This window comes from Ranitomeya imitator, chromosome 4, assembly GCF_032444005.1.
Source record: "Ranitomeya imitator isolate aRanImi1 chromosome 4, aRanImi1.pri, whole genome shotgun sequence".
Taxonomy (NCBI): domain Eukaryota; kingdom Metazoa; phylum Chordata; class Amphibia; order Anura; family Dendrobatidae; genus Ranitomeya; species Ranitomeya imitator.
This window is the reverse complement of record NC_091285.1, coordinates 1,078,006-1,148,677: the sequence shown is the minus strand read 5'-3', so window position 1 is coordinate 1,148,677 and position 70,672 is coordinate 1,078,006. Positions and strand designations below refer to the sequence as shown.

Genomic DNA, 70,672 nt, shown 5'->3' with positions numbered 1-70,672 from the left:
CCTCCCCCTCTATAGTCCCATAGATCTCCATCCTCCTCCCCCTCTATAGTCCCATAGATCTCCGTCCTCCTCCCCCTCTATAGTCCTATAGATCCCGATCCTCCTCCCCCTCTATAGTCCCATAGATCTCCGTCCTCCTCCCCCTCTATAGTCCCATAGATCCCTGTCCTCCCCCTCTATAGTCAGATAGATCTCCGTCCTCCTCCCCTCTATAGTCCTATAGATCTCCGTCATCCTCCCCCTCTATAGTCCCATAGATCCCCGTCCTCCTCCCCCTCTATAGTCCCATAGATCTCCGTCCTCCTCCCCCTCTATAGTCCCATAGATCCCCATCCTCATCCCCCTCTATAGTCCCATAGATCCCCGTCCTCCTCTCCCTCTATAGTCCCATGGATCCCCATCCTCCCCCTCTATAGTCCCATAGATCTCCATCCTCCTCCCCCTCTATAGTCCCATAGATCTCCGTCCTCCTCCCCCTCTATAGTCCCATAGATCCCTGTCCTCCTCCCCCTCTATAGTCCCATAGATCCCCGTCCTCCTCCCCCTCTATAGTCCCATAGATCCCCGTCCTCCTCCCCCTCTATAGTCCCATGGATCCCCATCCTCCCCCTCTATAGTCCCACGGATCTCCATCCTCCTCCCCTCTATAGTCCCACAGATCTCCATCCTCCTCCCCCTCTATAGTCCCATAGATCTCCATCCTCCTCCCCTCTATAGTCCCACAGATCTCCATCCTCCTCCCCCTCTATAGTCCCATAGATCTCCATCCTCTTCCCCTCTATAGTCCCACAGATCTCCGTCCTCCTCCCCCTCTATAGTCCCATAGATCTCCGTCCTCCTCCCCTCTATAGTCCCACAGATCCCCGTCCTCCTCCCCCTCTATAGTCCCACAGATCTCCATCCTCCTCCCCTCTATAGTCCCACAGATCCCCGTCCTCCTCCCCCTCTATAGTCCCACAGATCTCCATCCTCCTCCCCCTCTATAGTCCCACAGATCCCCGTCCTTCTCCCCTCTATAGTCCCACAGATCTCCGTCCTTCTCCCCTCTATAGTCCCACAGATCTCCATCCTCCTCCCCCTCTATAGTCCCACAGATCCCCGTCCTTCTCCCCCTCTATAGTCCCACAAATCCCCATCCTCCTCCCCCTCTATAGTCCCACAGATCCCCGTCCTTCTCCCCCTCTATAGTCCCACAGATCTCCGTCCTCCTCCCCCTCTATAGTCCCACAGATCTCCGTCCTCCTCCCCCTCTATAGTCCCATAGATCTCCGTCCTTCTCCCCCTCTATAGTCCTATAGATCTCCGTCCTCCTCCCCCTCTATAGTCCCATAGATCCCTGTCCTCCTTCCCCTCTATAGTCAGATAGATCCCTGTCCTCCTCCCCTCTATAGTAACATAGTAACATAGTAACATAGTTAGTAAGGCCGAAAAAAGACATTTGTCCATCCAGTTCAGCCTATATTCCATCATAATAAATCCCCAGATCTACGTCCTTCTACAGAACCTAATAATTGTATGATACAATATTGTTCTCCTCCAGGAAGACATCCAGGCCTCTCTTGAACCCCTCGACTGAGTTCGCCATCACCACCTCCTCAGGCAAGCAATTCCAGATTCTCACTGCCCTAACAGTAAAGAATCCTCTTCTATGTTGGTGGAAAAACCTTCTCTCCTCCAGACGCAAAGAATGCCCCCTTGTGCCCGTCACCTTCCTTGGTATAAACAGATCCTCAGCGAGATATTTGTATTGTCCCCTTATATACTTATACATGGTTATTAGATCGCCCCTCAGTCGTCTTTTTTCTAGACTAAATAATCCTAATTTCGCTAATCTATCTGGGTATTGTAGTTCTCCCATCCCCTTTATTAATTTTGTTGCCCTCCTTTGTACTCTCTCTAGTTCCATTATATCCTTCCTGAGCACCGGTGCCCAAAACTGGACACAGTACTCCATGTGCGGTCTAACTAGGGATTTGTACAGAGGCAGTATAATGCTCTCATCATGTGTATCCAGACCTCTTTTAATGCACCCCATGATCCTGTTTGCCTTGGCAGCTGCTGCCTGGCACTGGCTGCTCCAGGTAAGTTTATCATTAACTAGGATCCCCAAGTCCTTCTCCCTGTCAGATTTACCCAGTGGTTTCCCGTTCAGTGTGTAATGGTGATATTGATTCCCTCTTCCCATGTGTATAACCTTACATTTATCATTGTTAAACCTCATCTGCCACCTTTCAGCCCAAGTTTCCAACTTATCCAGATCCATCTGTAGCAGAATATTATCTTCTCTTGTATTAACTGCTTTACATAGTTTTGTATCATCTGCAAATATCGATATTTTACTGTGTAAACCTTCTACCAGATCATTAATGAATATGTTGAAGAGAACAGGTCCCAATACTGACCCCTGCGGTACCCCACTGGTCACAGCGACCCAGTTAGAGACTATACCATTTATAACCACCCTCTGCTTTCTATCACTAAGCCAGTTACTAACCCATTTACACACATTTTCCCCCAGACCAAGCATTCTCATTTTGTGTACCAACCTCTTGTGCGGCACGGTATCAAACGCTTTGGAAAAATCGAGATATACCACGTCCAATGACTCACCGTGGTCCAGCCTATAGCTTACCTCTTCATAAAAACTAATTAGATTGGTTTGACAGGAGCAATTTCTCATAAACCCATGCTGATATGGAGTTAAACAGTTATTCTCATTGAGATAATCCAGAATAACATCCCTCAGAAACCCTTCAAATATTTTACCAACAATAGAGGTTAGACTTACTGGCCTATAATTTCCAGGTTCACTTTTAGAGCCCTTTTTGAATATTGGCACCACATTTGCTATGCGCCAGTCCTGCGGAACAGACCCTGTCGCTATAGAGTCACTAAAAATAAGAAATAATGGTTTATCTATTACATTACTTAGTTCTCTTAGTACTCGTGGGTGTATGCCATCCGGACCCGGAGATTTATCTATTTTAATCTTATTTAGCCGGTTTCGCACCTCTTCTTGGGTTAGATTGGTGACCCTTAATATAGGGTTTTCATTGTTTCTTGGGATTTCACCTAGCATTTCATTTTCCACCGTGAATACCGTGGAGAAGAAGGTGTTTAATATGTTAGCTTTTTCCTCGTCATCTACAACCATTCTTTCCTCACTATTTTTTAAGGGGCCTACATTTTCAGTTTTTATTCTTTTACTATTGATATAGTTGAAGAACAGTTTGGGATTAGTTTTACTCTCCTTAGCAATGTGCTTCTCTGTTTCCTTTTTGGCAGCTTTAATTAGTTTTTTAGATAAAGTATTTTTCGCCCTATAGTTTTTTAGAGCTTCAATGGTGCCATCCTGCTTTAGTAGTGCAAATGCTTTCTTTTTACTGTTAATTGCCTGTCTTACTTCTTTGTTTAGCCACATTGGGTTTTTCCTATTTCTAGTCCTTTTATTCCCACAAGGTATAAACCGCTTACACTGCCTATTTAGGATGTTCTTAAACATTTCCCATTTATTATCTGTATTCTCATTTCTGAGGATCTTGTCCCAGTCTACCAGATTAAGGGCATCTCTAAGCTGGTCAAACTTTGCCTTCCTAAAGTTCAATGTTTTTGTGACTCCCTGACAAGTCCCCCTAGTGAAAGACAGGTGAAACTGCACAATATTGTGGTCGCTATTTCCTAAATGCCCGACCACCTGCAGATTTGTTATTCTGTCAGGTCTATTAGATAGTATTAGGTCTAAAAGTGCTGCTCCTCTGGTTGGATTCTGCACCAATTGTGAAAGATAATTTTTCTTGGTTATTAGCAGAAACCTGTTGCCTTTATGGGTTTCACAGGTTTCTGTTTCCCAGTTAATATCCGGGTAGTTAAAGTCCCCCATAACCAGGACCTCATTATGGGTTGCAGCTTCATCTATCTGCTTTAGAAGTAGACTTTCCATGCTTTCTGTTATATTTGGGGGTTTGTAACAGACCCCAATGAGAATTTTGTTACCATTTTTCCCTCCATGAATTTCAACCCATATGGACTCGACATCCTCATTCCCTTCGCTAATATCCTCCCTTAAAGTGGACTTTAGACAAGACTTTACATAGAGACAAACCCCTCCTCCTCTCCGATTTTTACGATCCTTTCTAAACAGACTGTAACCCTGTAAGTTAACTGCCCAGTCATAGCTTTCATCTAACCATGTCTCGGTTATTCCCACTATGTCAAAGTTACCTGTAGATATTTCTGCTTCTAGTTCTTCCATCTTGTTTGTCAGGCTTCTGGCGTTTGCGAGCATGCAGTTTAGAGGATTTTGTTTTGTTCCAATCTCCTCGCTGTGGATTGTTTTAGAAATGTTCTTACCTCCCTTCTGAGTATGTTTTCCTGGGTCGTCTTTGTTCGAGTCTAATGTTTTTCTTCCCGTCCCCTCTTCTTCTAGTTTAACGCCCTCCTGATGAGTGTAGCGAGTCTTCTGGCGAATGTGTGTTTCCCAGGTTTGTTGAGGTGTAGTCCGTCTCTGGCGAGGAGTCCATCATACCAGTAATTCACACCGTGGTCCAGGAATCCAAATCCTTGTTGTCTGCACCATCGTCTTAGCCAGTTGTTTGCATCAAGGATCCTGTTCCATCTCCTGGTGCCATGCCCGTCTACTGGAAGGATAGAAGAAAAAACTACCTGTGCATCCAGTTCCTTTACTTTCTTCCCCAACTCTTCAAAGTCCTTGCAGATTGTCGGTAGGTCCTTCCTTGCCGTGTCATTGGTGCCAACATGTATCAGAAGAAATGGGTGGACGTCCTTGGAGCTGAAGAGCTTTGGTATCCTATCGGTCACATCCTTGATCATCGCACCTGGAAGGCAGCATACTTCTCTTGCAGTTATGTCCGGTCTGCAGATGGCTGCTTCTGTGCCTCTCAGTAGTGAGTCTCCCACCACCACCACTCTTCGTTGCTTCTTGGCTGTACTTTTTGCTGTCACTTGTTGCTGTGTGCCCTTTTCTTTTTTGCTTGCTGGTATTGCTTCATTCTTAGGTGTGCCATCTTCATCCTCTACAAAGATTTGATATCGGTTCTTCAGTTGTGTGGTTGGTGATTTCTCCATGGTCTTCTTGCTTCTTTTGGTCACATGCTTCCACTCATCTGCTTTTGGAGGTTCTCTGACACTTTTTGCACCTTCTGTGACCAGTAGAGATGCTTCTGTTCTGTCTAGAAAGTCTTCATTCTCTTTGATGAGTTTCAAAGTTGCTATTCTTTCTTCCAGACCCCGCACCTTTTCTTCTAAAAGGGCCACTAGTCTACACTTCTGACAGGTGAAATTGGATTCTTCTTCTGGTCGGTCTGTGAACATGAAGCACATGCTGCAGCTCACCATGTAGGTTGTCACATCTGCCATGTTGCTCCTAGATCCTGCTGACTTGCTGTGTGTTTTCCTTCTTGTGTAATCTAGTCAGCCAAGCTCTCTTGCAATAATGTCCTACAGGCAAAAATTCGCGCGCCGTACGGCGCGCGGTCTGGTGATGCTTTCGAAGCAGCTGGTCCCGGCTGTACCCAACGATCTTCTAGCTTAGGGAGACTTCGCTTCTCCCAGAAGGCACCTGGAATATGCAAATTAGCCTCCTGAAGCTTGAATCCCTGGTTCTATAGTCCTATAGATCTCCGTCCTCCTCCCCCTCTATAGTCCCATAGATCCCCGTCCTCCTCCCCCTCTATAGTCCCATAGATCCCCGTCCTCCTCCCCCTCTATAGTCCCACGGATCCCCATCCTCCCCCTCTATAGTCCCACAGATCTCCATCCTCCTCCCCCTCTATAGTCCCACAGATCTCCATCCTCCTCCCCCTCTATAGTCCCACAGATCCCCGTCCTCCTCCCCCTCTATAGTCCCACAGATCTCCGTCCTCCTCCCCCTCTATAGTCCCATAGATCTCCGTCCTTCTCCCCCTCTATAGTCCCATAGATCTCCGTCCTCCTCCCCCTCTATAGTCCCACAGATCCCCGTCCTCCTCCCCCTCTATAGTCCCACAGATCTCCGTCCTCCTCCCCCTCTATAGTCCCACAGATCCCCGTCCTCCTCCCCCTCTATAGTCCCACAGATCTCCATCCTCCTCCCCCTCTATAGTCCCACAGATCTCCGTCCTCCTCCCCCTCTATAGTCCCACAGATCCCCGTCCTCCTCCCCCTCTATAGTCCCACAGATCTCCGTCCTCCTCCCCCTCTATAGTCCCACAGATCTCCGTCCTCCTCCCCCTCTATAGTCCCACAGATCCCCGTCCTCCTCCCCCTCTATAGTCCCACAGATCCCCGTCCTCCTCCCCCTCTATAGTCCCACAGATCCCCGTCCTCCTCCCCCTCTATAGTCCCATGGATCCCCGTCCTCCTCCCCCTCTATAGTCCCATAGATCTCCGTCCTCCTCCCCCTCTATAGTCCCATAGATCCCTGTCCTCCTCCCCCTCTATAGTCAGATAGATCTCCGTCCTCCTCCCCTCTATAGTCCTATAGATCTCCGTCCTCCTCCCCCTCTATAGTCCCATAGATCCCTGTCCTCCTTCCCCTCTATAGTCAGATAGATCTCCGTCCTCCTCCCCTCTATAGTCCTATAGATCTCCGTCCTCCTCCCCCTCTATAGTCCCATAGATCCCCGTCCTCCTCCCCCTCTATAGTCCCATAGATCCCCGTCCTCCTCCCCCTCTATAGTCCCACGGATCCCCATTCTCCCCCTCTATAGTCCCACAGATCTCCATCCTCCTCCCCCTCTATAGTCCCATAGATGTCCATCCTCCTCCCCCTCTATAGTCCCATAGATCTCCGTCCTCCTCCCCCTCTATAGTCCTATAGATCCCGATCCTCCTCCCCCTCTATAGTCCCATCGATCTCCGTCCTCCTCCCCCTCTATAGTCCCATAGATCCCTGTCCTCCCCCTCTATAGTCAGATAGATCTCCGTCCTCCTCCCCTCTATAGTCCTATAGATCTCCGTCCTCCTCCCCCTCTATAGTCCCATAGATCCCCGTCCTCCTCCCCCTCTATAGTCCCATAGATCTCCGTCCTCCTCCCCCTCTATAGTCCCATAGATCCCCATCCTCCTCCCCCTCTATAGTCCTATGGATCCCCGTCCTCCTCCCCCTCTATAGTCCCCATAGATCTCCGTCCTCCTCCCCCTCTATAGTCCCATAGATCCCTGTCCTCCTCCCCCTCTATAGTCAGATAGATCTCCGTCCTCCTCCCCTCTATAGTCCTATAGATCTCCGTCCTCCTCCCCCTCTATAGTCCCATAGATCCCTGTCCTCCTTCCCCTCTATAGTCAGATAGATCTCCGTCCTCCTCCCCTCTATAGTCCTATAGATCTCCATCCTCCTCCCCCTCTATAGTCCCATAGATCTCCATCCTCCTCCCCCTCTATAGTCCCATAGATCTCCATCCTCCTCCCCCTCTATAGTCCCATAGATCTCCGTCCTCCTCCCCCTCTATAGTCCTATAGATCCCGATCCTCCTCCCCCTCTATAGTCCCATAGATCTCCGTCCTCCTCCCCCTCTATAGTCCCATAGATCCCTGTCCTCCCCCTCTATAGTCAGATAGATCTCCGTCCTCCTCCCCTCTATAGTCCTATAGATCTCCGTCCTCCTCCCCCTCTATAGTCCCATAGATCCCCGTCCTCCTCCCCCTCTATAGTCCCATAGATCTCCGTCCTCCTCCCCCTCTATAGTCCCATAGATCCCCATCCTCATCCCCCTCTATAGTCCCATAGATCCCCGTCCTCCTCTCCCTCTATAGTCCCACAGATCTCCGTCCTCCTCCCCCCTCTATAGTCCCATAGATCCCTGTCCTCCTCCCCCTCTATAGTCAGATAGATCTCCGTCCTCCTCCCCTCTATAGTCCTATAGATCTCCGTCCTCCTCCCCCTCTATAGTCCCATAGATCCCTGTCCTCCTTCCCCTCTATAGTCTGATAGATCTCCGTCCTCCTCCCCTCTATAGTCCTATAGATCTCCGTCCTCCTCCCCCTCTATAGTCCCATAATCCCCGTCCTCCTCCCCCTCTATAGTCCCATAGATCCCCGTCCTCCTCCCCCTCTATAGTCCCATGGATCCCCATCCTCCCCCTCTATAGTCCCATAGATCTCCATCCTCCTCCCCCTCTATAGTCCCACTGATCTCCATCCTCCTCCCCCTCTATAGTCCCATAGATCTCCATCCTCCTCCCCCTCTATAGTCCCATAGATCTCCGTCCTCCTCCCCCTCTATAGTCCTGTAGATCCCGATCCTCCGACCCCTCTATAGTCCCATAGATCTCCGTCCTCCTCCCCCTCTATAGTCCCATAGATCCCTGTCCTCCCCCTCTATAGTCAGATAGATCTCCGTCCTCCTCCCCTCTATAGTCCTATAGATCTCCGTCCTCCTCCCCCTCTATAGTCCCATAGATCCCCGTCCTCCTCCCCCTCTATAGTCCCATAGATCTCCGTCCTCCTCCCCCTCTATAGTCCCATAGATCCCCATCCTCATCCCCCTCTATAGTCCCATAGATCCCCGTCCTCCTCTCCCTCTATAGTCCCATGGATCCCCATCCTCCCCCTCTATAGTCCCATAGATCTCCATCCTCCTCCCCCTCTATAGTCCCATAGATCTCCGTCCTCCTCCCCCTCTATAGTCCCATAGATCCCTGTCCTCCTCCCCCTCTATAGTCCCATAGATCTCCGTCCTCCTCCCCCTCTATAGTCCCATAGATCCCCGTCCTCCTCCCCCTCTATAGTCCCATGGATCCCCGTCCTCCTCCCCCTCTATAGTCCCATGGATCCCCGTCCTCCTCCCCCTCTATAGTCCCATAGATCTCCGTCCTCCTCCCCCTCTATAGTCCCATAGATCCCTGTCCTCCTCCCCCTCTATAGTCAGATGGATCTCCGTCCTCCTCCCCTCTATAGTCCTATAGATCTCTGTCCTCCTCCCCCTCTATAGTCCCATAGATCCCTGTCCTCCTTCCCCTCTATAGTCAGATAGATCTCCGTCCTCCTCCCCTCTATAGTCCTATAGATCTCCGTCCTCCTCCCCCTCTATAGTCCCATAGATCCCCGTCCTCCTCCCCCTCTATAGTCCCATAGATCCCCGTCCTCCTCCCCCTCTATAGTCCCATGGATCCCCATCCTCCCCCTCTATAGTCCCATAGATCTCCATCCTCCTCCCCCTCTATAGTCCCACAGATCTCCATCCTCCTCCCCCTCTATAGTCCCATAGATCCCCGTCCTCCTCTCCCTCTATAGTCCCATGGATTCCCATCCTCCCCCTCTATAGTCCCATAGATCTCCATCCTCCTCCCCCTCTATAGTCCCATAGATCTCCGTCCTCCTCCCCCTCTATAGTCCCATAGATACCTGTCCTCCTCCCCCTCTATAGTCCCATAGATCTCCGTCCTCCTCCCCCTCTATAGTCCCATAGATCCCTGTCCTCCTCCCCCTCTATAGTTAGATAGATCTCCGTCCTCCTCCCTCTATAGTCCCATAGATCTCCATCCTCCTCCCCCTCTATAGTCCCATAGATCTCCGTCCTCCTCCCCCTCTATAGTTCTATAGATCCCTGTCCTCCTCCTCCTCTATAGTCAGATAGATCTCCGTCCTCCTCCCCTCTATAGTCCTATAGATCTCCGTCCTCCTCCCCCTCTATAGTCCCATAAATCCCCGTCCTCCTCCCCTCTATAGTCCCATAAATCCCCGTCCTCCCCCTCTATAGTCCCATGGATCCCCATCCTCCCCCTCTATAGTCCCATAGATCTCCATCCTCCTCCCCCTCTATAGTCCCACAGATCTCCATCCTCCTCCCCCTCTATAGTCCTATAGATCCCCATCCTCCTCCCCCTCTATAGTCCCATAGATCTCCGTCCTCCTCCCCCTCTATAGTCCCATAGATCCCTGTCCTCCTCCCCCTCTATAGTCAGATAGATCTCCGTCCTCCTCCCCTCTATAGTCCCATAGATCCCCGTCCTCCTCTCCCTCTATAGTCCCATGGATCCTCCCCCTCTATAGTCCCATAGATCTCCATCCTCCTCCCCCTCTATAGTCCTATAGATCCCCATCCTCCTCCCCCTCTATAGTCCCATAGATCTCCGTCCTCCTCCCCCTCTATAGTCCCATAGATCTTCGTCCTCCTCCCCCTCTATAGTCCCATAGATCCCCATCCTCCTCCCCCTCTATAGTTCCATAGAGCTCCATCCTCCTCCCCCTCTATAGTCCCATAGATCCCCATCCTCCTCCCCCTCTATAGTCCCATAGATCTCCATCCTCCTCCCCCTCTATAGTCCCATAAATCTCCATCCTCCTCCCCCTCTATTGTCACACAGATCCCCGTCCTCCTCCCCCTCTATAGTCCCATAGATCCCTGTCCTCCTCTCCCTCTATCGTCCCATAGATCCCCGTCCTCCTCCCCCTCTATGCTGTATAATACAGATCTCCTCCTCTCCCCCGGATTTGGAAAGATACTTAAAGTGGAAAATGAAGTTACAAGCTGATCCAACTTCAGTGGAAATGCCTCAAGACAAGGAAATGATGCTCAGTATTGTGTGTGGCCTCCACGTGCCTGTGTGACCTCCCTACAACGCCTGGGAATGCTCCTGATGAGGCGGCGGATGGTCTCCTGAGGGATCTCCTCCCAGACCTGGACTAAAGCACCCGCCAACTCCTGGACAGTCTGTGGTGCAGCGTGACGTTGGTGGATGGAGCGAGACATGATGTCCCGAGACATGATGTCCCAGATGTGCTGCATCGGATTCAGGTCTGGGGAACGGGCAGCCAGTCCATAGCTTCAATGCCTTCATCTTGCAGGAACTGCTGACTCACTCCAGCCACATGAGGTCTGGCATTGTCCTGCATTAGGAGGAACCCAGGGCCAACCGCACCAGCATATGGTCTCACAAGGGGTCTGAGGATCTCATCTCGGTACCTAATGGCAGTCAGGCTACATATAGGGCCGTGCGGCCCTCCAAAGAAATGTCACAACGTATCATTACTGGCCCACTGCCAAACCGGTCATGCAGAAGGATGTTGCAGGCAGATCGCTCTCCACGGCGTCTCCAGACTCTGTCACATGTGCTCAGTGTGAACCTGCCTCCATCTGTGAAGAGCACAGGGCGCCAGTGGTGAATGCCAAGTGTCCTGCACGGTGTTAGGCTGTGAGCGCAATACTCACCTGTGGACATCGGGCCCTCAGACCATCATCATGGATGGAGCAACTTCTGTGGGTTGTAGATACCTCCTCATGCTACTGCACAGTATGTCTAGGGGTGAGAGCGATGACAAAAAAGGAAAGTAACCAAAAAGGATGAGAACAGAGACATGGTCTGGGGTCACCCCTGCCGCTCCCCTCCGAGCTAATTGTCCATCATTTCTTCCTGTTATCTGTTCCATTTACACAACGGATTCAGTCAGTGGTGAATCATAACTGGACAGGAGTGACGTGGAGTTACAGTGTGGTGGTTAAATGGAACCTGTCACCCCGAAAACCGCGGGTGAGGTAAGCCCACCGGCATCAGGGGCTTATCTACAGCACTCTGTAATACATTCTGGAATGCTGTAGATAAGCCCCCAATGTAAAAGATGAGAAAAAGACGTCAGATTATACTCACCCAGGGGCGGTCCTGCTGGTGGTCCGGGGCCTCCCATCTTCATACGATGACGTCCTCTTCTGATCTTCACGCTGCGGCGCAGGCGCACTTTATCCTCCTTGTTGAGGGCAGAGCAAAGTACTGCAGTGCGCAGGCACTGGGCCTCTCCCTGCGCACTGCAGTACTTTGCTCTGCCCTCAACAAGGAGGATAAAGTGCGCCTGCGCCGGAGCGTGAAGACAAGAAGAGGACGTCATCTGATGAAGATGGGAGGCTCCGGCCCAACAGCGGGACCACCCCTGGGTGAATATAATCTAACATCTTTTTCTCATCTTTCTGGATACATCGGGGGCTTATCTACAGCATTCCAGAATGTAGAGTGCTGGAGATAAGCCCTGATGCCGGTGGGGTTCCCTTTAAGTGTTCCCTTTATTTTTTAGCAGTGTAGATATATAAATACAGTGCTAACCACTGAGCCACCATAGTGACCTATATATAGTACAGTGCTAACCACTGAGCCACCATAGTGACCTAAATACAGTGCAGATAAAGAGGACTGAGGTGAAGCAGTGGCCCTCTGACAAAAGGTAAAGGGCCCCATCCTGGACACTGACTGAAGATGGCATCACCATACAAAAACCAACTCTAGGTGGCGCCGTCACACACCCTGTGTGCTGACTACAGGTGGCACGCCCGCACACCCTGCGCGCTGACTACATGTGGCGCCTCCGCACACCCTGCGCGCTGACTACATGCGGCGCCTCCGCACACCCTGCGCGCTGACTACAGATGGCGCCTCCGCACACCCTGCGCGCTGACTACAGGTGGTGCCGCGGCACATCCTGCGCGCTGACTACAGGTGGCGCAGCCACTAACTTTAGGTGGCACCATCGCACACCGACTAGGTAGCAAGGTCGCACACCCACTCTAGGTGGCACCGCCGCACACACTGGACACCTCAGACTCTGTACAGGGTTTATTCAGAGAACAGAACAGAGTACTATGTAAATACAGAGAAGCAGATGATGTAACACAGTGGTCGGGGGCAGGAGAGCGGACCCTCCATGATCAGACCCTCCCTCCACACAATGAATTCCATCCGTCGTCACACACGTCACTGGTGTCCCGTCACAACATGCGCTGCCAGGTCCCTCCTGCGCCATCGTCCCAGAAGTTGTGCCGTCGCTGTAGATGGAGGACTCTTCCCGGAAAGCGTCTGGATGTTCATCGAGTCTCAACACGAAGACCGGAGCTCAAGCTTTCACCTCAGACGAGACGTTGTAAATGACGTCCGAGTTCTCCGAGATCAACTCATCTAGTCAAAGAGACAATGCAGTCACCATCAGAAACGTCCCCTTCCCCGTGACCATCCCCCACACGGCAGGAACAGTACGCAGCTCCCGCGACTGGATAGGAGGGACGGCGTCTGCAGGGACATTACCCACCCTTGCGCCCATATCTCCCAATAGGAAAGCCTGGGCAGACCCTTCCCCATCCTCATACCGGGCAGAACACACTTCCACAGGCCGTACGTCTTCCCCACTGCCGTCTGCCACAGCCGTAGCGTGCCGTCCTCAGAGCCACTGGCATAAAGCTCGCCGTCCGGACTGAAGCGCACACAATGGACCGGACCAAAATGGCCTTTGTAGGATTCTATCGAAGAAAAGAAGCGAGAGATCAGGATGACAAGAGCATGGAAAGGGAGGCAGCAGCCTCAGCGAGGGGAGGAGGCCGCCAGGGTAAGATTCCTCACCGAGCTCCTCCCCTGTGGTGTAGTCGTATTTATACAGCTTGAAGTCATCGCCTCCAGCCACAATGCAGTCCTTTTCGGGGTGGAGAGAAGCAGAGATGATGGGAGCTGGTGCCTCAAATGACTTGATCAGCTCCAGGCTGGAAAGAGAATATAAAAATGACCATTACAAAGAGCCACTGGATCTATAAGGCGGAGTAGTCTGGAGGCACCTCAGGAGAGTTCAAACACCGTCATTATCCCAACGTCGTCCGAGCAGGGACATGACCAAATGTCATAGTACGTGATGGTAACGAGCGCAGAAGTACCGGCACCACATACAAGAGCCGCAGTCACATCCTCTACAGCAGACACCACGTAGAGGAGGAGCGCCCGTCACCTCTACAGATGGCACCACATACAAGAGCCGCAGTCACCTCCTCTACAGCAGACACCACGTAGAGGAGGAGCGCCCGTCACCTCTACATTCGGCACCACATACAAGAGCCGCAGTCACATCCTCTACAGCAGACACCACGTAGAGGAGGAGCGCCCGTCACCTCTACAGATGGCACCACATACAAGAGCCGCAGTCACCTCCTCTACAGCAGACACCACGTAGAGGAGGAGCGCCCGTCACCTCTACAGATGGCACCACATACAAGAGCCGCAGTCACATCCTCTCTACAGCAGACACCACGTAGAGGAGGAGCGCCCGTCACCTCTACAGATGGCACCACATACAAGAGCCGCAGTCACCTCCTCTACAGCAGACACCACGTAGAGGAGGAGCGCCCGTCACCTCTACAGATGGCACCACATACAAGAGCCGCAGTCACATCCTCTACAGCAGACACCACGTAGAGGAGGAGCGCCCGTCACCTCTACAGATGGCACCACATACAAGAGCCGCAGTCACCTCCTCTACAGCAGACACCACGTAGAGGAGGAGCGCCTGTCACCTCTACAGATGGCACCACATACAAGAGCCGCAGTCACATCCTCTACAGCAGACACCACGTAGAGGAGGAGCGCCCGTCACCTCTACATTCGGCACCACATACAAGAGCCACAGTCACATCCTCTACAGCAGACACCACGTAGAGGAGGAGCGCCCGTCACCTCTACATTCGGCACCACATACAAGAGCCACAGTCACATCCTCTACAGCAGACACCACGTAGAGGAGGAGCGCCCGTCACCTCTACAGATGGCACCACATACAAGAGCCGCAGTCACATCGTCTCTACAGCAGACACCACGTAGAGGAGGAGCGCCCGTCACCTCTACAGATGGCACCACATACAAGAGCCGCAGTCACCTCCTCTACAGCAGACACCACGTAGAGGAGGAGCGCCCGTCACCTCTACAGATGGCACCACATACAAGAGCCGCAGTCACATCCTCTACAGCAGACACCACGTAGAGGAGGAGCGCCCTTCACCTCTACAGATGGCACCACATACAAGAGCCACAGTCACATCCTCTACAGCAGACACCACGTAGAGGAGGAGCGTCCGTCACCTCTACAGATGGCACCACATACAAGAGCCGCAGTCACATCCTCTCTACAGCAGACACCACGTAGAGGAGGAGCGCCCGTCACCTCTACAGCTGGCAACACATACAAGAGCCACAGTCACATCCTCTCTACAGCAGAAACCACGTAGAGGAGGAGCGCCCGTCACCTCTACAGATGGCACCACATACAAGAGCCGCAGTCACATCCTCTCTACAGCAGACACCACATAGAGGAGGAGCGCCCGTCACCTCTACAGCTGGCAACACATACAAGAGCCACAGTCACATTCTCTACAGCAGACACCACGTAGAGGAGGAGCACCTGTCACCTCTACATTCGGCACTACGTAGAGGAGCCACCGTCACATCCTCTCCAGCAGACACCATGTAGAGGAGGAGCGCCCGTCACCTCTACATTCGGCACCACATACAAGAGCCACAGTCACATCCTCTACAGCAGACACCACGTAGAGGAGGAGCGCCGTCACCTCTACAGATGGCACCACATACAAGAGCCGCAGTCACCTCCTCTACAGCAGACACCACGTAGAGGAGGAGCGCCCGTCACCTCTACAGATGGCACCACATACAAGAGCCGCAGTCACATCCTCTACAGCAGACACCACGTAGAGGAGGAGCGCCCGTCACCTCTACAGATGGCACCACATACAAGAGCCGCAGTCACATCGTCTCTACAGCAGACACCACGTAGAGGAGGAGCGCCCGTCACCTCTACAGATGGCACCACATACAAGAGCCGCAGTCACCTCCTCTACAGCAGACACCACGTAGAGGAGGAGCGCCCGTCACCTCTACAGATGGCACCACATACAAGAGCCGCAGTCACATCCTCTACAGCAGACACCACGTAGAGGAGGAGCGCCCGTCACCTCTACAGATGGCACCACATACAAGAGCCGCCGTCACCTCTACAGCAGACACCACGTAGAAGAGGAACGCCCGTCACCTCTACAGATGGCACCACATACAAGAGCCGCAGTCACATCCTCTACAGCAGACACCACGTAGAGGAGGAGCGCCCGTCACCTCTACAGATGGCACCACATACAAGAGCCGCCGTCACATCCTCTACAGCAGACACCACGTAGAGGAGGAGCGCCCGTCACCTCTACAGATGGCACCACATACAAGAGCCGCCGTCACCTCTACAGCAGACACCACGTAGAAGAGGAGTGACCGTCACCTCTACATTCGGCACTACGTAGAGGAGCCGCCGTCACATCCTCTCTACAGTAGACACCACGTAGAGGAGGAGCGCCCGTCACCTCTACATTCGGCACCACATACAAGAGCCACAGTCACATCCTCTACAGCAGACACCACGTAGAGGAGGAGCGCCCGTCACCTCTACAGATGGCACCACATACAAGAGCCACAGTCACATCCTCTACAGCAGACACCACGTAGAGGAGGAGCGCCCGTCACCTCTACAGCTGGCAACACATACAAGAGCCACAGTCACATCCTCTACAGCAGACACCACGTAGAGGAGGAGCGCCTGTCACCTCTACATTCGGCACTACGAAGAGGAGCCACCGTCACATCCTCTCCAGCAGACACCACGTAGAGGAGGAGCGCCCGTCACCTCTACATTCGGCACCACATACAAGAGCCACAGTCACATCCTCTACAGCAGACACCACGTAGAGGAGGAGCGCCCGTCACCTCTACAGATGGCACCACATACAAGAGCCGCAGTCACATCCTCTACAGCAGACACCACGTAGAGGAGGAGCGCCTGTCACCTCTACAGATGGCACCACATACAAGAGCCGCAGTCACATCCTCTACAGCAGACACCATGTAGAGGAGGAGCGCCCGTCACCTCTACAGATGGCACCACATACAAGAGCCGCAGTCACATCCTCTCTACAGTAGACACCACGTAGAGGAGGAGCGCCCGTCACCTCTACATTCGGCACTACATAGAGGAGCCGCCGTCACATCGTCTCTACAGCAGACACCACGTAGAGGAGGAGCGCCCGTCACCCCTACAGCTGGCATCACATAGAGGAGCCGCCGTCACATCCTCTACAGCAGACACCACGTAGAGGAGGAGCGCCCGTCACCTCTACACATGGCACCACATACAAGAGCCGCAGTCACATCCTCTCTACAGCAGACACCACGTAGAGGAGGAGCGCCCGTCACCCCTACAGCTGGCATCACATAGAGGAGCCGCCGTCACATCCTCTACAGCAGACACCACGTAGAGGAGGAGCGCCCGTCACCTCTACACATGGCACCACATACAAGAGCCGCAGTCACATCCTCTCTACAGCAGACACCACGTAGAGGAGGAGCGCCCGTCACCTCTACAGCTGGCACCACATACAAGAGCCGCAGTCACATCCTCTACAGCAGACACCACGTAGAGGAGGAGCGCCCGTCACCTCTACAGATGGCACCACATACAAGAGCCGCAGTCACATCCTCTCTACAGCAGACACCACGTAGAAGAGGAGCGCCCGTCACCTCTACAGATGGCACCACATACAAGAGCCGCAGTCACATCCTCTCTACAGCAGACACCACGTAGAGGAGGAGCGCCCGTCACCTCTACAGCTGGCACCACATACAAGAGCCGCAGTCACCTCCTCTACAGCAGACACCACGTAGAGGAGGAGCGCCCGTCACCTCTACAGATGGCACCACATACAAGAGCCGCAGTCACATCCTCTCTACAGCAGACACCACGTAGAGGAGGAGCGCCCGTCACCTCTACAGATGGCACCACATACAAGAGCCGCAGTCACCTCCTCTACAGCAGACACCACGTAGAGGAGGAGCGCCCGTCACCTCTACAGATGGCACCACATACAAGAGCCGCAGTCACATCCTCTACAGCAGACACCACGTAGAGGAGGAGCGCCCGTCACCTCTACAGATGGCACCACATACAAGAGCCGCAGTCACCTCCTCTACAGCAGACACCACGTAGAGGAGGAGCGCCCGTCACCTCTACAGATGGCACCACATACAAGAGCCGCAGTCACATCCTCTACAGCAGACACCACGTAGAGGAGGAGCGCCCGTCACCTCTACATTCGGCACCACATACAAGAGCCACAGTCACATCCTCTACAGCAGACACCACGTAGAGGAGGAGCGCCCGTCACCTCTACAGATGGCACCACATACAAGAGCCGCAGTCACATCGTCTCTACAGCAGACACCACGTAGAGGAGGAGCGCCCGTCACCTCTACAGATGGCACCACATACAAGAGCCGCAGTCACCTCCTCTACAGCAGACACCACGTAGAGGAGGAGCGCCCGTCACCTCTACAGATGGCACCACATACAAGAGCCGCAGTCACATCCTCTACAGCAGACACCACGTAGAGGAGGAGCGCCCTTCACCTCTACAGATGGCACCACATACAAGAGCCACAGTCACATCCTCTACAGCAGACACCACGTAGAGGAGGAGCGTCCGTCACCTCTACAGATGGCACCACATACAAGAGCCGCAGTCACATCCTCTCTACAGCAGACACCACGTAGAGGAGGAGCGCCCGTCACCTCTACAGCTGGCAACACATACAAGAGCCACAGTCACATCCTCTCTACAGCAGAAACCACGTAGAGGAGGAGCGCCCGTCACCTCTACAGATGGCACCACATACAAGAGCCGCAGTCACATCCTCTCTACAGCAGACACCACATAGAGGAGGAGCGCCCGTCACCTCTACAGCTGGCAACACATACAAGAGCCACAGTCACATTCTCTACAGCAGACACCACGTAGAGGAGGAGCACCTGTCACCTCTACATTCGGCACTACGTAGAGGAGCCACCGTCACATCCTCTCCAGCAGACACCACGTAGAGGAGGAGCGCCCGTCACCTCTACATTCGGCACCACATACAAGAGCCACAGTCACATCCTCTACAGCAGACACCACGTAGAGGAGGAGCGCCGTCACCTCTACAGATGGCACCACATACAAGAGCCGCAGTCACCTCCTCTACAGCAGACACCACGTAGAGGAGGAGCGCCCGTCACCTCTACAGATGGCACCACATACAAGAGCCGCAGTCACATCCTCTACAGCAGACACCACGTAGAGGAGGAGCGCCCGTCACCTCTACAGATGGCACCACATACAAGAGCCGCAGTCACATCGTTTCTACAGCAGACACCACGTAGAGGAGGAGCGCCCGTCACCTCTACAGATGGCACCACATACAAGAGCCGCAGTCACCTCCTCTACAGCAGACACCACGTAGAGGAGGAGCGCCCGTCACCTCTACAGATGGCACCACATACAAGAGCCGCAGTCACATCCTCTACAGCAGACACCACGTAGAGGAGGAGCGCCCGTCACCTCTACAGATGGCACCACATACAAGAGCCGCCGTCACCTCTACAGCAGACACCACGTAGAAGAGGAACGCCCGTCACCTCTACAGATGGCACCACATACAAGAGCCGCAGTCACATCCTCTACAGCAGACACCACGTAGAGGAGGAGCGCCCGTCACCTCTACAGATGGCACCACATACAAGAGCCGCCGTCACTTCCTCTACAGCAGACACCACGTAGAGGAGGAGCGCCCGTCACCTCTACAGATGGCACCACATACAAGAGCCGCCGTCACCTCTACAGCAGACACCACGTAGAAGAGGAGTGACCGTCACCTCTACATTCGGCACTACGTAGAGGAGCCGCCGTCACATCCTCTCTACAGTAGACACCACGTAGAGGAGGAGCGCCCGTCACCTCTACATTCGGCACCACATACAAGAGCCACAGTCACATCCTCTACAGCAGACACCACGTAGAGGAGGAGCGCCCGTCACCTCTACAGATGGCACCACATACAAGAGCCACAGTCACATCCTCTACAGCAGACACCACGTAGAGGAGGAGCGCCCGTCACCTCTACAGCTGGCAACACATACAAGAGCCACAGTCACATCCTCTACAGCAGACACCACGTAGAGGAGGAGCGCCTGTCACCTCTACATTCGGCACTACGAAGAGGAGCCACCGTCACATCCTCTCCAGCAGACACCACGTAGAGGAGGAGCGCCCGTCACCTCTACATTCGGCACCACATACAAGAGCCACAGTCACATCCTCTACAGCAGACACCACGTAGAGGAGGAGCGCCCGTCACCTCTACAGATGGCACCACATACAAGAGCCGCAGTCACATCCTCTACAGCAGACACCACGTAGAGGAGGAGCGCCTGTCACCTCTACAGATGGCACCACATACAAGAGCCGCAGTCACATCCTCTACAGCAGACACCATGTAGAGGAGGAGCGCCCGTCACCTCTACAGATGGCACCACATACAAGAGCCGCAGTCACATCCTCTCTACAGTAGACACCACGTAGAGGAGGAGCGCCCGTCACCTCTACATTCGGCACTACATAGAGGAGCCGCCGTCACATCGTCTCTACAGCAGACACCACGTAGAGGAGGAGCGCCCGTCACCCCTACAGCTGGCATCACAGAGGAGCCGCCGTCACATCCTCTACAGCAGACACCACGTAGAGGAGGAGCGCCCGTCACCTCTACAGATGGCACCACATACAAGAGCCGCAGTCACATCCTCTCTACAGCAGACACCACGTAGAGGAGGAGCGCCCGTCACCTCTACAGCTGGCACCACATACAAGAGCCGCAGTCACATCCTCTACAGCAGACACCACGTAGAGGAGGAGCGCCCGTCACCTCTACAGATGGCACCACATACAAGAGCCGCAGTCACATCCTCTCTACAGCAGACACCACGTAGAAGAGGAGCGCCCGTCACCTCTACAGATGGCACCACATACAAGAGCCGCAGTCACATCCTCTCTACAGCAGACACCACGTAGAGGAGGAGCGCCCGTCACCTCTACAGCTGGCACCACATACAAGAGCCGCAGTCACCTCCTCTACAGCAGACACCACGTAGAGGAGGAGCGCCCGTCACCTCTACAGATGGCACCACATACAAGAGCCGCAGTCACCTCCTCTACAGCAGACACCACGTAGAGGAGGAGCGCCTGTCACCTCTACAGATGGCACCACATACAAGAGCCGCAGTCACATCCTCTACAGCAGACACCACGTAGAGGAGGAGCGCCCGTCACCTCTACATTCGGCACCACATACAAGAGCCACAGTCACATCCTCTACAGCAGACACCACGTAGAGGAGGAGCGCCCGTCACCTCTACAGATGGCACCACATACAAGAGCCGCAGTCACATCGTCTCTACAGCAGACACCACGTAGAGGAGGAGCGCCCGTCACCTCTACAGATGGCACCACATACAAGAGCCGCAGTCACCTCCTCTACAGCAGACACCACGTAGAGGAGGAGCGCCCGTCACCTCTACAGATGGCACCACATACAAGAGCCGCAGTCACATCCTCTACAGCAGACACCACGTAGAGGAGGAGCGCCCTTCACCTCTACAGATGGCACCACATACAAGAGCCACAGTCACATCCTCTACAGCAGACACCACGTAGAGGAGGAGCGTCCGTCACCTCTACAGATGGCACCACATACAAGAGCCGCAGTCACATCCTCTCTACAGCAGACACCACGTAGAGGAGGAGCGCCCGTCACCTCTACAGCTGGCAACACATACAAGAGCCACAGTCACATCCTCTCTACAGCAGAAACCACGTAGAGGAGGAGCGCCCGTCACCTCTACAGATGGCACCACATACAAGAGCCGCAGTCACATCCTCTCTACAGCAGACACCACATAGAGGAGGAGCGCCCGTCACCTCTACAGCTGGCAACACATACAAGAGCCACAGTCACATTCTCTACAGCAGACACCACGTAGAGGAGGAGCACCTGTCACCTCTACATTCGGCACTACGTAGAGGAGCCACCGTCACATCCTCTCCAGCAGACACCACGTAGAGGAGGAGCGCCCGTCACCTCTACATTCGGCACCACATACAAGAGCCACAGTCACATCCTCTACAGCAGACACCACGTAGAGGAGGAGCGCCGTCACCTCTACAGATGGCACCACATACAAGAGCCGCAGTCACCTCCTCTACAGCAGACACCACGTAGAGGAGGAGCGCCCGTCACCTCTACAGATGGCACCACATACAAGAGCCGCAGTCACATCCTCTACAGCAGACACCACGTAGAGGAGGAGCGCCCGTCACCTCTACAGATGGCACCACATACAAGAGCCGCAGTCACATCGTCTCTACAGCAGACACCACGTAGAGGAGGAGCGCCCGTCACCTCTACAGATGGCACCACATACAAGAGCCGCAGTCACCTCCTCTACAGCAGACACCACGTAGAGGAGGAGCGCCCGTCACCTCTACAGATGGCACCACATACAAGAGCCGCAGTCACATCCTCTACAGCAGACACCACGTAGAGGAGGAGCGCCCGTCACCTCTACAGATGGCACCACATACAAGAGCCGCCGTCACCTCTACAGCAGACACCACGTAGAAGAGGAACGCCCGTCACCTCTACAGATGGCACCACATACAAGAGCCGCAGTCACATCCTCTACAGCAGACACCACGTAGAGGAGGAGCGCCCGTCACCTCTACAGATGGCACCACATACAAGAGCCGCCGTCACATCCTCTACAGCAGACACCACGTAGAGGAGGAGCGCCCGTCACCTCTACAGATGGCACCACATACAAGAGCCGCCGTCACCTCTACAGCAGACACCACGTAGAAGAGGAGTGACCGTCACCTCTACATTCGGCACTACGTAGAGGAGCCGCCGTCACATCCTCTCTACAGTAGACACCACGTAGAGGAGGAGCGCCCGTCACCTCTACATTCGGCACCACATACAAGAGCCACAGTCACATCCTCTACAGCAGACACCACGTAGAGGAGGAGCGCCCGTCACCTCTACAGATGGCACCACATACAAGAGCCACAGTCACATCCTCTACAGCAGACACCACGTAGAGGAGGAGCGCCCGTCACCTCTACAGCTGGCAACACATACAAGAGCCACAGTCACATCCTCTACAGCAGACACCACGTAGAGGAGGAGCACCTGTCACCTCTACATTCGGCACTACGTAGAGGAGCCACCGTCACATCCTCTCCAGCAGACACCATGTAGAGGAGGAGCGCCCGTCACCTCTACATTCGGCACCACATACAAGAGCCACAGTCACATCCTCTACAGCAGACACCACGTAGAGGAGGAGCGCCCGTCACCTCTACAGATGGCACCACATACAAGAGCCGCAGTCACCTCCTCTACAGCAGACACCACGTAGAGGAGGAGCGCCCGTCACCTCTACAGATGGCACCACATACAAGAGCCGCAGTCACATCCTCTACAGCAGACACCACGTAGAGGAGGAGCGCCCGTCACCTCTACAGATGGCACCACATACAAGAGCCGCAGTCACATCGTCTCTACAGTAGACACCACGTAGAGGAGGAGCGCCCGTCACCTCTACAGATGGCACCACATACAAGAGCCGCAGTCACCTCCTCTACAGCAGACACCACGTAGAGGAGGAGCGCCCGTCACCTCTACAGATGGCACCACATACAAGAGCCGCAGTCACATCCTCTACAGCAGACACCACGTAGAGGAGGAGCGCCCGTCACCTCTACAGATGGCACCACATACAAGAGCCGCCGTCACCTCTACAGCAGACACCACGTAGAAGAGGAACGCCCGTCACCTCTACAGATGGCACCACATACAAGAGCCGCAGTCACATCCTCTACAGCAGACACCACGTAGAGGAGGAGCGCCCGTCACCTCTACAGATGGCACCACATACAAGAGCCGCCGTCACATCCTCTACAGCAGACACCACGTAGAGGAGGAGCGCCCGTCACCTCTACAGATGGCACCACATACAAGAGCCGCCGTCACCTCTACAGCAGACACCACGTAGAAGAGGAGTGACCGTCACCTCTACATTCGGCACTACGTAGAGGAGCCGCCGTCACATCCTCTCTACAGTAGACACCACGTAGAGGAGGAGCGCCCGTCACCTCTACATTCGGCACCACATACAAGAGCCACAGTCACATCCTCTACAGCAGACACCACGTAGAGGAGGAGCGCCCGTCACCTCTACAGATGGCACCACATACAAGAGCCACAGTCACATCCTCTACAGCAGACACCACGTAGAGGAGGAGCGCCCGTCACCTCTACAGCTGGCAACACATACAAGAGCCACAGTCACATCCTCTACAGCAGACACCACGTAGAGGAGGAGCGCCTGTCACCTCTACATTCGGCACTACGAAGAGGAGCCACCGTCACATCCTCTCCAGCAGACACCACGTAGAGGAGGAGCGCCCGTCACCTCTACATTCGGCACCACATACAAGAGCCACAGTCACATCCTCTACAGCAGACACCACGTAGAGGAGGAGCGCCCGTCACCTCTACAGATGGCACCACATACAAGAGCCGCAGTCACATCCTCTACAGCAGACACCACGTAGAGGAGGAGCGCCTGTCACCTCTACAGATGGCACCACATACAAGAGCCGCAGTCACATCCTCTACAGCAGACACCATGTAGAGGAGGAGCGCCCGTCACCTCTACAGATGGCACCACATACAAGAGCCGCAGTCACATCCTCTCTACAGTAGACACCACGTAGAGGAGGAGCGCCCGTCACCTCTACATTCGGCACTACATAGAGGAGCCGCCGTCACATCGTCTCTACAGCAGACACCACGTAGAGGAGGAGCGCCCGTCACCCCTACAGCTGGCATCACATAGAGGAGCCGCCGTCACATCCTCTACAGCAGACACCACGTAGAGGAGGAGCGCCCGTCACCTCTACACATGGCACCACATACAAGAGCCGCAGTCACATCCTCTCTACAGCAGACACCACGTAGAGGAGGAGCGCCCGTCACCCCTACAGCTGGCATCACATAGAGGAGCCGCCGTCACATCCTCTACAGCAGACACCACGTAGAGGAGGAGCGCCCGTCACCTCTACACATGGCACCACATACAAGAGCCGCAGTCACATCCTCTCTACAGCAGACACCACGTAGAGGAGGAGCGCCCGTCACCTCTACAGCTGGCACCACATACAAGAGCCGCAGTCACATCCTCTACAGCAGACACCACGTAGAGGAGGAGCGCCCGTCACCTCTACAGATGGCACCACATACAAGAGCCGCAGTCACATCCTCTCTACAGCAGACACCACGTAGAAGAGGAGCGCCCGTCACCTCTACAGATGGCACCACATACAAGAGCCGCAGTCACATCCTCTCTACAGCAGACACCACGTAGAGGAGGAGCGCCCGTCACCTCTACAGCTGGCACCACATACAAGAGCCGCAGTCACCTCCTCTACAGCAGACACCACGTAGAGGAGGAGCGCCCGTCACCTCTACAGATGGCACCACATACAAGAGCCGCAGTCACATCCTCTCTACAGCAGACACCACGTAGAGGAGGAGCGCCCGTCACCTCTACAGATGGCACCACATACAAGAGCCGCAGTCACCTCCTCTACAGCAGACACCACGTAGAGGAGGAGCGCCCGTCACCTCTACAGATGGCACCACATACAAGAGCCGCAGTCACATCCTCTACAGCAGACACCACGTAGAGGAGGAGCGCCCGTCACCTCTACAGATGGCACCACATACAAGAGCCGCAGTCACCTCCTCTACAGCAGACACCACGTAGAGGAGGAGCGCCCGTCACCTCTACAGATGGCACCACATACAAGAGCCGCAGTCACATCCTCTACAGCAGACACCACGTAGAGGAGGAGCGCCCGTCACCTCTACATTCGGCACCACATACAAGAGCCACAGTCACATCCTCTACAGCAGACACCACGTAGAGGAGGAGCGCCCGTCACCTCTACAGATGGCACCACATACAAGAGCCGCAGTCACATCGTCTCTACAGCAGACACCACGTAGAGGAGGAGCGCCCGTCACCTCTACAGATGGCACCACATACAAGAGCCGCAGTCACCTCCTCTACAGCAGACACCACGTAGAGGAGGAGCGCCCGTCACCTCTACAGATGGCACCACATACAAGAGCCGCAGTCACATCCTCTACAGCAGACACCACGTAGAGGAGGAGCGCCCTTCACCTCTACAGATGGCACCACATACAAGAGCCACAGTCACATCCTCTACAGCAGACACCACGTAGAGGAGGAGCGTCCGTCACCTCTACAGATGGCACCACATACAAGAGCCGCAGTCACATCCTCTCTACAGCAGACACCACGTAGAGGAGGAGCGCCCGTCACCTCTACAGCTGGCAACACATACAAGAGCCACAGTCACATCCTCTCTACAGCAGAAACCACGTAGAGGAGGAGCGCCCGTCACCTCTACAGATGGCACCACATACAAGAGCCGCAGTCACATCCTCTCTACAGCAGACACCACATAGAGGAGGAGCGCCCGTCACCTCTACAGCTGGCAACACATACAAGAGCCACAGTCACATTCTCTACAGCAGACACCACGTAGAGGAGGAGCACCTGTCACCTCTACATTCGGCACTACGTAGAGGAGCCACCGTCACATCCTCTCCAGCAGACACCACGTAGAGGAGGAGCGCCCGTCACCTCTACATTCGGCACCACATACAAGAGCCACAGTCACATCCTCTACAGCAGACACCACGTAGAGGAGGAGCGCCCGTCACCTCTACAGATGGCACCACATACAAGAGCCGCAGTCACCTCCTCTACAGCAGACACCACGTAGAAGAGGAACGCCCGTCACCTCTACAGATGGCACCACATACAAGAGCCGCAGTCACATCCTCTACAGCAGACACCACGTAGAGGAGGAGCGCCCGTCACCTCTACAGATGGCACCACATACAAGAGCCGCCGTCACATCCTCTACAGCAGACACCACGTAGAGGAGGAGCGCCCGTCACCTCTACAGATGGCACCACATACAAGAGCCGCCGTCACCTCTACAGCAGACACCACGTAGAAGAGGAGTGACCGTCACCTCTACATTCGGCACTACGTAGAGGAGCCGCCGTCACATCCTCTCTACAGTAGACACCACGTAGAGGAGGAGCGCCCGTCACCTCTACATTCGGCACCACATACAAGAGCCACAGTCACATCCTCTACAGCAGACACCACGTAGAGGAGGAGCGCCCGTCACCTCTACAGATGGCACCACATACAAGAGCCACAGTCACATCCTCTACAGCAGACACCACGTAGAGGAGGAGCGCCCGTCACCTCTACAGCTGGCAACACATACAAGAGCCACAGTCACATCCTCTACAGCAGACACCACGTAGAGGAGGAGCGCCTGTCACCTCTACATTCGGCACTACGAAGAGGAGCCACCGTCACATCCTCTCCAGCAGACACCACGTAGAGGAGGAGCGCCCGTCACCTCTACATTCGGCACCACATACAAGAGCCACAGTCACATCCTCTACAGCAGACACCACGTAGAGGAGGAGCGCCCGTCACCTCTACAGATGGCACCACATACAAGAGCCGCAGTCACATCCTCTACAGCAGACACCACGTAGAGGAGGAGCGCCTGTCACCTCTACAGATGGCACCACATACAAGAGCCGCAGTCACATCCTCTACAGCAGACACCATGTAGAGGAGGAGCGCCCGTCACCTCTACAGATGGCACCACATACAAGAGCCGCAGTCACATCCTCTCTACAGTAGACACCACGTAGAGGAGGAGCGCCCGTCACCTCTACATTCGGCACTACATAGAGGAGCCGCCGTCACATCGTCTCTACAGCAGACACCACGTAGAGGAGGAGCGCCCGTCACCCCTACAGCTGGCATCACATAGAGGAGCCGCCGTCACATCCTCTACAGCAGACACCACGTAGAGGAGGAGCGCCCGTCACCTCTACAGATGGCACCACATACAAGAGCCGCAGTCACATCCTCTCTACAGCAGACACCACGTAGAGGAGGAGCGCCCGTCACCTCTACAGCTGGCACCACATACAAGAGCCGCAGTCACATCCTCTCTACAGCAGACACCACGTAGAGGAGGAGCGCCCGTCACCTCTACAGCTGGCACCACATACAAGAGCCGCAGTCACATCCTCTACAGCAGACACCACGTAGAGGAGGAGCGCCCGTCACCTCTACAGATGGCACCACATACAAGAGCCGCAGTCACATCCTCTCTACAGCAGACACCACGTAGAAGAGGAGCGCCCGTCACCTCTACAGATGGCACCACATACAAGAGCCGCAGTCACATCCTCTCTACAGCAGACACCACGTAGAGGAGGAGCGCCCGTCACCTCTACAGCTGGCACCACATACAAGAGCCACAGTCACATCCTCTACAGCAGACACCACGTAGAGGAGGAGCGCCCGTCACCTCTACATTCGGCACTACGTAGAGGAGCCGCCGTCACATCCTCTCTACAGCAGACACCACATAGAAGAGGAGCGCCCGTCACCCCTACAGATGGCACCACATATAAGAGCCGCAGTCACATCCTCTACAGCAGACACCACGTAGAGGAGGAGCGCCCGTCACCTCTACAGATGGCACCCCATACAAGAGCCGCAGTCACATCCTCTACAGCAGACACCACGTAGAGGAGGAGCGCCCGTCACCTCTACAGATGGCACCACATACAAGAGCCGCAGTCACATCCTCTACAGCAGACACCACGTAGAGGAGGAGCGCCCGTCACCTCTACAGATGGCACCACATACAAGAGCCGCAGTCACATCCTCTACAGCAGACACCACGTAGAGGAGGAGCGCCCGTCACCTCTACAGATGGCACCACATACAAGAGCCGCAGTCACATCGTCTCTACAGCAGACACCACGTAGAGGAGGAGCGCCCGTCACCTCTACAGATGGCACCACATACAAGAGCCGCAGTCACCTCCTCTACAGCAGACACCACGTAGAGGAGGAGCGCCCGTCACCTCTACAGATGGCACCACATACAAGAGCCGCAGTCACCTCCTCTACAGCAGACACCACGTAGAGGAGGAGCGCCCGTCACCCCTACAGATGGCACCACATACAAGAGCCGCAGTCACATCCTCTACAGCAGACACCACGTAGAGGAGGAGCGCCCGTCACCTCTACAGATGGCACCACATACAAGAGCCGCAGTCACATCCTCTACAGCAGACACCACGTAGAGGAGGAGCGCCCGTCACCTCTACAGATGGCACCACATACAAGAGCCGCAGTCACATCGTCTCTACAGCAGACACCACGTAGAGGAGGAGCGCCCATCACCTCTACAGATGGCACCACATACAAGAGCCGCAGTCACCTCCTCTACAGCAGACACCACGTAGAGGAGGAGCGCCCGTCACCTCTACAGATGGCACCACATACAAGAGCCGCAGTCACCTCCTCTACAGCAGACACCACGTAGAGGAGGAGCGCCCGTCACCTCTACAGATGGCACCACATACAAGAGCCGCAGTCACATCCTCTACAGCAGACACCACGTAGAGGAGGAGCGCCCGTCACCTCTACATTCGGCACCACATACAAGAGCCACAGTCACATCCTCTACAGCAGACACCACGTAGAGGAGGAGCGCCCGTCACCTCTACAGATGGCACCACATACAAGAGCCGCAGTCACATCCTCTACAGCAGACACCACGTAGAGGAGGAGCGCCCGTCACCTCTACAGATGGCACCACATACAAGAGCCGCAGTCACATCCTCTACAGCAGACACCACGTAGAGGAGGAGCGCCCGTCACCTCTACAGATGGCACCACATACAAGAGCCGCAGTCACATCCTCTACAGCAGACACCACGTAGAGGAGGAGCGCCCGTCACCTCTACAGATGGCACCACATACAAGAGCCGCCGTCACCTCTACAGCAGACACCACGTAGAAGAGGAGTGACCGTCACCTCTACATTCGGCACTACGTAGAGGAGCCGCCGTCACATCCTCTCTACAGTAGACACCACGTAGAGGAGGAGCGCCCGTCACCTCTACATTCGGCACCACATACAAGAGCCACAGTCACATCCTCTACAGCAGACACCACGTAGAAGAGGAGCGCCCGTCACCTCTACAGATGGCACCACATACAAGAGCCACAGTCACATCCTCTACAGCAGACACCACGTAGAGGAGGAGCGCCCGTCACCTCTACAGCTGGCAACACATACAAGAGCCACAGTCACATCCTCTACAGCAGACACCACGTAGAGGAGGAGCGCCTGTCACCTCTACATTCGGCACTACGAAGAGGAGCCACCGTCACATCCTCTCCAGCAGACACCACGTAGAGGAGGAGCGCCCGTCACCTCTACATTCGGCACCACATACAAGAGCCACAGACACATCCTCTACAGCAGACACCACGTAGAGGAGGAGCGCCCGTCACCTCTACAGATGGCACCACATACAAGAGCCGCAGTCACATCCTCTACAGCAGACACCACGTAGAGGAGGAGCGCCTGTCACCTCTACAGATGGCACCACATACAAGAGCCGCAGTCACATCCTCTACAGCAGACACCATGTAGAGGAGGAGCGCCCGTCACCTCTACAGATGGCACCACATACAAGAGCCGCAGTCACATCCTCTCTACAGTAGACACCACGTAGAGGAGGAGCGCCCGTCACCTCTACATTCGGCACTACATAGAGGAGCCGCCGTCACATCGTCTCTACAGCAGACACCACGTAGTGGAGGAGCGCCCGTCACCCCTACAGCTGGCATCACATAGAGGAGCCGCCGTCACATCCTCTACAGCAGACACCACGTATAGGAGGAGCGCCCGTCACCTCTACAGATGGCACCACATACAAGAGCCGCAGTCACATCCTCTCTACAGCAGACACCACGTAGAGGAGGAGCGCCCGTCACCTCTACAGCTGGCACCACATACAAGAGCCGCAGTCACATCCTCTCTACAGCAGACACCACGTAGAGGAGGAGCGCCCGTCACCTCTACAGCTGGCACCACATACAAGAGCCGCAGTCACATCCTCTACAGCAGACACCACGTAGAGGAGGAGCGCCCGTCACCTCTACAGATGGCACCACATACAAGAGCCGCAGTCACCTCCTCTACAGCAGACACCACGTAGAGGAGGAGCGCCCGTCACCTCTACAGATGGCACCACATACAAGAGCCGCAGTCACCTCCTCTACAGCAGACACCACGTAGAGGAGGAGCGCCCGTCACCCCTACAGATGGCACCACATACAAGAGCCGCAGTCACATCCTCTACAGCAGACACCACGTAGAGGAGGAGCGCCCGTCACCTCTACAGATGGCACCACATACAAGAGCCGCAGTCACATCCTCTACAGCAGACACCACGTAGAGGAGGAGCGCCCGTCACCTCTACAGATGGCACCACATACAAGAGCCGCAGTCACATCGTCTCTACAGCAGACACCACGTAGAGGAGGAGCGCCCGTCACCTCTACAGATGGCACCACATACAAGAGCCGCAGTCACCTCCTCTACAGCAGACACCACGTAGAGGAGGAGCGCCCGTCACCTCTACAGATGGCACCACATACAAGAGCCGCAGTCACCTCCTCTACAGCAGACACCACGTAGAAGAGGAGCGCCCGTCACCTCTACAGATGGCACCACATACAAGAGCCGCAGTCACATCCTCTCTACAGCAGACACCACGTAGAGGAGGAGCGCCCGTCACCTCTACAGCTGGCACCACATACAAGAGCCACAGTCACATCCTCTACAGCAGACACCACGTAGAGGAGGAGCGCCCGTCACCTCTACATTCGGCACTACGTAGAGGAGCCGCCGTCACATCCTCTCTACAGCAGACACCACATAGAAGAGGAGCGCCCGTCACCCCTACAGATGGCACCACATATAAGAGCCGCAGTCACATCCTCTACAGCAGACACCACGTAGAGGAGGAGCGCCCGTCACCTCTACAGATGGCACCCCATACAAGAGCCGCAGTCACATCCTCTACAGCAGACACCACGTAGAGGAGGAGCGCCCGTCACCTCTACAGATGGCACCACATACAAGAGCCGCAGTCACATCCTCTACAGCAGACACCACGTAGAGGAGGAGCGCCCGTCACCTCTACAGATGGCACCACATACAAGAGCCGCAGTCACATCCTCTACAGCAGACACCACGTAGAGGAGGAGCGCCCGTCACCTCTACAGATGGCACCACATACAAGAGCCGCAGTCACATCGTCTCTACAGCAGACACCACGTAGAGGAGGAGCGCCCGTCACCTCTACAGATGGCACCACATACAAGAGCCGCAGTCACCTCCTCTACAGCAGACACCACGTAGAGGAGGAGCGCCCGTCACCTCTACAGATGGCACCACATACAAGAGCCGCAGTCACCTCCTCTACAGCAGACACCACGTAGAGGAGGAGCGCCCGTCACCCCTACAGATGGCACCACATACAAGAGCCGCAGTCACATCCTCTACAGCAGACACCACGTAGAGGAGGAGCGCCCGTCACCTCTACAGATGGCACCACATACAAGAGCCGCAGTCACATCCTCTACAGCAGACACCACGTAGAGGAGGAGCGCCCGTCACCTCTACAGATGGCACCACATACAAGAGCCGCAGTCACATCGTCTCTACAGCAGACACCACGTAGAGGAGGAGCGCCCGTCACCTCTACAGATGGCACCACATACAAGAGCCGCAGTCACCTCCTCTACAGCAGACACCACGTAGAGGAGGAGCGCCCGTCACCTCTACAGATGGCACCATATACAAGAGCCGCAGTCACCTCCTCTACAGCAGACACCACGTAGAGGAGGAGCGCCCGTCACCTCTACAGATGGCACCACATACAAGAGCCGCAGTCACATCCTCTACAGCAGACACCACGTAGAGGAGGAGCGCCCGTCACCTCTACATTCGGCACCACATACAAGAGCCACAGTCACATCCTCTACAGCAGACACCACGTAGAGGAGGAGCGCCCGTCACCTCTACAGATGGCACCACATACAAGAGCCGCAGTCACATCCTCTACAGCAGACACCACGTAGAGGAGGAGCGCCCGTCACCTCTACAGATGGCACCACATACAAGAGCCGCAGTCACATCCTCTACAGCAGACACCACGTAGAGGAGGAGCGCCTGTCACCTCTACAGATGGCACCACATACAAGAGCCGCAGTCACATCCTCTACAGCAGACACCACGTAGAGGAGGAGCGCCCGTCACCTCTACAGATGGCACCACATACAAGAGCCGCCGTCACCTCTACAGCAGACACCACGTAGAAGAGGAGTGACCGTCACCTCTACATTCGGCACTACGTAGAGGAGCCGCCGTCACATCCTCTCTACAGTAGACACCACGTAGAGGAGGAGCGCCCGTCACCTCTACATTCGGCACCACATACAAGAGCCACAGTCACATCCTCTACAGCAGACACCACGTAGAAGAGGAGCGCCCGTCACCTCTACAGATGGCACCACATACAAGAGCCACAGTCACATCCTCTACAGCAGACACCACGTAGAGGAGGAGCGCCCGTCACCTCTACAGCTGGCAACACATACAAGAGCCACAGTCACATCCTCTACAGCAGACACCACGTAGAGGAGGAGCGCCTGTCACCTCTACATTCGGCACTACGAAGAGGAGCCACCGTCACATCCTCTCCAGCAGACACCACGTAGAGGAGGAGCGCCCGTCACCTCTACATTCGGCACCACATACAAGAGCCACAGTCACATCCTCTACAGCAGACACCACGTAGAGGAGGAGCGCCCGTCACCTCTACAGATGGCACCACATACAAGAGCCGCAGTCACATCCTCTACAGCAGACACCACGTAGAGGAGGAGCGCCTGTCACCTCTACAGATGGCACCACATACAAGAGCCGCAGTCACATCCTCTACAGCAGACACCATGTAGAGGAGGAGCGCCCGTCACCTCTACAGATGGCACCACATACAAGAGCCGCAGTCACATCCTCTCTACAGTAGACACCACGTAGAGGAGGAGCGCCCGTCACCTCTACATTCGGCACTACATAGAGGAGCCGCCGTCACATCGTCTCTACAGCAGACACCACGTAGTGGAGGAGCGCCCGTCACCCCTACAGCTGGCATCACATAGAGGAGCCGCCGTCACATCCTCTACAGCAGACACCACGTATAGGAGGAGCGCCCGTCACCTCTACAGATGGCACCACATACAAGAGCCGCAGTCACATCCTCTCTACAGCAGACACCACGTAGAGGAGGAGCGCCCGTCACCTCTACAGCTGGCACCACATACAAGAGCCGCAGTCACATCCTCTCTACAGCAGACACCACGTAGAGGAGGAGCGCCCGTCACCTCTACAGCTGGCACCACATACAAGAGCCGCAGTCACATCCTCTACAGCAGACACCACGTAGAGGAGGAGCGCCCGTCACCTCTACAGATGGCACCACATACAAGAGCCGCAGTCACATCGTCTCTACAGTAGACACCACGTAGAGGAGGAGCGCCCGTCACCTCTACAGCTGGCACCACATACAAGAGCCACAGTCACATCCTCTACAGCAGACACCACGTAGAGGAGGAGCGCCCGTCACCTCTACATTCGGCACTACGTAGAGGAGCCGCCGTCACATCCTCTCTACAGCAGACACCACATAGAAGAGGAGCGCCCGTCACCCCTACAGATGGCACCACATACAAGAGCCGCAGTCACATCCTCTACAGCAGACACCACGTAGAGGAGGAGCGTCCGTCACCTCTACAGATGGCACCACATACAAGAGCCGCAGTCACATCCTCTACAGCAGACACCATGTAGAGGAGGAGCGCCCGTCACCTCTACAGATGGCACCACATACAAGAGCCGCAGTCACATCTTCTACAGCAGACACCACGTAGAGGAGGAGCGCCCGTCACCTCTACAGATGGCACCACATACAAGAGCCGCAGTCACATCCTCTCTACAGCAGACACCACGTAGAGGAGGAGCGCCCGTCACCTCTACATTCGGCACCACATACAAGAGCCGCAGTCACATCCTCTCTACAGCAGACACCACGTAGAGGAGGAGCGCCCGTCACCTCTACAGATGGCACCACATACAAGAGCCGCAGTCACATCCTCTACAGCAGACACCACGTAGAGGAGGAGCGCCAGTCACCTCTACAGATGGCACCACATACAAGAGCCGCAGTCACATCCTCTACAGCAGACACCACATAGAAGAGGAGCGCCCGTCGCCTCTACAGATGGCACCACATACAAGAGCCGCAGTCACATCCTCTCTACAGCAGACACCACGTAGAGGAGGAGCGCCCGTCACCTCTACAGCTGGCACCACATACAAGAGCCGCAGTCACATCCTCTCTACAGCAGACACCACGTAAAGGAGGAGCGCCCGTCACCCCTACAGCTGGCACCACATACAAGAGCCGCAGTCACATCCTCTCTACAGTAGACACCACGTAGAGGAGGAGCGCCCGTCACCCCTACAGATGGCACTACGTAGAGGAGCGCCGTCACATCCTCTCTACAGCAGACACCACGTAAAGGAGGAGCGCCCGTCACCCCTACAGCTGGCACCACATACAAGAGCCACAGTCACATCCTCTACAGCAGACACCACGTAGAGGAGGAGCGCCCGTCACCTCTACAGATGGCACCACATACAAGAGCCGCAGTCACATCCTCTCTACAGTAGACACCACGTAGAGGAGGAGCGCCCGTCACCCCTACAGATGGCACTACGTAGAGGAGCGCCGTCACATCCTCTCTACAGCAGACACCACGTAAAGGAGGAGCGCCCGTCACCCCTACAGCTGGCACCACATACAAGAGCCACAGTCACATCCTCTACAGCAGACACCACGTAGAAGATGAGCGCCCGTCACCTCTACAGATGGCACCACATACAAGAGCCGCAGTCACATCCTCTCTACAGCAGACACCACGTAGAAGAGGTGCGCCCGTCACCTCTACAGATGGCACCACATACAAGAGCCGCAGTCACATCCTCTCTACAGCAGACACCACGTAGAAGAGGAGCGCCCGTCACCTCTACATTCGGCACCACATACAAGAGCCGCAGTCACATCCTCTCTACAGCAGACACCACGTAGAGGAGGAGCGCCCGTCACCTCTACAGATGGCACCACATACAAGAGCCGCAGTCACATCCTCTACAGCAGACACCACGTAGAGGAGGAGCGCCAGTCACCTCTACAGATGGCACCACATACAAGAGCCGCAGTCACATCCTCTACAGCAGACACCACATAGAAGAGGAGCGCCCGTCGCCTCTACAGATGGCACCACATACAAGAGCCGCAGTCACATCCTCTCTACAGCAGACACCACGTAGAGGAGGAGCGCCCGTCACCTCTACAGCTGGCACCACATACAAGAGCCGCAGTCACATCCTCTCTACAGCAGACACCACGTAAAGGAGGAGCGCCCGTCACCCCTACAGCTGGCACCACATACAAGAGCCGCAGTCACATCCTCTCTACAGTAGACACCACGTAGAGGAGGAGCGCCCGTCACCCCTACAGATGGCACTACGTAGAGGAGCGCCGTCACATCCTCTCTACAGCAGACACCACGTAAAGGAGGAGCGCCCGTCACCCCTACAGCTGGCACCACATACAAGAGCCACAGTCACATCCTCTACAGCAGACACCACGTAGAGGAGGAGCGCCCGTCACCTCTACAGATGGCACCACATACAAGAGCCGCAGTCACATCCTCTCTACAGTAGACACCACGTAGAGGAGGAGCGCCCGTCACCCCTACAGATGGCACTACGTAGAGGAGCGCCGTCACATCCTCTCTACAGCAGACACCACGTAAAGGAGGAGCGCCCGTCACCCCTACAGCTGGCACCACATACAAGAGCCACAGTCACATCCTCTACAGCAGACACCACGTAGAAGATGAGCGCCCGTCACCTCTACAGATGGCACCACATACAAGAGCCGCAGTCACATCCTCTCTACAGCAGACACCACGTAGAAGAGGTGCGCCCGTCACCTCTACAGATGGCACCACATACAAGAGCCGCAGTCACATCCTCTCTACAGCAGACACCACGTAGAGGAGGAGCGCCCGTCACCTCTACAGCTGGCACCACATACAAGAGCCACAGTCACATCCTCTACAGCAGACACCCCGTAGAGGAGGAGCGCCCGTCACCTCTACATTCGGCACTACGTAGAGGAGCCGCCGTCACATCCTCTCTACAGCAGACACCACATAGAAGAGGAGCGCCCGTCACCCCTACAGATGGCACCACATACAAGAGCCGCAGTCACATCCTCTCTACAGCAGACACCACGTAGAGGAGGAGCGCCCGTCACCTCTACATTCGGCACCACATACAAGAGCCGCAGTCACATCCCCTCTGCAGCAGACACCACGTAGAGGAGGAGCGCCCGTCACCTCTACAGATGGCACCACATACAAGAGCCGCAGTCACATCCTCTCTACAGCAGACACCACGTAGAGGAGGAGCGCCCGTCACCTCTACATTCGGCACTACGTAGAGGAGCCGCCATCACATCCTCTCTACAGCAGACACCACGTAGAGGAGGAGCGCCCGTCACCTCTACAGATGGCACCACATACAAGAGCCGCAGTCACATCCTCTACAGCAGACACCACGTAGAGGAGGAGCGCCCGTCACCTCTACATTCGGCACTACGTAGAGGAGCCACCGTCACATCCTCTCTACAGCAGACACCACGTAGAGGAGGAGCGCCCGTCACCTCTACAGATGGCACCACATACAAGAGCCGCAGTCACATCCTCTACAGCAGACACCACGTAGAGGAGGAGCACCCGTCACCTCTACAGATGGCACCACATACAAGAGCCGCAGTCACATCCTCTCTACAGCAGACACCACGTAGAGGAGGAGCACCCGTCACCTCTACAGATGGCACCACATACAAGAGCCGCAGTCACCTCCTCTACAGCAGACACCACGTAGAGGAGGAGCGCCCGTCACCTCTACAGATGGCACCACATACAAGAGCCGCAGTCACCTCCTCTACAGCAGACACCACGTAGAGGAGGAGCGCCCGTCACCTCTACATTCGGTACTACATAGAGGAGCCGCCATCACATCCTCTCTACAGCAGTTATATAGAAAATGTTCAGCACAGCCAAAAGGAGGAGGTGCACGGTCATAGGTTCCCAAGCCTTTATGTAAAATGCAAGTGACTAGCACACTCCAAAAGGGTTGTGATGCAAAGTGGGGGTTTTATTTACATACAGTATTCACAAATGTTTCGGTCGTTACTGGACCTTCATCAGTGTGCTAATATACTAGTATGCTTAGAGAAGCTCCGAGTAGCAAAGTTAGATTGCATCAATAAGAAGCCTGAAGACATATAGGTCGCGGGGGTAGGCACAAGCCGCAGAGATACAATGGTGTGTCACAAGTGACACTAACTGCTGGATGGAGCAGGAGGCACGTGGTATGTACCCCCAGTATGGGCTGCAAAATAGTGCTCAAGGGGTAGGCACAAACTGCTGAATGAAGCAGGGGCCACACAGTATACACCGCCAGTCTGGGCTGCAAGAATAGTGCGCACTATCCGCCTTCAGTTTGTGACACACTATCCTATCTCCATAGTTTGTGCCCACCCCTTGAGCACTATTTTGCAGCCCATACTGGGGGTACATACCACGTGCCTCCTGCTTCATTCAGCAGACAGGGTAATGTGTCACGGACTGACAATATCTCAGTAGCTTGTTTCTACCTCATGAGCACTATTCTGCAGCCCATACTGGCGGTATATTCCACGTGCATCCTGCTCCATCCAGCAGTTAGTGTCACTTGTGACACACCATTGTATCTCTGCGGCTTGTGCCTACCCCCGCGACCTATATATCTTCAGGCTTTTTATTGATGCAATCTAATCTTACTACTCGGGGCTTCTCTAAGCATACTAGTATATTAGCACACTGATGAAGGTCCAGTAACGACCGAAACGTTTGTGAATACTGTATGTAAATAAAACCCCCACTTTGCATCACAACCCTTTTGGAGTGTGCTAGTCACTTGTATTTTATCCTCTCTACAGCAGACACCACGTAGAGGAGGAGCGCCCGTCACCCCTACAGCTGGCATCACGTAGAGGAGCCGCCACCACATCCTCTCTACAGCAGACACCACGTAGAGGAGGAGCGCCCGTCACCCCTACAGCTGGCATCACGTAGAGGAGCCGCCACCACATCCTCTCTACAGCTGGCACCACATCCAGGAGGAGCGGTCGTCATCTCTCTCTACAGCAGACACCACGTAGAGGAGGAGCGCCCGTCACCCCTACAGCTGGCATCACGTAGAGGAGCCGCCACCACATCCTCTCTACAGCAGACACCACGTAGAGGAGGAGCGCCCGTCACCCCTACAGCTGGTATCACGTAGAGGAGCCGCCACCACATCCTCTCTACAGTTGGCACCACATCCAGGAGGAGCGGTCGTCATCTCTCTCTACAGCAGACACCACGTAGAGGAGGAGCGCCCGTCACCCCTACAGCTGGCATCACGTAGAGGAGCCGCCACCACATCCTCTCTACAGCAGACACCACGTAGAGGAGGAGCGCCCGTCACCCCTACAGCTGGCATCACGTAGAGGAGCCGCCACCACATCCTCTCTACAGCTGGCACCACATCCAGGAGGAGCGGTCGTCATCTCTCTCTACAGCAGACACCACGTAGAGGAGGAGCGCCCGTCACCCCTACAGCTGGCATCACGTAGAGGAGCCGCCACCACATCCTCTCTACAGCAGACACCACGTAGAGGAGGAGCGCCCGTCACCCCTACAGCTGGTATCACGTAGAGGAGCCGCCACCACATCCTCTCTACAGCAGACACCACGTAGAGGAGGAGCGCCCGTCACCCCTACAGCTGGCATCACGTAGAGGAGCCGCCACCACATCCTCTCTACAGCTGGCACCACATCCAGGAGGAGCGGTCGTCATCTCCTCTCTACAGCTGGCACCACATCCAGGAGGAGGACATCATCTCCTCTCTACAGCTGGCACCACATCCAGGAGGAGGACATCACCTCTCTCTACAGCTGGCACCACATCCAGGAGGAGGACATCATCTCCTCTCTACAGCTGGCACCACATCCAGGAGGAGCGGTCGTCATCTCCTCTCTACAGCTGGCACCACATACATGAGGAGGACATCACCTCTTCTGTGGGGCACCACGATTAGCAGTCGCACATTTGTACCTGGAGGTGTGATAGAGAGCGATGGTTCTCCCGTATGTGATGAGCAGAGTCTCTCCATCCGGTACATATTCCATGCTGCTGACGGACAGGTTAAAGTTCAGGATTTTCACTTCGGCCATGCTGGCTCTATCCCACAGACTAAAGACAAGACAAAAGAGCAAAGTGTTCGGGTAAATGCAGAAGACGTCTTCCAGGAGATTCCACCTAAAGAAAAACAGGCAGCATCGCTACGGCAACTTGCCGGGAACTCCTTCCATGTTTTTAAGCTTCTCTTAACCTCTTTAGGCTTTTAAAGCTGCGGAGCGGTGACATGAAGTGACGTCTCGATTCTTCTGGCAGCTCCTAAGCCTGTACCTAATAACACACACGACACTGGTGGCAAAAGGCGGCAAACATGGCTCCAGAATGCACGACCCAAAAATATAAGGCGCCGCCGCTTTCCAGCGATATTCTATAGTGAGCAGACACGTCCTCAGGGGTAGTCCGCAAGGATCCATTAAATATAAAAGGCCGTATCGTCCCCTTCCAGCTCCAGAGGCGGTGTCTGCCCTGCCAAGCTTCAGCCGATGATTGGCTGCAGCGGTGCTGTGACTTGTGAAGGGGAGCGGGAAGGTGACTGTGCTAAGGTTTACTACTTTTCATCAATCCATGAGAAGATCATTACTTCTCTGTCAATCTGCTGCACTACAAACAGATTTTCATTCTTTTAACTAAAAGACACAATGAAAATAATCCGCTGACAGCCCCCCAGGACTTTAACTGCTCCCCCTCACATGCCGCCATCACTGCAGACAGTGGCACCTGAGGAGATGAGTCTGTGCCCGGCTGTCCCGTACAATGGCAGCTGGTAGCAGGAAAGAGATAAATCCAAACCCAGCATTAGATCCACAGCCTGGCGGCTTCAGCTGAGCTCCGCACCATCTGACGGGTCTCACTATGTACCGATTCATCCACTACAAGTCACAGCAATCCCAGGAGAATCCAGAAAGGAGGCAGATGCCATCCAAGTAGAGGAAGACGACGGTCGAAGAACCCGGGAAAGGGAAGCGAGACTGACTACATTGGAGAGGTGCAGGCGATGGCGCAGGGCGGTGATACCTAGAGATCTGTCACCTCTGCAAGTCGCCTGCGACGTCCACGTACAGGAACACTGGGGAGTCTTTTGAGACATAGAGGTGCGAAACCGGCTAAATAAGATTAAAATAGATAAATCTCCGGGTCCGGATGGCATACACCCACGAGTACTAAGAGAACTAAGTAATGTAATAGATAAACCATTATTTCTTATTTTTAGGGACTCTATAGCGACAGGGTCTGTTCCGCAGGATTGGCGCATAGCAAATGTGGTGCCAATATTCAAAAAGGGCTCTAAAAGTGACCCTGGAAATTATAGGCCAGTAAGTCTCACCTCTATTGTTGGTAAAATATTTGAAGGGTTTCTGAGGGATGTTATTCTGGATTATCTCAATGAGAATAACTGTTTAACTCCATATCAGCATGGGTTTATGAGAAATCGCTCCTGTCAAACCAATCTAATCATTTTTTATGAAGAGGTAAGCTATAGACTGGACCACGGTGAGTCATTGGACGTGGTAGATCTCGATTTTTCCAAAGCGTTTGATACCGTGCCGCACGAGAGGTTGGTACACAAAATGAGAATGCTTGGTCTGGGGGAAAATGTGTGTAAATGGGTTAGTAACTGGCTTAGTGATAGAAAGCAGAGGGTGGTTATAAATGGTATAGTCTCTAACTGGGTCGCTGTGACCAGTGGGGTACCGCAGGGGTCAGTATTGGGACCTGTTCTCTTCAACATATTCATTAATGATCTGGTAGAAGGTTTACACAGTAAAATATCGATATTTGCAGATGATACAAAACTATGTAAAGCAGTTAATACAAGAGAAGATAGTATTCTGCTACAGATGGATCTGGATAAGTTGGAAACTTGGGCTGAAAGGTGGCAGATGAGGTTTAACAATGATAAATGTAAGGTTATACACATGGGAAGAGGGAATCAATGTCACCATTACACACTGAACGGGAAACCACTGGGTAAATCTGACAGGGAGAAGGACTTGGGGATCCTAGTTAATGATAAACTTACCTGGAGCAGCCAGTGCCAGGCAGCAGCTGCCAAGGCAAACAGGATCATGGGGTGCATTAAAAGAGGTCTGGATACACATGATGAGAGCATTATACTGCCTCTGTACAAATCCCTAGTTAGACCGCACATGGAGTACTGTGTCCAGTTTTGGGCACCGGTGCTCAGGAAGGATATAATGGAACTAGAGAGAGTACAAAGGAGGGCAACAAAATTAATAAAGGGGATGGGAGAACTACAATACCCAGATAGATTAGCGAAATTAGGATTATTTAGTCTAGAAAAAAGACGACTGAGGGGCGATCTAATAACCATGTATAAGTATATAAGGGGACAATACAAATATCTCGCTGAGGATCTGTTTATACCAAGGAAGGTGACGGGCACAAGGGGGCATTCTTTGCGTCTGGAGGAGAGAAGGTTTTTCCACCAACATAGAAGAGGATTCTTTACTGTTAGGGCAGTGAGAATCTGGAATTGCTTGCCTGAGGAGGTGGTGATGGCGAACTCAGTCGAGGGGTTCAAGAGAGGCCTGGATGTCTTCCTGGAGCAGAACAATATTGTATCATACAATTATTAGGTTCTGTAGAAGGACGTAGATCTGGGTATTTATTATGATGGAATATAGGCTGAACTGGATGGACAAATGTCTTTTTTCGGCCTTACTAACTATGTTACTATGTTACTATGTTATGTTACATTGCAGTGAGGGAAAAGCAGCTGTAGATAGAGGAGCAGCGGGCCAGCAAACATTGGAGCGATCCAGCAGATTCCAACCAGCAGAAGCCGGCGGCTGGTAGGGAGAAAGCCAAGTACAGGAGGACAACCCAAGAGGGAGGAGGCGGCGAAGCAGACGACGACCCGAGAGGGAGGAGGCGGCGGAGCAGACGACGACCCGAGAGGGAAGAGGCGGTGGAGCAGACGACGACCCGAGAGGGAGGAGGCGGAGGAGCAGACGACGACCCAAGAGGGAGGAGGCGGAGGAGCAGACGACGACCCGAGAGGGAGGAGGCGGAGGAGCAGACGACGACCCGAGAGGGAGGAGGCGGCGAAGCAGACGACGACCCGAGAGGGAGGAGGCGGAGGAGCAGACGACGACCCGAGAGGGAGGAGGCGGAGCAGACGACCCGAGAGGGAGGAGGCGGCGGAGGAGACGACGACCCGAGAGGGAGGAGGCGGCGGAGGAGACGACGACCCGAGAGGGAGGAGGCTGCGGAGCAGACGACGACCTGAAAGTGAGGAGGATGGAGGAGCAGACGACAACCCGAAAGGGAGGAGGCGGAGGAGCAGACGACGACCCAAGAGGGAGGAGGCGGAGGAGCAGACGACGACACGACAGGGAGGAGGCGGTGGAGCAGACGACGACCCGAGAGGGAGGAGGCGGCGGAGCAGACGACGACCCGAGAGGGAGGAGGAGCAGACGACGACCCAAGAGGGAGGAGGCGGCGGAGCAGACGACGACACGACAGGGAGGAGGCGGTGGAGCAGACGACGACACGACAGGGAGGAGGCGGCGGAGCAGACGACGACCCGAGAGGGAGGAGGCGGAGGAGCAGACGACGACCCAAGAGGGAGGAGGCGGCGGAGCAGACGACGACCCGAGAGGGAGGAGGAGCAGACGACGACCCAAGAGGGAGGAGGCGGCGGAGCAGACGACGACACGACAGGGAGGAGGCGGTGGAGCAGACGACGACACGACAGGGAGGAGGCGGCGGAGCAGACGACGACCCGAGAGGGAGGAGGCGGAGGAGCAGACGACGACCCAAGAGGGAGGAGGCGGCGGAGCAGACGACGACCCGAGAGGGAGGAGGAGCAGACGACGACCCAAGAGGGAGGAGGCGGCGGAGCAGACGACGACCCGAGAGGGAGGAGGCGGAGGAGCAGACGACGACCCAAGAGGGAGGAGGCGGCGGAGCAGACGACGACCCGAGAGGGAGGAGGAGCAGACGACGACCCAAGAGGGAGGAGGCGGCGGAGCAGACGACGACACGACAGGGAGGAGGCGGTGGAGCAGACGACGACCCGAGAGGGAGGAGGCGGCGGAGCAGACGACGACCCGAGAGGGAGGAGGCGGAGGAGCAGAAGACGACCCAAGAGGGAGGAGGCGGAGGAGCAGACGATGACCCAAGAGGGGGGGAAGGGGAGGGGGGAAGAGGGAGAAGACGACCAAGAGGGGAGGGGAGAAGACCCAAGAGGGGGGGAGGAGAAGGAGGAGACGACCCAAGAGGGGAGAGGAGGAGGTGGGGGAAGAGGAGGAGACGACCCAAGAGCGGGGAGGAGGAGGTGGGGGAAGAGGAGGAGACGACCCAAGAGGGGGGAGGAGGAGAAGGAGGAGATGACCCAAGAGAGGGGAGGAGGAGGAAATAATACAAGACGGCGAGGAAATAGAATCAATGGCTAGTCAGTACGTGCACTGCATTCAGATCTTCGTCCAATTTCTAAAGCAGTCTATGGATCCTCTACTGTTAGAGCAGTGACACTATTGATCCTCTACTGCAGGGATGGGGAATCTTTTCTGCCAAGGGCCATATTTATACCATCCTTCGGGGGCCGTAAAAACTCCACCCACAAAGTACATCCTGACTCTGGCACTGGTTTCAGCACGTAATCTTTCATTGCATGCCCTTCAGTGTTCAGTAGTGAACACTGCGTGTGTGCAAACAGAGCTAGAAGAAATTAATGAGCTGGTGGTAATCAAAATACAGCTCCTTGACCAAGAATGCGGTGCCTGAGAAAAGGTCATCGAGGGCCGTAAATGGCCCTGGGGCCTGAGGTTCCCCATCCCTGTTCTACTGTGAAAGCAGTGACACTATGGAAATCTCTACCACATGACGTAATTGTTGATTCACTACAGAGGCCGGATGCCTTTTTTGATATTACAGGTTGTGGGCGCGGATTCTTTGATGGATGCCGATTCGGGGATGTGATGATAATGTATAGTATGATTTTTAGTTTTCCCTGTTAGTACACATACTGTGGGCTCTGACCCCCTTTCTCTCTGTGTTTCTGCTTGCTGAGATGTGTGTGTGTGGATCCCAAATCCCTCATGGCCCCGACTACAAGAATTTTTATTGCGCCTGTAGCACAAATCTCCCTCCAGTACTAGCTGAGACTGGTCTAGTCTCTCTCAAAAGACATGAGGTTCTTTGTTCTATTATAATAAGATATTGGGCCACTGATTTGGGCTACAAAAATAAAGAATACATATTGCTAACTTCCATCGGTAGATCTATCAAACACTAAGCGCGAGCAGCTAAATACAACTAGTACAAAGTGCAGATTTCTCCGAAACCATGTGGAACAAGTAGGACGAATTTGGTATCACTAGAAAGCCACTTTTAAAATAGGATGAATGATGGGTGTGCTGTGATTCTGACATGTTCTCAAGATAAGATATGAGAATTACAAGTATTGTTGGTAAAAAAAAAACTGTACATCTGAGGAGAGGGGAGGGCGATGGCAACCCAAACCCCTTTAGTGATATCACAAGTCTGCAGTTATAAGTTGCTGCATTCGACCCAGCTTTCATTCTTGCCTGGGAATGCAATACAGACAGCCTCCCTGATGCATTGGGACATTTGGGGCTCCGCCTACCAGCATGGTTTGCCTGAAATGATCTAAGCAAATGTGAGCTTATCTTCCTTTAATCCATGTTTATTTTATAATTGCTTTGTACATACTTTGTCTCATATTGTAACATCTTTATATGCCTTTTATAAACACTGCCTGATCTTTTATAGAGTAAAATTTATAAAGTACTATTTTCGTTCACCTGCTCTAAAATGTACCCTAAGTCTTCTGAAGTGAATTGCGCTACTGGTTTGGGTTGGCTTCGGACCCTTTTAATCGGAGCTGGTGGCAGCATACTTGTTCTGTGCATTTGGGAGTCGTTAAGGAAAAATCTTAATGAGCATAAAAGCAGCATTTCATCAAAAGAGTAATTATCTAATCTGAGGTCAACAAATGACTATGCATAATAGTGGCTGCAAAAAAGACAGGACATATCACAGGCCAATCGCAACAACAAAGACAAAAACCAGAGAACCAAGAAAAAGCGATCAAAGAGAGGCCAAGAATAGTAAAAAGTAGAAAAAAACTTTATTAAGCATACAATTTAGCAGGAAATAACAGTGGGTACACCCACAGAACAAATGTACAATCTAACAAAGAAGAAAACATGGGACGAAGACCGATGGCGGCTCAGAAATCCTAATATATAATGAGAAAAGCTAATACTTTAATAATAACCCCACGTATTAACGGTTGTTTGTAGCATAGTTCTAAATGAACGTACATACGTGGTGTTACAGCGATAGCCCAACAAAATCACCCTGAACACATAAGGAACTAGGGTACTACATGGTAAGATAGCACATAGCGGATCAATGATAGAAAACACAAATAGTTAATGTAGTCTCATACCGATATAGCTATGCAGAGGGCCACCAGGATAACACGTGTGGAAGCCGTCCACGTCACCCCGACGCGCGTTTCGGCGGAGCCTTCGTCAGGGGGCATGGCTGGAGATAGTAGTGCCCGTTTAAATAAGGAACCGGAACCTATCAGTGATAGGCCGGAAGTGTAACCCCATCACCGTGGCAACAAGAAGCTACCCGCGGGCAGTCGCTATTAAAAAAAATATATATTTGCGGCATACATATCCTATAAGAGGATATGCGGCCCATCTAAGGTGCAACATAGGGACGTAAAGTGCAGAGGGAATTAAAAGAATATAAGCGCGTACCGCTGCCTAAATGACGCGTGCGCAGCCGAAAGCAGGGCCCTGACGGACGGCGTCCGCGTCACAGGGAGGCGCGGCCAGGGCACAACACGTGACCCAAAAGACGCCGGGAGACACGGCACGGCGCGCATGCGTACAGGACAGCGTACGATAATACGGTAACTCATAAGGCCCAATACAGGAAGGCAAATACGAATATAGCATGGGTATTTAGGACGACAAATAAATATATTACATATACATATTAATGAATGTAAGATCATAACAATAGAAGTTAGAACACAAGTAATATAATTATTATAAGATACAATATATCATGCATATACTTAGTGTCCAATAATCTAAAATAGAATGATGTAGGACTCCTTCCATGAATACATCCAGATGATCTCAATAGGACGAACAATACGGTTGCCACATAAATCTTGGAATCTCGCTGGATTTGGTCCCTTAATACACTTCATCCCAACGGCTTGAATGAACAGATTAGTTTTGCTCCCTTTCTTTAAGCTGGTGACGGTCTGTCTTTGTTCCACTTGACTATGTCCATCTAACTTTGAATTGGTTTTAATTTTTTATTCTTATTTTAGGATGCTATTTTCCCTGTTGTGTCCCGTATGTCTCATCTTATCATGCTCCTCGGTCCAAGATTTGTGGCAACCGTATTGTTCGTCCTATTGAGATCATCTGGATGTATTCATGGAAGGAGTCCTACATCATTCTATTTTAGATTATTGGACACTAAGTATTTGCATGATATATTGTATCTTATAATAATTATATTACTTGTGTTCTAACTTCTATTGTTATGATCTTACATTCATTAATATGTATATGTAATATATTTATTTGTCGTCCTAAATACCCATGCTATATTCGTATTTGCCTTCCTGTATTGGGCCTTATGAGTTACCGTATTATCGTACGCTGTCCTGTACGCATGCACGCTTGTGCCGTGCCGTGTCTCCCGGCGTCTTTTGGGTCACGTGTGCTGGGTCACGTGTTGTGCCCTGGCCGCGCCTCCCTGTGACGCGGACGCCGTCCGACAGGGCCCTGCTTTCGGCTGCGCACGCGTCATTTAGGCAGCGGTACGCGCTTATATTCTTTTAATTCCCTCTGCACTTTACGTCCCTATGTTGCACCTTAGATGGGCCGCATATCCTCTTATAGGCTATGTATGCCGCAAATATATATATTTTTTTAATAGCGACTGCCCGCGGGTAGCTTCTTGTTGCCACGGTGATGGGGTTACACTTCCGGCCTATCACTGATAGTAGTGCCCGTTTAAATAAGGAACCGGAACCTATCTCCAGCCATGCCCCCTGACGAAGGCTCCGCCGAAACGCGCGTCGGGGTGACGTGGATGGCTTCCCCACGTGTTATCCTGGTGGCCCTCTGCATAGCTATATCGGTATGAGACTACATTAACTACAATTAGGGCCAGAAATATTTGGACAGTGACACAATTTTCGCGAGTTGGGCTCTGCATGCCACCACATTGGATTTGAAATGAAACCTCTACAACAGAATTCAAGTGCAGATTGTAACGTTTAATTTGAAGGGTTGAACAAAAATATCTGATAGAAAATGTAGGAATTGTACACATTTCTTTACAAACACTCCACATTTTAGGAGGTCAAAAGTAATTGGACAAATAAACATAACCCAAACAAAATATTTTTATTTTCAATATTTTGTTGCAAATCCTTTGGAGGCAATCACTGCCTTAAGTCTGGAACCCATGGACATCACCAAACGCTGGGTTTCCTCCTTCTTAATGCTTTGCCAGGCCTTTACAGCCGCAGCCTTCAGGTCTTGCTTGTTTGTGGGTCTTTCCGTCTTAAGTCTGGATTTGAGCAAGTGAAATGCATGCTCAATTGGGTTTAGATCTGGAGATTGACTTGGCCATTGCAGAATGTTCCACTTTTTGGCACTCATGAACTCCTGGGTAGCTTTGGCTGTATGCTTGGGGTCATTGTCCATCTGTACTATGAAGCGCCGTCCAATCAACTTTGCAGCATTTGGCTGAATCTGGGCTGAAAGTATATCCCGGTCCACTTCAGAATTCATCCGGCTACTCTTGTCTGCTCTTATGTCATCAATAAACACAAGTGACCCAGTGCCATTGAAAGCCATGCATGCCCATGCCATCACGTTGCCTCCACCATGTTTTACAGAGGATGTGGTGTGCCTTGGATCATGTGCCGTTCCCTTTCTTCTCCCCATCATTCTGGTCCAGGTTGATCTTTGTCTCATCTGTCCATAGAATACTTTTCCAGAACTGAGCTGGCTTCTTGAGGTGTTTTTCTGTCTATTTTTGGTATTGATGAATGGTTTGCATCTAGATGTGAACCCTTTGTATTTACTGTCATGGAGTCTTCTCTTTACTGTTGACTTAGAGACAGATACACCTACTTCACTGAGAGTGTTCTGGACTTCAGTTGATGTTGTGAACGGGTTCTTCTTCACCAAATTAAGTATGCGGCGATCATCCACCACTGTTGTCATCCGTGGACGCCCAGGCCTTTTTGAGTTCCCAAGCTCACCAGTCAATTCCTTTTTTCTCAGAATGTACCCAACTGTTGATTTTGCTACTCCAAGCATGTCTGCTATCTCTCTGATGGATTTTTTCTTTTTTTTCAGCCTCAGGATGTTCTGCTTCACCTCAATTGAGAGTTCCTTTGACCGCATGTTGTCTGCTCACAGCAACAGCTTCCAAATGCAAAACCACACACCTGGAATCCACCCCTGACCTTTTAACTACTTCATTGATTACAAGTTAACGAGGGAGACGCCTTCAGAGTTAATTGCAGCCCTTAGAGTCCATTGTCCAATTACTTTTGGTCCCTTGAAAAAGAGGACGCTATGCATTACAGAGCTATGATTCCTAAACCCTTTCTCCGATTTGGATGTGGAAACTATCATATTGCAGCTGGGAGTGTGCACTTTCAGCCCATATTATATATATAATTGTATTTCTGAACATGTTTTTGTAAACAGCTAAAATAACAAAACTTGTGTCACTGTCCAAATATTTCTGGCCCTAACTGTATTTGTGTTTTCTATCATTGATCCGCTATGTGCTATCTTACCATGTAGTACCCTAGTTCCTTATGTGTTCAGGGTGATTTTGTTGGGCTATCACTAACACCACGTATGTACGTTCATTTAGAACTATGCTACAAACAACCGTTAATACGTGGGGTTATTATTACAGTATTAGCTTTTCTCATTATATATTAGGATTTCTGAGCCGCCACCGGTCTTTGTCCCATGTTTTCTTCTTTGTTAGATTGTACATTTGTCCCGTGGGTGTACCCACTGTTATTTCCTGCTAAATTGTATGCTTAATAAAGTTTTTTCTACTTTTTACTATTCTTGGCCTCTGATCGCTTTTTCTTGGTTCTCTGGTTTTTGTCTATTTGGGTGTCGTTGTAGCGACGGCGGTGTTGATAATTATTGTTCCCGCCTGTGTGGGAGGAGTTAATCGCCCTCGCTGCAGCGTGTCCAATAGCCAGTACATAGCAGGCAGCCTTTCTGGAGACTAAGTACCCTATGTGCAGTACCTGAGTAGACTGACCTGAGGGTAAGGGGGGCGCCAGAGAGCAGCAAGTTCCAAACCGGAACTGGAAAGCGGGATATAGATAAATCCCTGCAGTTCGTGATATACTTGTTTGTGTTTTCATCACATTGTAGCAGTGGAGGGATACCCAAGATAAGCCCCCTGCACATGTGATAGCCGTGAGCTGGCCAATGGTCACCCCCGATTCGTGATATTTGGTGACCGTCACGATGGGAATCGTGACATTGGTGGCAGCGATGTGAATCGTGACAGGGGAATTGGTCTAATCGCTGTATGTGGAGTCAGGACAGAATCTTCCCCGAATATGGAGCAGTTAGTGTTGGCCACATGGGGGTTTTTGCTTCTTAACACATTCGGTTATAGATGTTGATGAGGGCAAGTGCTCCTTACTGGAGTGTGCGTGGGTCAGCTGGTGGTAAACATCTATGGAGAGCTGCCGGTCGGGCGCCAGGGTCAGCTGCTGATAAACATCTATGGAGAGATGCTGGGAAGGCACCAGGGTCAGCTGGTGATAAACGTCTATGGAGAGATGCCGGTCGGGCGCCAGGGTCAGCTGGTGGTAAACATTATGTAGAGATGCCGGTCGGGCGCCAGGGTCAGCTGCTGATAAACATCTATGGAGTGATTGTGGTCGGGCGCCAGGGTCAGCTGCTGGTAAACATCTAGGGAGAGCTGCCGGTCGGGCGCCAGGGTCAGCTGCTGATAAACATCTATGGAGAGATGCTGGGAAGGCACCAGGGTCAGCTGGTGATAAACGTCTATGGAGTGATTGTGGTCGGGCGCCAGGGTCAGCTGCTGGTAACCATCTATGGAGAGATGCCGGTCAGGCGCCAGGGTCAGCTGGTGGTAAACATCTTTGGAGTGATGCCGGTCGAGCGCCAGGATCAGCTGCTGGTAAACATCTAGGGAGAGCTGCCGGTAGGCGCCAGGGTCAGCTGGTGACAAGCAGCAGGCACACATGCCACTTCTTACTTACACTTTATAAGCTGTCGACCCCACTTGTACTGCAGCACTTCCCTGACCAGCACTCCTGTCTATATAGCGACGGACAGGTCTCGCCACGCGCTCCTCACAAGGCGCAGTAGGTGGAGCCTTCTCATCATATGACCGGTGTTACTCACCGCACAGTCTTATCGTCGGCTGCAGAGATGATCTGTCTGTCATCATTGTACCACAATGCCTTCTTGATGGCTGATGTGTGACCCCCGATCTGCTCTGGATCTACAAGAGAGAAGCGTGAAATTCACCAGGAGGCACCACCACTACAGCCGCGCGCAGCAAACCCCCAGCCGAATCACACAAATCTAGTAATGGGCGAACCGCTGGATGTTCGGGTCTGGACAGTTAAAAAAAAAAAAAAATTCAGTTTGAGTACCAGACCAGTGCCCGAACCGTAATCATATGAATGGGGGCCCCGAACATCCAGTGTTTGCCACGCTGTCATGACTGCGTGGCACAATGCTTGGCGGTAAGATCATTGCCACCGGCTGATGTGAGTATTAATCAGCTGGCGCCTGCACTATTAAAAAGAAAAAAAAAAAGTGTGGGATCCTTTGTATTTTTGATAACAAGCCAGGCAAAATTGACAGTTGGGGGCTGCAACCCTCAGCTGTCAGCTTTATCATGGCTGGTTAAAAAAGGATATGGGGTCCCCACCATGGCTATAGCACCCCCCCATGCTAGAAATAGCAGCCCGCAGCCTCCCCAGAAAGCAGCGCTTTGACGGCTCTTCCCACTTTCCCTGGGGCGGAGGCAGGTGGGGTTCAGGTCACCTTTGAATTTAAATAATTTAAATAAATGGAGTGGAGACCCCTCTATTCTTGATAACCAGCTATGATAAGGCTGACAGCTAAAGGTTGCAGCCCACAGCTGTCAGTTTTGCCTGGCTATTTATCAAAAATACAGGGGAAATCATGTAATTTATTTATTTACTTATAGCGCAAGCACCAGCTAATGAATATTCCCATCAGCGGCAGAAGGCGTAGGCTGATGGGAGTAATAGTCCCAGGACCGCTATCAGGGTATTACTGCCCTTACTGCTATATGGGGCACAGTGAGCTGAAGTACAGAGGGGGCACGGTCCAAGTCCGGGTCCCACCTCTTATGCTTCTACTCGCCAGGCTCCATTGTGCAATAAAGTGCAGTGCCCAGAGCACACGTCGGCGATGGGATCTTTCAAGAAACTGCACGGCCGTCTAAGCTGAACAGCTGCGCAGCTCCCTCTGCCTTCTATGGACGTCTGGTCAGGTGACGGCGCGTACGCGATAATCTCTTTGTGTACGTGCTGGCAGGTGCGCCTGTAGGGGCTTGTTAGTGAGGTAAGTTTGGAAAACATTTTTGTTTTTTTCTTTATAAAATGATTAAATGGGTGAGGGGGGAGGAGGAGGGGACTGCACATAATGAAGCGAGGGAGGGGACGTAGTACTGCAAATGATGAAGCGAGGGAGGGGACGGGGACTGCACATGATGAAGCGAGGGAGGGGACAGGGACTGCAAATGATGAAGCGAGGGAGGGGACGGAGAACTGCAAATGATGAAGCGAGGGAGGGGACGGGGACTGCACATGATGAAGCGAGGGAGGGGACAGGGACTGCAAATGATGAAGCGAGGGAGGGGACGGAGAACTGCAAATGATGAAGCGAGGGAGGGGACGGGGACTGCACATGATGAAGCGAGGGAGGGGACGGAGAACTGCACATGATGAAGCGAGGGAGGGGACGGAGAACTGCACATGATGAAGCGAGGGAGGGGACGGGGACTGCAAATGATGAAGCGAGGGAGGGGACGGGGACTGCAAATGATGAAGCGAGGGAGGGGACGGAGAACTGCAAATGATGAAGCGAGGGAGGGGACGGAGAACTGCAAATGATGAAGCGAGGGACGGGACGGGAACTGCACATGATGAAGCGAGGGAGGGGACGGGGACTGCACATGACGAAGCGAGGGAGGGGACGGAGAACTGCAAATGATGAAGCGAGGAAGGGGACGGGGACTGCACATGATGAAGCGAGGGAGGGGACGGAGAACTGCAAATGATGAAGCGAGGGAGGGGACGGAGAACTGCAAATGATGAAGCGAGGGACGGGACGGGAACTGCACATGATGAAGCGAGGGAGGGGACGGAGAACTGCAAATGATGAAGCAAGGGAGGGGACGGAGAACTGCACATGATGAAGCGAGGGAGGGGACGGGGACTGCACATGATGAAGCGAGGGACGGGGACTGCAAATGATGAAGCGATGGAGGGGACGGAGAACTGCAAATGATGAAGCAAGGGAGGGGACGGAGAACTGCAAATGATGAAGCGAGGGAGGGGACGGGGACTGCACATGATGAAGCGAGGGACGGGGACTGCAAATGATGAAGCGATGGAGGGGACGGAGAACTGCAAATGATGAAGCGAGGGAGGGGACGGGGACTGCACATGATGAAGCGAGGGACGGGGACTGCACATGATGAAGCGAGGGGACGGGACGGGGACTGCACATAATGAAGCGAGGGAGGGGACGTAGAACTGCAAATGATGAAGCGAGGGAGGGGACGGGGACTGCACATGATGAAGCGAGGGAGGGGACGGGGACTGCACATGATGAAGCGAGGGAGGGGACGGGGACTGCACATGATGAAGCGAGGGAGGGGACGGAGAACTGCACATGATGAAGCGAGGGAGGGGACTGAGAACTGCACATGATGAAGCGAGGGAGGGGATGGGGACTGCACATGATGAAGCAAGGGAGGGGACGGAGAACTGCACATGATGAAGCGAGGGAGGGGACGGAGAACTGCAAATGATGAAGCGAGGGAGGGGACGGGGACTGCAAATGATAAAGCGAAGGAGGGGACGGAGAACTGCAAATGATGAAGCGAGGGGACGGGACGGGGACTGCACATGATGAAGCGAGGGAGGGGACGGAGAACTGCAAATGATGAAGCGAGGGAGGGGACGGAGAACTGCAAATGATGAAGCGAGGGACGGGACGGGAACTGCACATGATGAAGCGAGGGAGGGGACGGGGGACTGCACTTGATGAACGGAGGGGGGCGGCAGCACATGATGATCGGAGGTGGTATGATGGCACATGATGATCGGAGGTGGTATGATGGCACATGATGATCGAAGGAGGGCTGAAAGTGATGAAGCGAGGGAGGGGGAGACATGGCAAGCATCACCGCTATGGAGGGAGCGATTAGTAAACGATCATAGACCCCAATAATGAATAAGGGACATGGTCATCAGTGTCGCTTGCTCTTTTGGCACCCCCCGTACACTTGAAACATTGGCTTAACCGAGCGTTGAGGAGAGCAAATAACAATGAACTGGAGATGGGGGTGAGGAAATGTATTGAATGTGGGGGAGAGAAGTTGAAAATGAATTACGGGGTGGGGATGGGAGAGAGAAGACATGACAATGAATTGGGGCAGAAGCGGCATGTAACTATAATGAATGGGGAAGCGGGAGGTACATGGTGGGGGCCATTGGGGATGCAGTGACTGGTATTGAATTACGGGAAAGAGTACAGGGGCTAATTAATATATTTATTAGGTGGGGAAAGCAGCTAAAGTGAGGCGCAGTGGTGGGTTATAATTTATATTTGGAATGGTGGGTTGCATAACTAATTGTATATTAATAGTGGGTGCACATACAGTACAGACCAAAAGTTTGGACACAGCTTCTCATTTAAAGATTTTTCTGTATTTTCATGACCATGAAAATTGTACATTCACACTGAAGGCATCAAAACTATGAATTAACACATGTGGAATTATATACTTAACAAAAAAGTGTGAAAAAACTGAAATTATGTCTTATATTCTAGGTTCTTCACAGTAGCCACCTTTTGCTTTGGTGACTGCTTTGCACACTCTTGGCATTCTCTTGATGAGCGTCAAGAGGTAGTCACCGGGAATGGTTTTCACTTCACAGTTGTGCCCTGTCAAGTTTAATAAGTGGAATTCCTTGCCTTATAAATTGGGTTGGGACCATCAGTTGTGTTGAGCAGAAGTCTGGTGGATACACAGCTGATAGTCCTACTGAATAGACTGTTAGAATTTGTATTATGGCAAGAAAAAAGCAGCTAAGTAAAGAAAAACGAGTGGCCATCATTACTTTAAGAAATGAAGGTCAGTCAGTCCGAAAAATTGGGAAAACTTTGAAAGTGTCCCCAAGTGCAGATGTAAAAACCATCAAGCGCTACAAAGAAACTGGCTCACATGAAGACTGCCTCAGGGAAGGAAGACCAAGAGTCACCTCTGCTTCTGAGGATAAGTTTATCCGAGTCACCAGCCTCAGAAATCGCAGGTTAACAGCAGCTCAGATTAGAGACCAGGTCAATGCCACACAGAGTTCTAGCAGCAGACACATCTCTACAATAACTGTTAAGAGGAGACATTGTGCAGCAGGCCTTCATAGTAAAATAGCTGCTAGGAAACCACTGCTAAGGACGGGCAACAAGCAGAAGAGACTTGTTTGGGTTAAAGAACACAAGGAATGGACATTAGACCAGTGGAAATCTGTGCTTTGGTCTGATGAGTCCAAATTTGAGATCTTTGGTTCCAACCACCGTGTCTTTGTGCGACGCAGAAAAGGTGAATGGATGGACTCTACATGCCTGGATCCCACCGTGAAGCATGGAGGAGGAGGTGTGATGGTGTGGGGGGGGGGGGGGGGGGGGGCTTTGCTGGTGACAATGTTGGGGATTTATTCAAAATTGAAGGCATACTGAACCAGCATGGCTACCACAGCATCTTGCAGCGGCATGCTATTCCATCCGGTTTGCGTTTAGTTGGACCATCATTTATTCTTCAACAGGACAATGACCCCAAACACACCTCCAGACTGTGTAAGGGCTATTTGACCAAGAAGGAGAGTGATGGGGTGCTACGCCAGATGACCTGGCCTCCACAGTCACCAGACCTGAACCCAATCGAGATGGTTTGGGGTGAGCTGGACCGCAGAGTGAAGACAAAAGGGCCAACAAGTGCTAAGCATCTCTGGGAACTTCTTCAAGATTGTTGGAAGACCATTCCCGGTGACTACCTCTTGAAGCTCATCAAGAGAATGCCAAGAGTGAGCAAAGCAGTCAAAGCAAAAAGGTGGCTACTTTGAAGAACCTAGAATATAAGACATAATTTCAGTTGTTTCACACTTTTTTTGTTAAGTATATAATTCCACACGTGTTAATTCATAGTTTTGATGCCTTCAGTGTGAATGTACAATTTTCATAGTTTTGAAAATACAAAAAAATATTTTAATGAGGTGTGTCCAAACTTTTGGTCTGTACTGTATGTATTCAGCAGTGTAGTGTAGAAGAAAGGGAAAAAGTGGGGGGTGGGTGTGCTCTGGAAGCAGTGCTCTATGTAACTATGTATTATTTTATGTAGAGACGAGTCCTGGCTGGAAAAAGTGATGGTGGTCTGCGCTGGATGAAGCACTTCAACTACAGACATCACTGGTGAGCCAGTGTGTTACCTGTACACTATACACTATATACAGAGCTCCTGTGTATAATGTCACTGGTGATCACTGTATTAGCTATACACTATATACAGAGCTCCTGTGTATCATGTCACTGGTGATCACTGCATTACATGAATACTATGTACAGAGCTCCTGTGAATAAGGTTACCGGTGATCACTGTATTACATGTATACTATGTACAGAGCTCCTGTGTATAAGGTCACCGGTGATCCCTGAATTACCTGTACATGATATAGAGAGCTCCAGTGTATGACAACACTGGTGATCACTGTATTACCTGTACACCAACACTATATACAGAGCGTCTGTGTAAAATGTAACTGTGATCCATGTATTACTTGTATACTATGTACAGAGCTCCTATGTATAATGTCACTGGTCTTTACTATTAGTCTGGGGTCACACTTGCGAATGTAATGCGAGTCTCTCACATCAATCCCCAGCACAGCCACTGGCACTAGGGACCAGAGCATTCAACTGCATGTACTACTATGCAGTTGAACGCTCCAGTCCTGAGACTTGTGCGAGTTTCTCACATCACACTAGCAAGCGTGACCCCGGCCTTACCTGTACCCTATATACAGAGCTCCTGTGTATAAAGTCACCGGTGATCACTGTATTGTCTGTACACTACAATGACCCAACATCACACTGACCGGAGCACTGCCGCTGAGGCACAACGTCACACTGACCAGACACCACACCACAGGCCGCACCATATAATAACCATACGTACCGGCCTCTGGTTTGCTCAGGTCGTAGATACGCAGAAGCTTGTCTTGGCCTCCTGTCAGCAGGTTATTACTGTCCTGAAAAATGAGGATGATGGGTCACCAGCATGACATCACACAGTGCGACGGACGGGGTACACGGGCTTCCTCAGGACTACCCTTGCCACTTAATTCTTTCTGTACAATGTGGTGAGCTGATCCACCTTTTCTTTAGTGGCCAACGAATGGCTTGTCATCTTCAAGAGTAAGAAACTTCGATCCCGCCACTCCTCCCTCACCGCGAACCGACAGAGGTTCTCTCACCTGCCCCCCACCCATCTGTGGGGTCTCAACCAGCAATGAAGGGGTCACAACCACAGGTAGCACTGCAGCCTTTCCCACCGCCCATCTTGTCCTCTCAATGACCGCCGTCCCTTCATACAGCCGCCCCTCTCTGGCCAACTGCCCCCCTCATCCCCGTTCTCATTCACCCTCAATCCTGACTTGCCCCCCACCTGTCTGCAGTGTCACGCCCAGCAATGAAGGGGTCAGACCCCCAGTGACACTGCAGCCTTTCCGGCCCGCTGCCCCTGTCCTCCTGCACCCTCACCCATTACTTGACCCCCATCTGTCTGCAGCATCACAATCTGATCCTGCCTCATGAGGGTGAAGAGCACATGTTCTCACTAGCTCGTCCTCCTCTGGTCCACAGTCACTTGCACGCTGACCCTTCAAGACTATGCATGCTGGGAGTTGTAGTACAGGAGTTGGAGATCAACAGGCCCTTATGATTTTGGGTGCTGCCCCTCTTGACCATAGAGTGTAGGCGGCCATGTTGGATTTAGAGGCTGCCCTTCCTCCGCCCCTGCACTCACCTGAGTGAAGTCCACGCTCTTCACTATGTGCTTATGCGCCAGTGTGATGAGTTCGTCGCCCGTCACCGCGTCCCACACCTTACTGGAGAGAGAAACATTACGGTCACCGACTGCAGCAACACAGGCTCCACCAAATGCCATTGTTTTCTGTTATCAGCCACTGAGCCGCTACTTACGCTGTGAAGTCGGCCGCCCCCGTGGCGGCTTTGGTTGCATCCTTATTGAGAGTGGCCCCCCACACTGCCCCCTTGTGGCCAAGAAATGTTCCAATCCAGTCACCAGTGTCGCCCTGGCGCAGCATCGGCTTTCCATCTGTGAAGAGGCCGGTACACGGGTGAGAGATGGTGGATGGGCCATTGGCGAGGACGGCAGAAGCTGGGAAAGAAGGGGGATTGGCAGGCCGGAGAGGACGAAGGGAGGTGGCTGCAAAGGACAAGGGGAGAGGACCGTCCGCGAAGGTGATGAGATGGGGGCAGCCGGCTGGAGAGGACGAAGAGAGCGAACTGCGAAGGACAAGGGGAGAGGACCGCGGCCGGCCAGAGAGGACGAAGAGAGCGAACTGCGAAGGACAAGGGGAGAGGACCGCTGCCGGCCGGAGAGAACGAAGAGAGCGAACTGCGAAGGACAAGGGGAGAGGACCGCTCGCGATTGTGATGAGCGGGGGAAGGGCCGGCAGGAGAGGATGGAGAGGGAGCTGCAAAGGACAAGAGGAGAGGACCGTCCGCGATAGTGATGAGATGGGGGCAGCCGACTGGAGAGGACGAAGAGAGGGAGCTGCAAAAGGACAAGGGGAGAGGACCGTCCGCGATGGTGATGAGATGGGGGCAGCCGGCTGGAGAGGACGAAGAGAGCGAACTGCGAAGGACAAGGGGAGAGGACCGCTGCCGGCCGGAGAGAACGAAGAGAGCGAACTGCGAAGGACAAGGGGAGAGGACCGCGGCCGGCCAGAGAGGACGAAGAGAGCGAACTGCGAAGGACAAGGGGAGAGGACCGCTGCCGGCCGGAGAGAACGAAGAGAGCGAACTGCGAAGGACAAGGGGAGAGAGGACCGCTCGCGATTGTGATGAGCGGGGGAAGGGCCGGCAGGAGAGGATGGAGAGGGAGCTGCAAAGGACAAGAGGAGAGGACCGTCCGCGATAGTGATGAGATGGGGGCAGCCGACTGGAGAGGACGAAGAGAGGGAGCTGCAAAAGGACAAGGGGAGAGGACCGTCCGCGATGGTGATGAGATGGGGGCGGCCGGCCAGAGAGGACGAGAGCAGGATGGTGATGAGACAGGTGTCAGATGGAGGGAACATGGGATGGGGGGCTGCAAAGGGCAAGGGGAGGGGAACAGCCAGGATGGTGGTGAGAAGGGGAGGTGACAGGCTGGAGGCCAGGTAAGAAGGGGGGTGGGTTGGAGAGCCTTAGACTAGGCTCCCTCTCCAACTTGCTCTGTAATTCGCTGATATGTGATGCAGTAACGGGTCGTCATGTCAGTAATGACTTCCAGGAAAATGACAGGCACATAGCAATACACAGTTGTGTCACGGTTCATGGGGAGGATACCTTTATCATCCCCCACAACAACCACCAATTTGTCATGAATCAAGGTTGTTTGGTTGCCCCTGGTTCTTTCTGAATGGTATTTATCTATATCCCACTTCCGGTTTGGAACTTGCAGCTCTCTGGCGCCCCCTTGCCCTCAGGTCGGACAGGGTACTGCACCTAGGATAATTAGTCGCCAGAAAGGCTGCCTTAATTAGTATTTGTTTATGAGCACACTGCAGAGAGGGAGATATATCTAATCCCACTCAGGTGGGAACAATAATTATCAACGCCGCCAGTCGCTACAAAGACTCCCACACGCACCAGACAAATCCGCTGCCACCAGCTCCAATTTCTTAATTATTAATGGATCCAGAGCCAACCCAGATTAGTAGCGTAATTGAATTCAGAGGACGTGACAGTACGTTATAGAGCAAGGAGAGATAAGCTAGTAATTTTATATATTTTACTCCAAAAAAGGTAGGCAGTGTTTACAGAAATATAAAAAGATAATATAAAAAGACGACAAGTAGCGTATGTACAGAACAATTACAAATAAAAAAGGATTAAAGCTGAAAAAACACTTACATTTCGGCATGTCATCTTATCTCAGGGCTGACCGTGTGCTGTGGAGGAGGGGACACATCTAGATGCATAGCACACATATTTAAAGCAGCTAGACCCCGGACAAAGACATGTGAAGACTGCTGCTTCACTCACTTATTTCCAATCCTAAAACCAAGGCACTCCCCCCGGGGAAAACCCTGACTGTCACTGGGATTGGGGGCATCCGCTGTCCCTTACCAATGGCTTGGGTTTATATTGATTGGGGTGCCGGGAGCGAGGTGAAGGAAGTGGGGCTGTCTGATAATTTTCCCACTGATGTTTTGTTGGGGACTGATTTGGGGAGGATGGTTGCATACTACGTCCCTGACACCCCTCCCCAATCTGCTAATGAGGGTAACGTTAACCCTGATGATGATGATGATGATGGGAAATCGCATGTGTTACCTGACCATGATGCATCTGATAACCATTTTTTCCCTAGGATTGATGGTGAAAATGTTGTACCTGTGCCAACTGATCCTGATAATGATTTTTCTGTGAAAGTTGATGTGTCCATAGGTACAGGAGTGCTCAGCCACGTCGCTCTGCGGAGTGAAACGGCTGAGGAACCCCTAACAGGGGCAAGTGTCGGTGCTACAGGAAATGGGGAGAAGCATGAGAACCGTGAGAAAGGTGATGCCATGAAAGTGACCAGTACCACAGAGGAAGGTAACTGGCCCATAAGTAGCACTGCCCCTGGAGTGTTGGGGGTGGATGGGGAGGTAGAGCCCATAGCAGCGTCGGCTGATGGGTCTGCAGAAATCCTACGTAGCTGCTGTCACCCGCAGTCAGAGTGCCTGGAACGCAGATACCTGTCTGCCTTCCGGACCCTCCTCAGTCATCATTGTGACTGAACCAGAGGTGGACCCAGAGCAGGTCCCAGAGGGGTCCCGTGGGGAAGGGACCCTGACATCGCTTCTGGCTTCCCCTAGCCAGGAGTTTCAGGCCGCTCTGCACACAGATGCGAGCCTAGAGAGTTTGAGACAACTCGCCGAGATGCAAGTTGACAGAGGATCGCGGTGGACATTGTGGGCCCGCTGGCCGTCCCCAGCAGCTCTGGAAAGCAATACATCCTTACTGTGGTAGACTATGCTACCCGATACCCAGAGGCAGTAGCTCTGTCGTCAACTAGGGCATATAAGGTGGCGGATGCCCTGTTGGCCATCTTTTCACGTGTAGGATTTCCCAGGGAGATGCTTACCGATCAAGGGACCCAATTCATGTCTCGCCTAATGGAGGCTCTCTGTAAGAGAATGCAGGTGAAGCACCTGGTATCGAGTGCGTATCACCCACAGACCAATGGCTTGTGTGAACGCTTCAATGGTACCCTCAAACAGATGCTACGCATGCTGGTTGAGACCCAAGGGCGCGACTGGCAGCGGTACCTCCCACACCTGCTATTCGCTTACCGAGAGGTTCCGCAGGGCTCGACGGGGTTCTCTCCCTTCGAGTTCCTGTATGGCAGGCGAGTCCGGGGACCCCTTTGGTTAGTAAGGGAATCCTGGGAAGAGGAGCCGAACCCCTCTGAAGTGTCCATAGTGGAGTATGTCATGCGCTTCCGTGACAAGATGCAGACCTTGACGTAGTTGGTGCATGACAACATGACACAGGCTCAGGCTGACCAGAAGCACTGGTACGACCAGAACGCCCGGGAGCGGACCTACCACGTGGGTCAAAAGGTGTGGGTGCTGGTCCCCGTACCAAAGGATAAGCTTCAGGCAGCCTGGGAGGGCCCGTACGTCGTCCACCAACAGCTCAACCCAGTCACCTACGTGGTCACACTTGACCACGCTCGGGGTAGGCGAAAGGATTTCACGTCAATATGATGAAGGCTCATCACGAACGTGAACCTTTCGTCCTACCGGTCTGCAGCCTGCCCGAAGACGGGGAGGAAGACCCCCTCCTGGACATGCTGGGCAAGCCAAGGCCGATGGATCCATCGAGGACGTGGAGGTAAGCGCTTCACTAACCAAACCCCAGCGGTCGCAGTTGCGGACCAAGCTGGAACCCTTCCGGGTCGTGTTCTCCAACCGACCTGGAAGGACTTAGCAGCAGGGCTGTGGAGTCGGAGTCGTGGAGTCTGAGTTAGTTTTGGCTGGAGTCGGAGTCTGTAGAAATGTACTGACTCCAGCTTTAAAAAAAAAAAAATGTATTAGTATTTCATAATTGAACTTTCATATGAATTTTATAAATGTTACTCAAATATATATGCTCTATCAAACTATGAACAACAGTGATAAGCAGTTCTGCTGGAGATAGAGACATTTCTTAAAGGGACACTGTCACCTGAATTTGGAGGGAACAATCTTCAGCCATGGAGGCGGGGTTTTTGATTCACCCTTTCCTTAGCCTCTGGCTGTATGCTGGCTGCAATATTGGATTGAAGTTCATTCTCTGTCCTCCGTAGTACACGCCTGCACAAGGCGTGTACTATGGAGGACAAAGAATGAACTTCAATCCAATATTGCAGCCAGCGGGTAAGGGAAGGGTGAATCAAACACCCAAAAACCCCGCCTCCATGGCTGAAGATTGTTCCCTCCAAATTCAGGTGACAGTATCCCTTTAAGGTACCTTCACACTCAGCAACTTTACAACGAGAACGACAACGATCCGTGACGTTGCAGCGTCCTGGATAGCGATCTTGTTGTGTTTGACACGCAGCAGCGATCTGGATCCCGCTGTGATATCGCTGGTCGGAGCTAGAAGTCCGGAACTTTATTTGGTCGTTATGTCGGCGTGGTTCGTCCTGTTTGACAGCAAAAGCAACGACACCAGCAACGTTTTTACATGGAGCGTGAACGATAAGTGAGTCGCCGTTACGTCACTGGATCGCTCCTGCAACGTTCTGGAGCTGCTGTGTTTGACGTCTCTACAGCGACCTAAACAGCGACACTGCAGCGATCGGCTCGTTGTCTATATATCGCTGCAGCATCGCTGAATGTGACAGTACCTTTACTTCTTGTGTGTCACTGTTCTCCACTGCCCTTATCTAATCTTATACTTGGTTAACCTCATGCTGCCCCAACCCCCCTACTTACAATGTATGAAACTGAAAGTGAAAATGTGTTGTAAATTCTTAGTAGTAAAGCTCTTCCTCTAGATTAGATGTTTGGTGTGCGTCTTCCAAGCATCTCACAGCTGCTACTCAGAAGAGGAAGACTGTAAGAAGTATTATCCTTTCAACAAACTTTGCATCAGTTAACTGAGTACATGAGGAATAACAGTATTACCAAGTGGTCTGATTACTTATATGATGGTGAGAAACTGAAAATGTTAATATTTTACAACAGTAAATTTATTGTTACGAATTGGCCATTTATGAAGGAGTCGGAGACGGAGTCGGAACCTGATGAAATCCAGTAGTCGGAGTCGCAACTGTGGCTTACCGACTCACAGCCCTGCTTAGCAGTCCACGAGGTGGACACGGGAATCACGCCCCACTACGGCGAACACCCTATCGAATCTCCCACCAGGTGCAGCAGGTTATGCGCCAGGAGATCAATGAGATGTTACAGCTGGGGGTGATTCGACGGTCAAAGAGCGCGTGGGCCTCACCTGTAGCTCTCGTGCCCAAGAAGGATCGGACCACCCGGTTCTGCGTGGACTACAGGGGGCTCAACGCCATCACAGCCTCTGACTCGCACCCAATGCTGCGCATCGAGGAGCTGCTTGAGAGGTTAGCTGGCGCAAACTACCTGACCATAATGGATCTGAGTCGAGGATACTGGCAGATTTCCCTGAGCCCCAAGGCGCAGAAGTCCGCCTTTATCACACCCTTCGGACTGTACGAGTCCACAGTCTTGCCCTTCAGCATGAAGAATGTCCCTGCCACTTTCCTGCGGGTGGTCAACCTCCTGCTTCAGGGACTGGAGAAGTACGCGGTGGCGTACTTGGATGACATTGCCATCTTCAGTTCCTCCTGGGAGGAACACCTGCAACATCTGGAGGAGGTGCTCAGGCGAATTCACCAAGCAGGACTGACTATCAAGCCGGGAAAGTGCCAGATGGGCATGAGTGAGGTCCACTACTTGGGGCATCGGGTAGGCGGGAACACCCTGAAGCCAGAGCCTGACAAAGTGGGAGTGATCGTGAACTGGCCCACTCCCGTGACCAAGAAACAGGTGATGTCCTTCCTGGGCACTGCAGGTTACTATAGGCGCTTCGTACAGCACTATAGTAGCCTGGCAAAACCCTTGACGGTCCTCACCAGGAAGAAGCTACCCCACATCGTCAACTAGACCGACGGCTGTGAGGGGGCCTTCCAGGCATTGAAAACTGCACGGTACAACGCCCCTGTGTTGAAAGCAGTCAACAGCAGTCGACCGTTCTTGGTGCAGACCGACGCCAGCGAGTTTGGCCTTGGTGCTGTGCTCAGCCAGGTTGACTCGGAGGACTAAGAGGACCGTGTTATACCTGAGCCGGAAACTTCTGCCGAGGGAAGTGGCCTACTCCACCATCGAGAAGGAGTGCCTGGCCATAGTCTGGGCCCTGCAGCGCTTGGAGCCCTGCTTGTACTGTCACACCTTCACTGTGCTGACTGACCACAACCCTCTGCGCTGGCTAAACGCCATGTGCGGAACCAACGGCAGGTTGCTACGCTGGAGCCTTGCCCTTCAGCAGTTTCACTTCTCCATTGATCACAAAACGCGCATGGAGCATGGCAATGCAGATGGTTTTGCCTGAAATGATCTGCCTGAAATGCTTGTACATATTTTCAATTGTCTCTTATTGTAACATCCTTGTAATATTTTTTGATAAACACTGCCTAATCTTCCGGAGTAAAATATATAAATTACTAGTTTCGTTCTTCCTGCTCTAAAACGTACCCCAAGTCTTCTGAAGGGAATTACGCTTAATCGAAGCTGATGGCAGCATACCTTGTTCTGTGCCTCTGGGAGTAGTAGCGACTGCAGCGTTGATAATTATTGTTCCTGCCTGAGTGGAAGTAGTTACATCGCCTCGCTGCAGCGTGCCCAATAGCCAGTACATAGCAGGCAGCCATTCTGGCGACTAATTACCCTAGGTGCAGTACCGCTGTATCTCTATGGACCGGCCGCCATCACATAGGAATACACCGCTGTATCTCTATGGACCGGCCGCCATCACATAGGAATACATCGCTGTATCTCTATGGACCGGCAGCCATCACATAGGAATACACCGCTGTATCTCTATGGACCTGCAGCCATCACATAGGAATACACCGCTGTATCTCTATGGACCGGCAGCCATCACATAGTAATACACCGCTGTATCTCTATGGACCGGCAGCCATCACATAGGAATACACCGCTGTATCTCTATGGACCGGCCGTCATCACATAGGAATACACCGCTGTATCTATGGACCTGCCGCCATCACATAGGAATACACCGCTGTATCTCTATGGACCGGCCGTCATCACATAGGAATACACCGCTGTATCTCTATGGACCGGCCGTCATCACATAGGAATACACCGCTGTATCTATGGACCTGCCGCCATCACATAGGAATACACCGCTGTATCTCTATGGACCGGCAGCCATCACATAGGAATACACCGCTGTATCTCTATGGACCTGCAGCCATCACATAGGAATACACCGCTGTATCTCTATGGACCTGCAGCCATCACATAGGAATACACCGCTGTATCTATGGACCTGCCGCCATCACATAGGAATACACCGCTGTATCTCTATGGACCGGCAGCCATCACATAGGAATACACCGCTGTATCTCTATGGACCGGCAGCCATCACATAGGAATACACCGCTGTATCTCTATGGACCTGCAGCTATCACATAGGAATACACCGCTGTAACTCTATGGACCTGCAGCCATCACATAGGAATACACCGCTGTATCTCTATGGACCGGCCGCCATCACATAGGAATACACCGCTGTATCTCTATGGACCTGCAGCCATCACATAGGAATACACCGCTGTATCTCTATGGACCGGCAGCCATCACATAGTAATACACCGCTGTATCTCTATGGACCGGCAGCCATCACATAGGAATACACCGCTGTATCTCTATGGACCGGCCGTCATCACATAGGAATACACCGCTGTATCTCTATGGACCGGCAGCCATCACATAGGAATACACCGCTGTATCTCTATGGACCGGCAGCCATCACATAGGAATACACCGCTGTATCTCTATGGACCGGCAGCCATCACATAGGAATACACCGCTGTATCTCTATGGACCTGCAGCCATCACATAGGAATACACCGCTGTATCTCTATGGACCTGCAGCCATCACATAGGAATACACCGCTGTATCTATGGACCTGCCGCCATCACATAGGAATACACCGCTGTATCTCTATGGACCGGCAGCCATCACATAGGAATACACCGCTGTATCTCTATGGACCGGCAGCCATCACATAGGAATACACCGCTGTATCTCTATGGACCGGCAGCCATCACATAGGAATACACCGCTGTATCTCTATGGACCTGCCGCCATCACATAGGAATACACCGCTGTATCTCTATGGACCGGCAGCCATCACATAGGAATACACCGCTGTATCTCTATGGACCTGCAGCCATCACATAGGAATACACCGCTGTATCTCTATGGACCTGCAGCCATCACATAGGAATACACCGCTGTATCTCTATGGACCGGCAGCCATCACATAGGAACACACCGCTGTATCTCTATGGACCTGCAGCCATCACATAGGAATACACCGCTGTATCTCTATGGACCTGCAGCCATCACATAGGAATACACCGCTGTATCTCTATGGACCGGAAGCCATCACATAGGAATACACCGCTGTATCTCTATGGACCGGCCGCCATCACATAGGAATACACCGCTGTATCTCTATGGACCTGCAGCCATCACATAGGAATACACCGCTGTATCTCTATGGACCTGCAGCCATCACATAGGAATACACCGCTGTATCTCTATGGACCTGCAGCTATCACATAGGAATACACCGCTGTATCTCTATGGACCGGCAGCCATCACATAGGAATACACCGCTGTATCTCTATGGACCGGCAGCCATCACATAGGAATACACCGCTGTATCTCTATGGACCGGAAGCCATCACATAGGAATACACCGCTGTATCTCTATGGACCGGCCGCCATCACATAGGAATACACCGCTGTATCTCTATGGACCTGCAGCCATCACATAGGAATACACCGCTGTATCTCTATGGACCTGCAGCCATCACATAGGAATACACCGCTGTATCTCTATGGACCTGCAGCTATCACATAGCAATACACCGCTGTATCTCTATGGAGCAGCCGCCATCACATAGGAATACACCGCTGTATCTCTATGGACCTGCAGCTATCACATAGCAATACACCGCTGTATCTCTATGGAGCAGCCGCCATCACATAGGAATACACCGCTGTATCTCTATGGACCTGCAGCCATCACATAGGAATACACCGCTGTATCTCTATGGACCGGCAGCCATCACATAGGAACACACCGCTGTATCTCTATGGACCTGCAGCCATCACATAGGAATACACCGCTGTATCTCTATGGACCTGCAGCCATCACATAGGAATACACCGCTGTATCTCTATGGACCGGCCGCCATCACATAGGAATACACCGCTGTATCTCTATGGACCGGCAGCCATCACATAGGAATACACCGCTGTATCTCTATGGACCGGCCGCCATCACATAGGAATACACCGCTGTATCTCTATGGCGCCTGCGCTCCACCTGCTGTCCGCACTGAGCCGGAGAAGAGCTGCAGGCCCCGCCCCCGAGGAGGAGCCACAGAGGAAGACAGAACAGAGGACATTAGGCGCCGGCGGACGGGAGCGGTGCCGGTCACCGGCCTCTCACCTTTACAGGCGCTGATGAGGAAGTATCCGTAGGGAGTGATGCCGGAGAAGGCCAGGTCCACCACCGGCCGGGTGTGCCCGGAGCAGGTCAGCGGTGTCTGCCGCATCGCCATGGTCGCTCCACACACAACAGCTGCGCACGCGACCGGAAGCGTAAGAAGCGCCGCACCGGAAGCCGCCGCCAGCCATATTGGATGAGAGCGGAAGTGACAGGACTCTGGGGCGTGACGTCACAGAGGCGGGAGGTGTCACCACAATCCCTGCACGCTGAGCTCACAGCGCCACCTACCGGCGCCTCAGCCTCACACATGGCTGACACGTGACCGCATCCAGCTCTGGAGGAAGGAAAGAAAAACCATAAATAAATGACAAATAAATCCGACCTTCATCACCAGCTGCTGTTATAACCTGCCCCCCTCTGTTATAACCTGCCCTCCGCTGTTATAACCTGCCCTCCTCTGTTATAACCTGCCCTCCTCTGTTATAACCTGCCCTCCTCTGTTATAACCTGCCCTCCGCTGTTATAACCTGCCCTCCTCTGTTATAACCTGCCCTCCTCTGTTATAACCTGCCCTCCTCTGTTATAACCTGCCCTCCTCTGTTATAACCTGCCCTCCGCTGTTATAACCTGCCCCCCTCTGTTATAACCTGCCCTCCTCTGTTATAACCTGCCCTCCGCTGTTATAACCTGCCCCCCTCTGTTATAACCTGCCCTCCTCTGTTATAACCTGCCCTCCTCTGTTATAACCTGCCCTCCTCTGTTATAACCTGCCCCCCTCTGTTATAACCTGCCCTCCTCTGTTATAACCTGCCCTCCTCTGTTATAACCTGCCCTCCTCTGTTATAACCTGCCCCCCTCTGTTATAACCTGCCCCCCTCTGTTATAACCTGCCCTCCGCTGTTATAACCTGCCTCCTCTGTTATAACCTGCCCTCCTCTGTTATAACCTGCCCTCCTCTGTTATAACCTGCCCTCCTCTGTTATAACCTGCCCCCCTCTGTTATAACCTGCCCCCCTCTGTTATAACCTGCCCTCCGCTGTTATAACCTGCCTCCTCTGTTATAACCTGCCCCCCTCTGTTATAACCTGCCCTCCGCTGTTATAACCTGCCTCCTCTGTTATAACCTGCCCCCTTCTGTTATAACCTGCCCCCCTCTGTTATAACCTGCCCCCCTCTGTTATAACCTGCCCTCCGCTGTTATAACCTGCCTCCTCTGTTATAACCTGCCCCCTTCTGTTATAACCTGCCCTCCTCTGTTATAACCTGCCCTCCTCTGTTATAACCTGCCCCCCTCTGTTATAACCTGCCCTCCTCTGTTATAACCTGCCCTCCTCTGTTATAACCTGCCCTCCTCTGTTATAACCTGCCCCCCTCTGTTATAACCTGCCCTCCTCTGTTATAACCTGCCCTCCTCTGTTATAACCTGCCCTCCTCTGTTATAACCTGCCCCCCTCTGTTATAACCTGCCCCCCTCTGTTATAACCTGCCCTCCGCTGTTATAACCTGCCTCCTCTGTTATAACCTGCCCTCCTCTGTTATAACCTGCCCTCCTCTGTTATAACCTGCCCTCCTCTGTTATAACCTGCCCCCCTCTGTTATAACCTGCCCCCCTCTGTTATAACCTGCCCTCCGCTGTTATAACCTGCCTCCTCTGTTATAACCTGCCCCCCTCTGTTATAACCTGCCCTCCGCTGTTATAACCTGCCTCCTCTGTTATAACCTGCCCCCTTCTGTTATAACCTGCCCCCCTCTGTTATAACCTGCCCCCCTCTGTTATAACCTGCCCTCCGCTGTTATAACCTGCCTCCTCTGTTATAACCTGCCCTCCTCTGTTATAACCTGCCCTCCTCTGTTATAACCTGCCCCCCTCTGTTATAACCTGCCCCCCTCTGTTATAACCTGCCCCCCTCTGTTATAACCTGCCCCCCTCTGTTATAACCTGCCCCCCTCTGTTATAACCTGCCCCCCTCTGTTATGACCTGCCCTCCGCTGTTATGACCTGCCCCCCTCTGTTATAACCTGCCCCCCTCTGTTATAACCTGCCCCCCTCTGTTATAACCTGCCCCCCTCTGTTATAACCTGCCCCCCTCTGTTATGACCTGCCCTCCGCTGTTATAACCTGCCTCCTCTGTTATAACCTGCCCTCCTCTGTTATAACCTGCCCCCCTCTGTTATAACCTGCCTCCTCTGTTATAACCTG

General features: G+C 53.0%; 1 protein-coding gene across 1 annotated transcript; it reads right to left on the bottom strand.

Annotated features, from left to right (window-relative positions):
- Positions 1–12,524: 12,524 nt before the first annotated feature.
- STRAP (serine/threonine kinase receptor associated protein) lies at positions 12,525–68,668 on the bottom strand. Its single transcript, XM_069762747.1, has 9 exons — positions 68,473–68,668; positions 58,671–58,806; positions 58,495–58,576; positions 57,646–57,718; positions 51,552–51,651; positions 40,006–40,143; positions 13,317–13,453; positions 13,067–13,216; positions 12,525–12,878 (listed from the first exon to the last, which is right to left on the bottom strand). The coding sequence occupies exons 1-9, from the start codon at positions 68,582–68,584 to the stop codon at positions 12,817–12,819; spliced, it is 990 nt and encodes a 329-aa protein (XP_069618848.1). The 5' UTR covers positions 68,585–68,668; the 3' UTR covers positions 12,525–12,816.
- Between the last annotated feature and the right edge of the window lie 2,004 nt (positions 68,669–70,672).

Bases quoted from the DNA above. Each gene is read 5' to 3' on its own strand.
- STRAP (XM_069762747.1), bottom strand. From the start codon at position 68,584: ATGGCGATGCGGCAGACACCGCTGACCTGCTCCGGGCACACCCGGCCG. The intron at 51,652-57,645 runs GTACGTATGGTT...TCTCTCTTGTAG, and splicing joins CCTGAGCAAACCAGAGGCCG to ATCCAGAGCAGATCGGGGGT. The intron at 13,454-40,005 runs GTACAAATGTGC...TTCTCTTTCCAG, and splicing joins GCTCTCTATCACACCTCCAG to CCTGGAGCTGATCAAGTCAT.